The sequence below is a fragment of the Carlito syrichta genome, unplaced genomic scaffold, assembly GCF_000164805.1.
Source record: "Carlito syrichta isolate Samal-C Ts95f unplaced genomic scaffold, Tarsius_syrichta-2.0.1 Scaffold310050, whole genome shotgun sequence".
Taxonomy (NCBI): domain Eukaryota; kingdom Metazoa; phylum Chordata; class Mammalia; order Primates; family Tarsiidae; genus Carlito; species Carlito syrichta.
Window position 1 is genome coordinate 596,349 of NW_007254146.1, and position 72,089 is coordinate 668,437.

General features: G+C 38.6%; 2 protein-coding genes and 1 pseudogene across 4 annotated transcripts in view; all 3 read left to right on the plus strand.

Annotated features, from left to right (window-relative positions):
• The first annotated feature begins 5,000 nt into the window (after window positions 1–5,000).
• CR2 (complement C3d receptor 2) lies at window positions 5,001–31,809 on the plus strand. 2 transcript variants are annotated; one of them, XM_008068307.1, is made up of 19 exons: window positions 5,001–5,058; window positions 10,576–10,965; window positions 12,857–13,045; window positions 13,153–13,249; window positions 13,499–13,581; window positions 14,061–14,468; window positions 15,074–15,250; window positions 15,331–15,421; window positions 15,719–15,795; window positions 17,557–17,964; window positions 18,333–18,509; window positions 18,589–18,673; window positions 19,036–19,118; window positions 19,613–20,005; window positions 21,038–21,223; window positions 22,349–22,534; window positions 23,223–23,246; window positions 23,897–23,972; window positions 31,716–31,809. In XM_008068307.1, the coding sequence occupies exons 1-19, from the start codon at window positions 5,001–5,003 to the stop codon at window positions 31,807–31,809; spliced, it is 3,282 nt and encodes a 1,093-aa protein (XP_008066498.1). The 2 variants fall into 2 exon arrangements, with proteins under 2 accessions (XP_008066498.1, XP_008066499.1); XM_008068308.1 differs by lacking the exon at window positions 18,333–18,509.
• Window positions 31,810–44,287: 12,478 nt separating this feature from the next.
• On the plus strand, window positions 44,288–45,284 carry LOC103270785 (annotated as a pseudogene). Its single transcript, XR_002482552.1, has one exon. The product of XR_002482552.1 is annotated as an ankyrin repeat domain-containing protein 46 pseudogene (transcript).
• A 3,548-nt stretch (window positions 45,285–48,832) lies between these two features.
• The window catches only part of CR1L (complement C3b/C4b receptor 1 like), an 89,023-nt gene continuing 65,766 nt past the window's right edge, over window positions 48,833–72,089 (plus strand). Inside the window, exons 1-4 of the mRNA XM_021717698.1 lie at window positions 48,833–48,953; window positions 60,814–60,990; window positions 61,580–61,676; window positions 66,524–66,609. Coding sequence (XP_021573373.1) covers window positions 48,833–48,953; window positions 60,814–60,990; window positions 61,580–61,676; window positions 66,524–66,609 — 481 coding nt within the window. The remainder of the gene's footprint in view (window positions 48,954–60,813; window positions 60,991–61,579; window positions 61,677–66,523; window positions 66,610–72,089) is intronic.

Below are 72,089 nucleotides of genomic sequence, written 5' to 3' on the forward strand. Positions count from 1 at the left end.
TAATGTTTTAAATTTTTCTTCAGACTTTGTCAAAGTAGCTATATTACCTTGTTTAAGTCATTATTAACAAAACTCCTTATAACTATCTATAAATTCTTATCACAATCCCAAAAGGCTAAAAGACAAGCTGTGGGGACAAAAGTCAACATATGAACTCAGGAATTTACTGGTGCAACAGTGAGAACTGCCTGGACTCCTGTAGTTGGTATCAACCCACTGGGGTAACTGTAAATACATTTTACTAAACATCAAAAACTTGCTATGTTATAGCAATAACAATAATGGCCTTTATTATAATAATATTCATTCTTATAGTCAATACTTTGGATACAAATACTAAAAATACTTAACTCCATGGGCTCCTATCCTCTCATCCCCTTCTCTTGTTCTAGACAGGTAGGGACAGCTCTACGCCCCATGTGCAGCAGGAAGTAGCTACAGAAGCCTGACCTTCGTCCCTGTTCCCAGGTACAAATAAGAATATTTTTAAAATAGCAAGAGGTGGAAATGAAAGGTGGTACCTACAGAAAGCTAGAAAAAACTTAGCTTATTCTTAGTTTAGTCTTTTGCCTCAGCATAACCACTAGAAAGCATTCAGACATTCTACTGCAGAACAAGCAGCAGCCTATCCCATTCACCTTGGCAAATCTCCAGTAGATATAAGACCAGGACAGCCCAACCTTTCAGTTCATGGTTTAGCATAATAATGTCTAATAAATGTTTAGGTTCCTTGTCAAGGCTGAGGATCAAAGATCACCCTTTGGCTGACCAAAGTCATAAAAGTAATAATATGACCACCTTTGGTTAAAGAGTTTGTGAGTTGCAAATGTCTTGAGTTTGTGAATTGCAAATGTCTAACGAGTCTCTTGCAGGAAAACTCCCACCAGTGTTAACCTAATCAGCCCTTTGTGAACTAGTGACACAAATAAACCCCACTATGGCAGTAATCATGTGACTAACCCACCCATCTGCCTGCTGTCCATCACTTGACGTCAGTATCTGTGCTTGCCTGCCCCTTTGTAATGACATTGAGCAGACCACCACCCAATCACCTTAATAATCTTCCCCCAACAAGGGAGATGGTTAAAAGGACTCAGCCACAAGCAACCAATGGCCATTGCCATGCTAGACTCTGGCATGGCCATGTGGTCTTAAAGCTATAGTTGTCACGCCATGCTTCCTGGCTTTGGCCCCCTCCCCCACCTTGGGGAGGTGAATCTTCTCTCTCCCTTCTCTTTCTCTCTCTAAATTACTTTTAAATAAACTTTTCTTTCGTTGACCAAAAAAAAAAAAAGGACATGATCCTGTAATAATTCTGAACCAGAAAAAAAAAGGTTGGTTTGGGTGGTGGTATTGTTTTGCTATAACAAAATTATTGAAGTTAGTGTCAAAATTTGAATACTGTCGGTAACTTATAAAATAGCATTGTGTGCAAATTAAAACCATACTGAGATACCACCTTATACCAGTCAGAAGGGCCATTATATTTTTTTAAATGTGTAAGAGAAAAACTGGCTGACCACATGTAGAAAAATGAAACAGGAAACCTACCTATCACCATATGCAAGAATCAACTCTAAATGGATCAATGACCTGAATGTAAAACCTCAAACTATAAGAATCCTAGAAGAAAATGCAGGAAACACTCTTTTGCACATTGAACTAGGCAACCAATTCTTGATCAAATTCCCAAAAAGAATGCCATAGAAGATAAGATAGACAAATGGGGCATCATCAAACTGAAAAGCCTTTGCACAGCAAGAGAAACCATCAACAGAGTAGGGAGACAACCCACAGAATGGAAAAAAATATTTGCTGATTGTGTATCTGACCGAGGCCTAACATCCAGGATCTACAGGGAACTCACATGAGCCAAAAGGAAAAAACCAAACAGCCCTATTAAAAAGGGGGCAGAGGACATGAATAGATATTTCTCAAAAGAAGACATACAAGTAGCCAACAGATACATGAAAAAATACTCAGCCACTAATTATCAGAGAAATGCAAATCAAAGCCACATTGAGATATCACCTAACTCCAGTAAGGATTATGATCATTAATATATCAAAAAACAACAGGTGCTGGTGCGGGTGCAGAGAAAAGGGGAAGCATCTAAATCATTGGTGGGAGTACAAATAGTTCAATCTTTATGGAAAATAGTGTGATGATTTCTAAAGGAACTAGAAATTGACCTTCCATACGATTCAGCGATCCTCCTTTCAGGACTATATCCAGAGGAACAGAAATTGTTCTACAAAAAAGACATAGAACCAACCCTGTTGCCCATCAAAAACAGACTGGATAAAGAAAATGTGGTACATATACACAATGGAGTATTATACAGCTATAAAAAAGGACAAAATTATGGACTTCGCAGCAACTTGAATGGATTTAAAGTTCATCATACTTGGTGATCTATCACAGAAACAAAGAACTGAATACCACATGTTCTCACTTATAAGTGGGTTGTGAGCATATATCACAATACTAGAAGAAAGGGATCAGCAGTAGAGGGATACTGCCAGGGGAGGGAGAGAGATGGGGAGCACATAAGCCACACAACCTCACTAAGAATGCTGAATCCTAAACCAGGTGAAGTGAGGGCCAGATGGAGGCCAAAACTTCACCTTCTCGTAAACCTCTCATGTACTTAATCCTGACTTGTACCTCACATTTTTATAATAAAGTAAAAAATAAAAAACAAATACAATAAAAAGAATATTTTAATGGGCTTTTTAACTATAAAAAATAAACAAGAAAATAACAAAAAAGAGAAAGTGGGCTGGATAAAGAAAATGTGCTACATATATACAATGGAATATTACGCAGCCATAAAGAAGGACAAAGTCATGGACTTCGCTGCAAATTGAATGGAGTAGGAGATAATCATACTTAGTGATCTATCACAGAAACGAAGAACCAAATACTACATTTTTTCATTCATAAGTGGGACCAGAATATTAATCACAATAGCACAAAGGAGGGATTGGCAGTCATGGGACACTGCCAGGGGAGGAAGTAGGGAGCATGTAACTGCACAAAGGGTACCTGGTCTTAAACCAGGGGAAGTGAGGACCAGATGGAGGCCCAAACTTCACCTGCACATAGGTTACTTATGTACCTAATACTAACTTGTACCTCACATCTCTATAATAAAGTTATAAAAATAGATGCTGGTGGAGATGTGGAGAAAAGAGAATGCTTACTATTGGTGGGAGATTAAATTAGTGCAACCTCTATAGAAATCAGTATGTAGATTTCTCAAAGAACTAAAAGTAGATCTACCATTTGATCCATCAATCCCACTACTAGGTATCTGCCCAAAGGGACATACGTTGCTATATAAAAAAGACACTTGCATCCACATGTTCATCACAGCACAATTTGCAATCGCAAAAAATCTGGAATTAACTAAATGTCCATCAACTGATCAGCGGATAATGAAAACATGGTACAGATACACTATGGAATACCATTCAGCTATCAAAAAGAATGAAATAATGTCCTTTCTAGCAACATGGATGGATGGAAGGACATAATCCTAAGTGAATTAATGCAGGAACAGAAAACCAAACACTGCATGTTCTTACTTATAAGAAGGAGCTAAACTAAGGATCGGCAAAGGCCTAGAGAATGACATAATGGACCCTGGAGATTCAGAATGGGGAAAGGGAAAGGGTGGAGGGATGAAAAATTACCTATCAGGTACAATGTGCACAGGTGGGGATGGGGGTACACTTCTTTGTCACTATATAAATATAGTGACAAAGCTATACCCAAAAATTATTTGTACCCCCTAAATCTATTAAAGTAAAGGAAAATAAATAAATTTTAAAACTTCAAAAAGAAAATAAAATAGCATTGTGTTAATGTTAAATGTTTTATTTTTAATCCTTGTACTATAGTTATGAAAGATATTCTTGTTTTTAGAAGATACACACAAGTATTTAGAGGAGAGATAAGAGCCTGGAAGTTATCCCCAATGGTTCCAAAGTAATAATTATATAATCATAATTATAAAATCATGTATTTGTACATGTAAATATCTAAATCTAGAGAGAAAGAATGGTAAAGAGAATATAGTGAAATGTCAACGTTTAGAGAATTTGAGTGACAAGTATATGGGAATTCTTTGTACTATTCTTGAAACCTCGGTAGAAATTACTTCCAAATAAAAAGAGCTTAATAATAGAGGTGGCTGCTGTCCCTCAATTTCCTAAGTGAACTTACACTGCTTTTTCAAACAGGAGGTGGAATCCATTAGTGGGTTTTCAAATGAGTTTACTGGATCCAAACCAGGAAATTTTTTTTTTTAACACTTTTTATTTTTAAATTGTGGGGTATAGTTAAGGGTTAGGTATACAAATATGCATCATTCAGGCACCCTTGTTGATAAGGGGTGTCCCCCTGTCCCCAGATAGATATGAACTACCGTTAATCCCACCTCCCTTCCCCTCCCTCCCCCTCCCCCCATAGTTTCCCACCACTGTCAATCCTTTTCTTACAGTATAATGATAGATGTTCCAAGTCCACTATATGAGTGAGAACATGTGATACTCAGATCTTTCAAACCAGGAAATTTAAAAAGAATAAGGATAGCATACATAGCAGGGCACTGCATAGTAGATGAGTAAGGGCGAGTACTATTGCGCGAAATTTTTGTTTCAGTTCTAAAAAAGAAAAAAGTGGGTTGCAAGGTCACAAAAGTTGCAGAGTCCCCCGCACTGAGGGGCGAGTCCGAGTCGAAGAGTGGCTGAGAGTCCCTTCTCCCTCCCGCCGCTGCGGGCCGTGCCACCCCGCCTCTCCCATCCTGACCCGCCAGGCGTCCGCCCCCAGGCCACCTGCAGGTGTGCGCGCAAACCTAGCACATGGTGCCAGACACTATTTAAGGGCCCGCCTCCCCTTACTCGCAGCTGCCTGGTCCTCCAGCCCTGCCCTCCAGGAGCTGCCGGAGCTCGCTGGTCTCGGAACGCATCCCGCCGCGGGGGCCGCGCGGTGGCATGGGCGCCTCGTGCCTGCCCTGGGCTTTCTTGGCTCTCGTCGCGCCGGGGGTCTTCGGTGAGCTGGGAGGGGGAGCGCGGGGGCAAGACGCGTCGGGGGCAGGGAAGGTCTCTGTGCCGCGATACAAAGCAGGCAGCCAGAAGCGAGAAAGCGTGGGCAGTGCTGGATGCTTGCCTGCCGCTGGTTAACTTTAGAGGATCCCTGTAGCCGCCTGGTCCTCAGTATCCACACTGGATTCTCCAGGAGCTGGGACCTCCAGAACTGGGGGCTTCGCCACAGAGAGGCGCTGTCGGATATTCCCGGGTGGCGGCGGGAGTGCTCGCTGCCGCCTCCCTGGGCTCCCCGCCCCCCGGGGTTCCGCGGGTGCCCGGAGAACTGTAGCGCTACCGCTCGCCACGTAACCAAAACCCACCCAGGCGGCGCGCTCAGCTTCGCGTGGGGTTTCTGGGCACACCGAGCCCCGTACTGCCCAGGAAAAGCGGAGCCTCCGCTCCCTTACCTCAATAAAAATAATATTGGTTCCCAAGCATGGGTTTCAGATTTTCAGAACGTTGATATGATGTTGGTAAAGAGACCCTAAACTGTAAATATCTGTAGTTATTTTTTTAAAGTTGACTCGTGAATTAAAACTGCACTTTTCTTCGTGTTACTTATCTCTTGTAATGGTTTGGGCTTCCGGGAGGTCTCATCCAACGTTTCTTAGAACTTTTTTTTTTAAAGATTGGCTTGATTTTCAAGTATTACAGTTTGTTAAGATTAGAGTCTCTTGGCTATAAGATGAATCTAGCTTTCTAATTATCTCCAGGGACAGTGAATTCCTACTGTCCAAGACGTTTACTGTATGCGGACCTTAATAACTGAGTGGTTTTGGCAAGTCATATAGCACGTAGGCTTATAGCTCCTCAGCTTCTTCATCTGTAGAGTGAAACTAGTGAAAAATTGTCCTGCCACCCCACTGAGTTGCCCTGAGTATCAGGTGAAACTAAGCAAATGAAAGTTAGATGTTAGTTTTTGCTACTAAATATCAGTAATAAGCCTCCTGTGTGGACCTGTTTTTATGGAGTGGGCATTTAAGTGGCCACCTTCAGTTTGTTAAGGCGACAGGGATATTGCATATGTTGGTTTATTACAAGTTACTCTGTCTGCTATCCTGACATGTAACTGTCTCCTGACCTATAAACATTTCCATTATCTTCATCTCTCTCCTTTTCTATATACTAACTCCCTTTGAGCAGACACATATTCATAACTATCTAACTCCTCCACAGGGTACAGTCCTTCACCTGACTTCTTACCTATTTCTAAAGTTCAGAGTCGATACTATCAATTGAAAGTCAAATCCTTCACCAGCCCTGACAACTCATCATCCCCTTGAAGTTACACAATGTCATTGTCTTGGTCACTTAACCACAGAACTGTGAAAGACCAGGTCTACCCATCAACTAATATGCTTCTCTTGTTTGTCTTTTTATCATTCTTATACAATACCAATATTCTAATGATCTGTGTAACAACCTCCTTTCTTATAGATCACTCTTTTTTTCATATTATGTCATACTAATTTTTTTAAAATAGATTCAGAGGGTACCTCTGTAGATTAATTACATGGATATATTGCATAGTCTAGGCTGCTGGTGTACCCCTCACCCAAATAGTGAGCACTGCACCCAATATGTAATTTTTCAACCCATACCCCCCTCCCATTCTTCACTTTTCTTGGAGCTCCCTGTGTCTATTATTCTCCTCTGTCAGTCACTCTTTAACCTTTCCAATCAGAGCCAAAATTGTTTAAATTATATATTTTCGTTCCACTCTCTTGCTCAAAAATCTAAAAGGGCTCCCTACTGCCTGCGGGAGAAAATCTAGTCTCTGTGAACTTTCAAGCCCTTTGGAATTGAATCTCACCTAAGCATGTCCCTCCTGACTCCTCCCTGTTCCCTGTCATGTATGTGCTACCCATACTCTTGCCCACCTGTCACTCATTGTTCATGCCCTGCCCACTTCCCCCTACTGGCTTTTACTGCTACTTTGTACCTTTCACAGATGGTCTTTTGACTCTCGGCCACTTCCTGCACTTGAGTAAGCCTAAGCAACTCTAAAAGTACCTTTTTAAAATATGGGTTCCTGGGTTCCACCTCCCTCCCCCAGAAAGTCATAGGTTTGGAGCATAGCACAGGCCGCAGAGGTTTAGCAAGCACTCTCTAGAAGATTCTGAAGCAAGCCTCCATAAGGCACACAGCTATAAACCAAGTCAATGGGAAGCAAATTTTCTTCTTAGTGTTTTCCCATTTTTTTCCTTTTGTCTATTTGCGTAAACAGATTCCAATTTCCAGTACTCTTAGATTTCATGCAAGCCTTCACTGGCAAGCTAACCTTATCCTACACTAAGAAAAACCTGAAATAGGAATTCTTTCATTTTCCAATCAGCAGATCTACAAACCTATTTCCATCTGGGATCAGATCCTGTTCTTCCTTGCAAAAAAGCCTGTTGAGGGCTTCCTATTATATTAGAATAAAACTTATGCCCCTAATTCTTCACTCTGCGGCCACTGCTGCTCTCTGAAATTCTCTGCTAATCCTCTCACTCTCTCTGCTCCAGCCACACTGCCTTCTCTTTATTCCTTGAACACAGTTGCACTAGCTATCCTCTCTTTTGAAAACTTCTTCCTACAGATCATCCTTTGCTTGGCTCCTTCTCAATATCCAAGGCTAAGCCCCTTGTTGGTTTTCTATGACTCTTGTCTGGAATAGTCCAGACCCCGTATGCTCTCCTATATATAATTGTGTTCTATTTTCTGCAGACCACCTATCACTATCTGAAACTTTCTTGTCTACTTATTTACTGTCTATTGTTTGTTCCTTCACTGGAATATAACTTCCATGAGAGCAAGGCTTTCTCTGTCTGCCTGATTTGAATCCCTAGTATCAGCATGTAACTTGGAATTCAATAAATACACATTGAAATAGTATCCTTAGCTGGGCTCGGTGGCTCAGCCTGTAATCCCGCGCTTTGGGAGGCAGAGGTGAGTGGATTGCCTGAGCCCGTGGGTTCGAGACTCGCCTGGGCCACTTGGCAAGACATCATCTCTACAATAAATAAAAAACAAAAACCAAAAAAATCAGCCGGGCGTGGTAGCACGCGCCTGTAATTCCGGCGACTCGGAAGGCTTGAGGCGGAAGGATCGTCAGAGCCCAGCAGGTCGAGGCTGTGGTGGCCGGGAGTGGCCACTGCACTCTAGTCTGGGCGACAGAGTGAGACTCCAACTCAAAAAAAAAAAAAAAAAAAAAGAAATAGTATCCTTTCTCCTGTGTTTAGGACTGCACCTTGGTTGATATGTATAATTGTTATCAACCTAATTAACAGAGTGGCTCTCTACAAGTCGAAGATATTTATTTGGGAATAGAGCATTGCAGTGTGAATGCACATGCCATGGTAATTTGTGTGTGTGTTTAGGGAGGTAAAGGAAGATAGAGGTTTTTAAAGGAAAAAATGAGGATTATATAATTGTTTTGAAATCATTACAATTGGCTATGAAGATCAGTATTAAGGGTGATGTCAGTCTGAGATTAGACAGGCAGTTGGACAAATGTTCTTGCAGAATTATTATTTTTTGTGTAACGTTAAAATGGCCTTTGTGCAAGATTTTTGCTATCTTTTGTGGTCGTTTTTGTTATCAGGCAAGCAAGTATGAGAACCTTCTTTTCATGGCCTTCTCTGGCTCTATTAGTCAGTTTTTTGTTTTGTTTTTTAACTTTAGTGACTCTGTTTTGATTCTGACAACTTTCACGTTGTCATTCCAAACTTTCTTATCAGGCCAGGTGCTGTGGCTCATGCCTGTAATCCCAGCACTTTGGGAAGCCCAGGCAGAAATATTGCTTGAGCCCAGGAGCTCAAGACCAGCCTGGACAAATAATTAGCCACAAATAATCAGCTGGGCTCAAACAAACAAAAATTTGCTTATCAAATAGCCAGGAAACCTGGTATTAAGGTATTTGATTATATTGAGTTCTTATTCTCAACAATAATTTCCCCTCCTACCTGCTTTCTGATCTTTCAGTTTTATTTTTATTATCCTATATATTTGTTTTTTCATTCATTTCATGTGGATTTCCAAGCCATTCCAGGTAAAACCCCTTAGACCTAGTTCGTTTGTAACATGGTTTGAGGGATGTGTGGGAATGTCTTGCCCACATTTTCTATTTTAGATCTAGTCATGATCTACTCTGAGTTTCATTCCTGATTACTGAAAGATGTGAAGAGGGTGCAGTGACCCTCAAGAAAATTCATATTACTTACTGGTTCCTAAACTACCCTTCCATTTTTTGATATGCAAGAGGAACTGATCTCTGGAAATTCTGTCCTGTTACCTGGATTTGGGCAATTTTATTACTAAAGAGGACTAATTTCTCCAAAGGAATAGAGTCCTCAGGTATCCTTATTGGGAAAGATTTTCCCATTATTTTTCTTCCAGGAAGTGTGATTGTTGTCTCTTTTCACCATGGAAGTCATGCTATGAAGCACACTTCTGCTTTTGCTGTTTTCAGAGCTTAGTTCCATCTTAGACAATATCATTGCTACTGATTAAATATTGTACATGTAAATTCATTTCCCAGCTTGTAGAAAATAATTTGATATTGTCTTTATTTACATTTGATCATTACAGTTTAAATCTATTGGCTAGAGTAACTGGTACAAGTAAGGGTCAGGATCATGAAGTTTGCCTTTGTTGAGGTCAAACTCTGACATTCCTTATAGAATTTTGCTGTTTTACACAGAGAAGACACTTGGAAACATTTGTAGGTGTTAATGGAGGAAGCTAAGCAGTTGAGGAAATGATAGAAGGAGACCTACATGAGATCTGAGTCCCAATGGTAATGGCTATTCTTAGAACCAGTTCCTATGACTTCTCCAATAGCATTGTGGGACACTGAAGGGTTGGGTCTGGCTACAACTTTGGGAGCTCCGTGTATACCTTTGTGTTGTTTGCCCATGTTCATTCTCTGACTTTCACCTGTTCCCATCTCAGACTTGTTTGAAGAAGAAAGTGATTTATAAATTTGATATTTAAATATACTTCTATTCTCAAATAGCAGTATATTTACTTAAAGGAGTAATCATACTCTTTTAAGAGTATACTTGGAGGCTTAAAGAGGGTAAGACTTGCCTAAGGTCACACAGCTATTGAATGACAGTGGGGGTTTGAAACCAGGTCTACTGAACTCATATTTCCTTAGTCCATGGTACCTCCCCACAAATAACTAGCATATCATTCATATATTATTTTTATGTGCTATATTTGCCTTTTGTTTCATATTTGAAACTGATTAGACTCAGAACTTTTGGATATAATCTATTTTATTGTTATTGCTTGATCAAGATGGTTTGTGTTTGTTTGCTGAGTATCAAGAGAGGTAAGAATTTAGGTGCTTGGGAAGAAGGAGAGACTATGAGTAAGAAGTTTCTAATTCTTTTTCTGAAAAAGTGATATGACCTATATTTGACTATCTAATATAAATTTGAATATTTTGTTGCCATGAGCAGTGTGCCTACCGAGTTCCTCTTCTGCTTTTCAGGAATTTCTTGTGACCCTCCTCCTCGTATCCAGAATGGTTGGAGTAGTCATCATTCCAACCCCATACCTCCTGGTACTGTGATAAGGTACACTTGTTTATCTGCGTTCCGCCTCATCGGAGAAAAAACTATTATTTGTATAGATAAAGACAAAGTGAAAGGAATCTGGAATAAAGCTGCTCCTATATGTGAATATTACAATAAATATTCTACTTGCTCTGAGCCTACAGTACCAGGAGGATACAAAATTAAAGGCTCTAGACCATCATACAGACATGGTGATTTTGTGACATTCACTTGTAAAACTAACTTCACCATGAAAGGAAACAAATCTGTTTGGTGCCAAGCAAATGGATTGTGGGGGCCAACACAACTACCAACCTGTGAGAGTGGTAAGCATGAAAATAAAACTGAGTTGAGAGGCTGGGTCTTGCATTTCCATGTAGACCATGTCTTGCATTCTTCTGAAGGATGAGCAGTGTCATGTGTAATGAGGGGGATGGAAGGAGGAAGGGAGGGAAAGGGAAAATACAGTTTCCTTGTTGTTCTTAGTCATGGAGGAATATAACTATTCATTCAAAAAACATGAATTGAACAAAAGAGTTTAAAGTAAGTGTAATTGAACATATCTAATAATGGAGGTGCACAAAGATGGGGCCAGAGTTTACTGGGGCTGTGGGAATGGGGTGGTTTTAAACTGTATATCTGGATTACTGTTTTAAATGAGGGGGGGAAATGGGATCTAATAGTGAACATATACCCAAGAAACTTAAAAATAATTCAGTAATTGCTGTTAATATAGTCTGGCACAGAAGATACCTTGCTCTCTGTGATCTCTGTAAACATAATCTGAAGTAATTCACTATCTCCCCAAGTCCTCTTGAGCCATCACATTTCAGATCAAATGCCTTTGAAAATAGGGACTTCTGTAAATTCTTCATCCCTTCTCATTTGATTTGATTTATGTTGATTTGATTTATTTATGATAAATCTGAATTTCAGTTCTACAATTACAGAATTGGCAGTATTTGACCAAAATTATACCATCAAAATCAGTTATTTATTTTCTTAATAAAAAACAAAGTGGTAAATTTTAAGTGGATTAAAAAGCTGAAAAAACTATTAAATTATTAAAAATATGATTCTATTTATTGATTGACGGATTGATAGATAGTCTTGGAGGTAGGAGCTCTTAAGATAGTCACAAAATAGAGTGGCTCTAGAAAACAAGTCTTCATAAAGATTCAGGTAGACCTATGTGTATTGACATGGAACGATATCATAGACATATTATTAATTAAAGGAAGCAAGAATCAAATAATATGTACAAGGGGGGACCCAAAAAACCTGAAATTTATTCATAAAAAATTGTGTATTTATTCTTGCATGTTTAAACTTCAGTCACCTTCAAAGTACTCTCCATTTGATGCAATATGCTTTTTTACACTGCTCAAAACAGTTTTCGAACTCATCAATTTTGATGCCATTTAGCGTTTCTGACATTTTTTGGTTCACCTCTTCCACATCAGCAGCACATTTCTTTTTGAGGACTTTTTCGACTGAGGGAAAAAAAAGTCACTCAAGGCAAGATGGGGTGGATAGGAGGATGGAATATGGGGGTCATACTGTTTTTGGTCAAAAACTGCTGAACACTCAGCATAGTGTGGACAGGTGTGCTGACTATCATGATGGAAGAACCAATCACCTGTTTGCCACAACTTGGAATATTTCTTCCACAACAGAGCCTCTCACCACAATGTTGGCTGGTGCAGTGATTCCAGTGGGTTCCTAAAACACTTACCTAGCAAGAGGTCCATGCTCCAAAAGATAATTCCGGGGTTTTTTGGGTCCCCTCTTGTATAAGGTACACACACACAGAAGTATATATGAATCACATATAAGATCTCAATAAACTATAATACTGACGTCTACCAAGATAACCATCAAAATGATAGTATGCTGCTTTAGGAACGGAGAATAAGCTAAAGGATAGGGTGAGAATATAGGTGAAAATGGGTTTTTGTTGGTAATTAAAGTTTTTCACGAGGCGAATGTAATTCATGTAGTAGAATTAAAAATGAAAAATAAGGTACAATTTATGGCATAAAATAGATACAATTAATCCACACCTGTTTGGTCTTTAAATGGCTAGGTTGAAAATTAATGACGACTGGTTCCCATAGATCATGTGTCATTTATTTGAATCTGTGTCCTAAATCAGCATTTAGATTGTGAAAGCAGCATCATTTGATGACTTTTTTTTTCTGACGTGTGTGTGTAAAGATTTCCCTCTGCAGTGTCCACCACTTCCCAGGATCCCAAATGGCCATCATACTGGTGAGAATGTTGGTTCCATTTCCCCAAGAATGTCTGTGACTTACAGCTGTGAACCTGGTTACTTGCTTCTTGGAGAAAAAACCATTACATGTTTGACTTCGGGAGCTTGGAGTGCTGTCACTCCCACATGTAAAGGTACCCTATATTTACAATCTATTTTAAGAATTTAGACTGTTCTGTTATTTGCTATGCCTTCTCACCATTGACTTGTTGTTTTGTTTTTTGTTTTTTGTTTTTGAAAGAGGCATATTGTAAACTTCCAGAACTTCCCAATGGACGGGTAAAGACGCCTCCAAGTCTTCAGGTTAATGTAACTGTAAACTTTGTCTGTGATGAAGGGTAAGTGTCAGAAGGGTCTATGAGATTTCATTCATTTGGTTTATGAGTGCATAATGTGGATTGTGAAAACTGTAGAAGGGTTCTATGTGAGGATCTATGGACTGTCTGGGGTGAGGTTGTGAGAGGTAATGCTGATAAAAGGAGTAGGTGTACACGCAAACAAATGAACTAGTCTTGGATTTGAAGTAGAAGCTGTTATTCTTCGTCACAAAATGCCTAATAGTTCTAATGACAACCTTCTGTCTTCAGGTATCAATTACAAGGCCAGCCTTCTAGTAAGTGTGTAATTGTTGAACAGCAAGCTGTTTGGACCAAAATGCCAGTATGTAAAGGTAGGTAAGGCAGTGGAGGTCCAATTGGGCACTGCATCCTCAGCATTACTCAAAGCTCTTGGCTCAGTCATGAGCTTACAGACTTATAGAATAAAGATTCCTGGAGACCTTTAAGGGATATGGTCTTCATTGAAGCATCCTTCAATGACCTCTTTATTCTCCACTTCCTCAAGTAAAAAGAAATTTCTGGGCTTTTTCTCCTCTGAAAGCTATTAGACTTGCTAAGGATACAGTCACACCATGTACCTAAAGAGGATTGTATATTTGGTAAAAGAAATAAAAGGTTCAGCAGAGTAGATACACTCAGGAATGAAGCTTTAAAATCATACTTTTAAGTTCTATTGCTTTAACTGCCTTGATTGGTTCATTGTAGATTCAGGTATCACTGTCCTAGGATGTGAGCGTGGTATCAGCACCCCAGGTGTTCTTTGCTTGTAGTGTATCTGTGATCTTGTCATTTCTCTGTGTACTTTCTCTAGAAATTCTTTGCCCATCACCTCCTTTTATTCTCAATGGAAGACATACAGGCAACTCTTTAGAGAATTTTCCATATGGAAGCACAGTCACTTACACTTGTGACCCAGACCCAGAAGAAGGAGTGAGCTTCATCCTTACTGGGGAGAAAACTATCCATTGTACAGCTGATAGCCAGAAGAATGGAATCTGGAGTGGCCTTGTCCCACGCTGTGAACTTTCTACTTCTGCAGTTCAGTGTCCTCATCCCCAGATCCAAAGAGGCCAAATGACATCTGTGCCAAAAGATCTATATATTTATAATGATACTGTGGCATTTGCTTGCATGTCTGGCTTCACCTTGAAGGGCAGCAAGCACATCCGATGTAATGCCCAGGGCACATGGGAGCCATCGGTACCAGTCTGTGAAAAAGGTGAGTGATCTAGTACTCAGAAAAGGTGCTACTGACTCATACTTTTGAAAAATGTATGGAGAAGCATTTATGGACTTTCAGCAGGGCCTTTTCCAGTTTATATTCCCCTCAATTATACTAAATACAGTGAATATAAATTTTAAAGAGGGCTTTCTTAACACCATCCCCCACCATTGTTTCATTTTGTGGGAATATATAAGTTAGAAATCATTAACTTGCCCATTTCTTTGGGGGGAAAAAGGCAGAAGAAAACTGCTTGTTTGTCTTAATAGTGATGTTTAAAAGGGAAGTCATCAAAATCCTCATCCCAGGGGTATATAAGACTCTCCTATAAAAGCATACAAGATGATTCCGCAAGAAGAGAAGAGTCAGTAGAGGAGTTACAACACCTGGTAGGAACTGGACAAAACCTGCAGCAGCCTAAATGCAGAAAAGAAAGCAAGATTGAGAAATGTAGATCTAAAATTACCCAAAACTGGGCTGCAACACACATTCTCTATCACACAATGGCTGCCAGAGTAGAATCGTAGTATATTGTCAATTTATTTGGTTCTGTTTCTTTCTCTTATTTATCTAAGAAGTTTTGTTTTCTTCCTTTCCTTTAGAATGCCAAGCCCCTCCTAAAATCCTCAATGGGAAAAAGGAAGATAGTCACCTGGTCCACTTCGACCCTGGGACATCCATAAAATATAGCTGTGATCCTGGCTATGTGCTGGTGGGAGAAGAATCCATACATTGTACCTCTGAGGGAACGTGGATACCCACTACCCCCCAGTGCAAAGGTGCCAGGCCTCAACTGTAGATTTTTGACTGGTTTTAATATTGTCTTGAGTTGATTTCTCATACTAGTCTCTTTTCTTAGTGGCGGAGTGTGAACCTATAGGAAGGCAACTCTTTACAAAACCCCAGTATCAAATTATTAGACCAGATGTTAACTCCTCTTGCGAGGACGGGTACGTGAAGGCTGATGCAGCCTGAACTAGGTCTGGCTTATCATTTCGCACTGCAAGCTTCATGTAAGAGTTTGTCTCAAAAGTTCTTACCTGTCACATGCTCATGGAAGTGTCTGTCAGGCTATTTTTCCATGCATAGAAATGATGCCTGTGTGATGTATGGATGGTGATGATGTTGGCTTCATTTTTGTTCCTTTTGCTTCTTGTCTTGAATGTGGTGAGTTTCCTTTGGAGTTAATGACTCTTGCTTAGTTTAGTGGTCCCCTGATGGCAAAATAACATAACTCTTTGTCCTAGGTACCGGTTAAGTGAGAGTGTTTATCAGCTGTGTAAAGGCATAGTTCCTTGGTATATGGAAATTCGTCTTTGTAAAGGTGAGTAGCAAAAATAACATAGGAGCTGAAATAATGTGAGATCTATGCATTTCCTGGAAGATTTCTGTTTTAGACCATGTTATGGGAATTAATTTTGCCCACAGTTGTAATTGCACAGTTTTGCTATTTTTTCTTTTGTCACCTTTTCCTGCTTCAGTCAGTTAAGTTAAATGTACTTAGGTACTGATTCTCTTTTGTGATTTATGGTTAAAGGAATAATGAGAGCAGTGAGTCTATAGCCACCATTTTAATTGTGGTTTGACCACAGTTTAGTGGAGAGATGAGGGAATTGATTGGTATTAGATCTGAACTCAGATTCTGTTTCTGCTGTTTAAATAGGTGTATGACCTTAGGCAATTTACATAACTTCTCTGAAACTCTAACCTCTTATCTGTAAAGTTGGCATAAGACTACAGACTTCAAAATTATTAGAATTAAATTATACTATCCCTACTTTCTAGATGAGGAAACTGCCTAGCACAAAGTAGGTGATCAATCAACACTAAATATTCTTAGCTAACCATATAAATTATCATATCATGTCAACACAAATATAGAACTCAAGAAAGCACAAGTCTAGTCCACTGTGCCTTTTATTCTCCTAGTGCCTGTTTAGAAAGATTTTTTTTAAGTCAGAGTCTCACTCTGTCACCCAGGCAGGAGTGCAGTGGCACAATCTTGGTTCATGGCAGCCTTGACCTCCTGGGCTTAGGTGATCCTTCCACCTCAGCTTCCTAAGAGGCTGTTACTACTACAGATGTGTGCCACCATGCTTAGCTAGTTTTTTTGTAGAGACAAGATCTCTCTGTGTTACCCAGCCTGGTCTCAAACTCCTGTCGTAAAAGATCTTCTCATCTCTGCTTCCCAAAGTGCTGGGATTGTAGCTATGAGCCACTGCGCCTGGCCTGAAATCTTTTAATTAGCAATTCACTACTGGGCTCTACTGTCCCATAATATGATCTTATTCACTCTTTTTTGTTTTTTAAGTGAAAATGATTTATTAGGCAAAAACTTTGTCTTTCTTAATCTTGTATGAGTAAAGCTTTTATTATTTATATCTATGTCTGTGTTGGCTCCATGGTAGAACTTTGGAAATATCAGGAGCTGACATGGTTTATGTCTGAAGAAATGACACCAGTTGGCTCCTTTATGTAGACTCAGTAGCATGTGTCTGAACTCTGAACGATGTGCATATTCACTGGGCAGCTCATTCCAGGCTTGCTTTTACTTTGCCCAACCACACAATACATCTCTGATGATTTGTTTTTTAAAGTTTTACTTACTGAAAAGTGAGACTGTATTTAATGACAGAGTTCCCATGTAAACATCAATAATTATTAAAATAGTTTTCTATCAGATCACTACCAGTCAGTGCAAAATTTTTGTTGATTATTCTATGAATTTTTAAAATAAAAAAGACAAAGATCTGTACATTTAAAAAATCTTACAACAGCTAGAAACTTGGGTCAGCAATCAAGTTTACATTTTAAAGATATAGAGTAATTTTTCTTTACTTATAAATGTATTTTAAATGCTTGTTAAGCAATTAAATTTGTTATAGTCACCCTTTAAAAAGATTTTTTCTTTCATGTGAAATCTGTTTAAATTGAATTTTACATACATAATGAGCTTTGATATAATTCACATCATGAACATTTGCCCATACCCTCTAGGAAACAACAGGTTCATAACCAGATTCATTTCTATTCATTGGTGTCTAAACCTGGAACAGAATTCTATAGCATCTTTTCCTCTCCCCAGAAATCACCTGCCCACCACCCCCTGTTATCTACAATGGGACACACACAGGGAGTTCTTCAAAAGACTTTCCATATGGAATCACAGTCACATACACATGTAACACCGGGCCAGAAAAAGAAGTGGAATTTAGCCTCATTGGAGAGAGCACCATCCGCTGTATAAGCAACGATCAAAAGACAGGCACCTGGAGTGGCCGTGCTCCCCTCTGTAAACTTTCCCTCCCTGCTGTCCAGTGCTCACATGCCTATGTTGCAAATGGATACAAGATATCTGGCAAGGAAGCCCCGTATTCCTACAATGACAGTGTGACATTCAAGTGTAATAATGGATTTACTTTGAAGGGCAGTAGTCAGATTCGTTGCAAAGCCAATAACACCTGGGATCCAGAAATACCAGTGTGTGAAAAAGGTAAAAACTCATTGGAGATATACTTGTTCTCTTATTCTTGTTTTTTACCTTCCACCCAAGGACTTTATGGTGGAAAAAAACGAGGGCACACAGATTACTTTCCATTTTTAAAAATTCTGTAATAGAATATTCTCTGTGTTGTTTGTATTCTTCATGTAAACTCTCCCTTGGATATGGGATCTATCTGGGGTAGATAATGAGAGGACCTTTTTAAAGGGACCTAGTTCCTTCAAAAGTGTAGACAGCATTCACTGGTAAATTTTTTGGCTTCAGCACTTCATATGGTCTGTTGTCAAATGTTGTCTGCTTAATGTTCTTGAATAGAAATTCCTCTGTATTGATATTTATTTAGAGAGTTTTCTCTTCAGGCTGCCAGCTGCCTCCTGAGCTCCATCATGGTCGGCATACAGGTGGAAATACAGTTCTCTTTGTCTCTGGGATGACTGTAGACTACACTTGTGACCCCGGCTACGTGCTTGTGGGAAGCAAATCCATTCAGTGTATGCCCTCAGGAAATTGGAGTCCTTCTGCCCCACGGTGTGAAGGTACTTTCAGTTCCAGAGTTGTCTTTCTTTTTGATATGAGGCATCTATTAATAGTGTAATTCCATCTTTGCTCCTCCAGAAACATGTCAGCCTGTGAGAGAGGATCTTCAAGAACTTCCAGTTGGTTCACGTGTGGGACTAGTTAATACGTCCTGTCAAGAGGGGTAAGTATGAGATGATCTATTCTGAGAAAGGATCATCCCCTTGTTATGTGCATTAACTCTACCTTCAGCTTGTCTTGGTGACTACCTTTAGAGATTCCTCACTGTCACACTTACAGAGAATGTGAGGTTTTAATGGCTCAACTTGCAGCTCTGACTCTTCAGTCCTTTCTTGACATAGAAAGGGCTCTGCTGTGAGTGACTCTAAGTCTAAAGTAGTTTTCTTACTTGGAGGACCAAGAATTTTATCTCTTCTCTGCCAAGTTCTTCTTTAGAAGTCCCTTTCTATTTATGGCTTAAAGAAATGAAGTTCCAGAGATGTGATCTTGGGAAGAGAAAATGCATTATAGTCTGTCTCTCTACAGGTACCAGTTGACTGGATATGCTTATCAGAAGTGTCAAGATGCTGAGAATGGAGTTTGGTTCCAAAATATTTCACTTTGTAAAGGTAAGTTAGAAAAAATTAAAAGTTGACAGTGTTAGTCAGGGGTTAGAGAGGGCAGGCCACCAAAGAACTAGTCTACCACTGCTTCTGTAGTCTTTAGGTTCTCCTTCAGTAGAGGTGAAACAAGATAAGTCTTAAAGTATTTAATCAACATTGGTATTAGGAAACAACATTGCCAAGTAGGAACTGAGTATTTTCCACATATCTGCTCATTTTGCCAACAATATAAAATTTAGCTCATATTCCTAGATCATGGAGACATGGTTGTATTTATTTCTTTCTTAATACTTTAGTGTACTTCTGAATTTGTTTGAATGAGTATGTATTACTCATATAATCACATTTAATAAGGCTAAAGCATAATTCAGTTTCCAAAATTTAGGTAATTCTCTAGTTATGTGAAATCTATACAGTTGTATAGTGTCATTTGTACCTGAATGAAGACAGTTCAGGTTGATGCACTAACTGAAGTAAAATTCCCCATATCTCTTCTGCAGTTATTCACTGTCAACCTCCACCAGTAATTGGCAATGGGAGGCACACCAGCATAACAGCAGGACACTTTCAATATGGACATGAAGTCTCTTATGAATGTGAGCAAGGATTCTATCTTCTGGGAGAGAAAAGGTTATGGTGCAGAAGTGACTCTAAAGGACATGGATCTTGGAGTGGACCTCCCCCACAGTGCTTACCATCTCCTCCTGTGACTCAGTGCCCTGACCCAGAAGTCAGACATGGGTACAAGCTCAATAAAACATATCCTGCTTATTCCCACAATGACATAGTATATGTCACCTGCAATCCGGGCTTCATCATGAATGGCAGTCACTTGATTAGGTGTCATACCGATAACACATGGGTGCCAGGTGTACCAACTTGTATCAGAAAGGGTAAGATATTTTAAGGGATAAAATGTGGGATGTTGTACAGAATAAAGAAAGGAAAACATTTTTGAGTCTACACTTGCCATTTTGTCTAAAGAAAAGCATCTAAAAGCTCAGGCAATCATATGGCTTTACAAGATTCTGCCTTTTCTTCTCATCTGATTATGTTTTCCCTTTCCTTTCTCAGTGTGTTGAGCAATGGTATATGAGAGGTTAATGATCAACTTCAAATTGATGGCATCTCCATCAATTCTTACAAATTTTCTTATTATGCTTATGCATTTAGAGTAAGAAAAATGCACATACTTTTTGGGCAAATGTTTTGTAGTAATTTTGTTGGATAATTTGATACTTAGTTCTATAATATCATCCTGAAAGAAAACTTTGGGTGTTCTGGAGATTGAACCAGAACCACTGTCTTTCTTCTGATTTGAATTATCATTCAGCAGCCTTATTCTTTTCAGTAACTGTCTACATCAAAGGCTGCCAATTGGTGACCCAAATACTGAACTCAACTTCCTAAAATTGTTTTCTTTGGCCAGCACAGTAGTCTTATTTTAAATGAAACCCATTTTCAACTCAAGATAAATAGTGAGCCTGTGAGCAGTGAGTGTCCCCTTTGCTTCCTGGCAAGGCATCAATAACTTGAGCAGAGCAGTGGCTGCCACTCTTAGAAGGAGAGGGACTCTCTGATTTGTCATATCTGATGACTTCACATCCTAGCTCCTGTAGGCATTTGAATATATGACCCATCTGCTACTTGAAGGAAAAAGAAAAGACTAACTGTTGGCTAATGGATTACAATTGTGGACTGCAGCCATTGATGTTTCATTATTTTACTTTTGACCCTTTTCTTCACATCATATATGATATAGATCTCTGTCCAATGTGGCTTGATCTGAGTGGAATGAATGAGTGTTTCTGGATACCGGTTAGTTGGGGTGTTTGCTGCCTTTCTGTATTGCTATCACAAAGACATAGTTTTGACTGTATGTTCCTCTGTGCCAAGTTAAAGACCCTTTCTTATTGGTGTCTAAGCTTTCTTAGGGTGTCAGCCTCCATCTAAGACCCCCAATGGGAATCATACTGGTGGAAACATATCTCGGTTTTCCCCTGGAATGTCAATCCTGTACAGCTGTGACCAAGGCTACCTGCTAGTGGGAGAAGCACTCCTTCTTTGCACGTATGAGGGAACCTGGAGCCAACCTGCCCCTCATTGTAAAGGTGTTCTGTCTAATTTTTTGGTTCTTATTTTGAAATTAAATTTGTGCCAAATAGATATATTATGCTAGGTAATTTCAACTTAAGACAGCCAAAGAAATACAGTAATTGGATCATTTAATTTAATGCATTTGTGTTAATACATTATTAAATGCTTTAAATTGGATTAATGCACTCATTAATCTAAATATCTCAAACTAAGAAAGTAGCTTAGTCTGTAGTCTATTTGATGAATAACCACCTATGTTTGCATTTTCATATAGAAAGTTGAAGTGCTTTTGTAAATTAAGCAACAAAAGCACAGCTTTTTTACTTACATTGTGGTTGCAGTTATGGTGTGTATTTGACAAAATACTAATTTAAAAAACACAATTTTTTAAGTTCATTTCCTCTGAGTGTTGATAAGATGATGGGGACATTTTAGATAAAAGTCTTAGAAAGTCATTTTCATGATCATAAACAATGCATATGAAAGACGAGTAATATGCTCACATCTAATATTTGCTGAGTGCTTTTTACTCCTTGCCAGATACTGTGCACAGCACTTGACAATGTTTGGTCTCATTTAGTCTTCCTAAGATCCACATGAGGTTGGTGCTATGATTATTCCTGTTTTATAGATGAAGTTCCAGTAGTACGGAGAGATTTATAACAAGCAAAGTCACACACTGAATAGTGCCACAGTGAGGATTCAAATCCCAGATCTCACACTAATGGCGCCTACACTGAAAAGACGAAAGAAGAAATGAGAAAGCATACACATATATGAAAAATTAGAGAGTTAGACTAGAAGCAGAAAAAACAGTAATTCAGAATACTTAATGTTACCCATTCAGGCCTCACCATTTCTCCAAAAAGTCATTAAAATTTTCTAACACTGTTATCATAGAAACTGAAACAAAAAGAAAGAAAATAATCTGACTTAATTTACCTGGAAGTTATTGAGATAGAAGGTTGACATGAAAAGACTGTGCCAAGGATGTTGTCTTATGCCATTTCACTGAAGCTTTCATTACTGAGAATAAAATAAGTTGATTTCATAAACCTTTCTATTAAGAACAGTGTCTGCTTTCTTGGGTAAAAAGGTCAAAATATGACTCCATTTCATTTAAATTCCCTTAATTTCAGAGGTCAACTGTAGCTCTCCAGCAGATATGAATGGAATCCACAAGGGGATGGAGCCCAGAAAAATGTATCAGTATGGAGCTATTGTAACTCTGGAGTGTGAAGAGGGCTATACCCTGGAAGGCAGTCCTCAGAGCCAGTGCCAGGCCAATCACCAGTGGAACCCTCCCCTGGCTGTTTGCAGATCCCGTAAGTGCAGAGGGCTTCACTGTGGTTTGTACCGGGCACCTGGAGAGAAGAAAGTAGAGAGCCTCCCTCAGTGGGGAGACTCCTGGGTTTTAAATTTAAGTATTCTGAATTACAGTTTTTTTTTGCTTCTAGTCTAACTCTCTAATTCTTCATAGGTCTGTGACTAGTGGTACAATCACAGAGGAACTTGAAGTCTATTCTAGAAAAAGCACAACTTTCTGAGGATGGCAAAAGTAAATAAAAGGAAATAGACAGGAATGCTTCCATAAAAGAAGCAAAAATGCAAAATGAACAAGCTTATATTTTTGAAAGGAGTTGCTGTATAGACAGGCAGCCTTACTAAATCTTGATTAAGTGCTTACCACTTTGACCGGTATCTCCAAAAATATGATAATTATTTAGTTATAACAGTAATATTTGCATTCTAACCTGAAAAATTTCTGATTATAAAGTTGGGTATATTTTTCCCCCATTGGGGACTCTCACAACCTACCTGATTAAAGTGGGGAAGAGGAATAAAAAGCCCAGTGAGTTGTTACAAAAGAGTGGGTATCTCAGTGTTTCAATGTATCTTTTAAAGAGATTTAGAAGGGAGCTGAGCATTACTTCTGGGACATTGCCATGTTACTTAGGGCTACATTGAATTATGCTACCAGACTGATTTTTTGTAATTTTGTATTTTCCTTAGGCCTACTCACTCCCCTTGTTTGTGGTAAGTTTTCTTAAATATTTAAAGAAAAGTTCTTATGATATTTTATTAAAATATGTAAAACTAGAGGCCTTATATCCTATCTGTTAATACTTTCTTACTTTAACTCATAGAAAATGATCTTTTTTGGTGTTTTAAGGATACGTTAATGTGCATGTAACATTAAAAAATGTCACTTTGGGATAGAGTTGGATAAATAATTTGAACAGCCAATCCTTCCTTCTCTTTAAATTGATATTTTAGTTTTCATTAACTCTTGGTCTTTTGCATGATTTGGTGTTATCAAAATAGGTTGACTTATTCTTCTGTAGCAAAATATACTTCACAACTGAACATTGTGTTGTTATGCAAAATTATGATGACCTGGTATCCTGTTAGATTTCTCTCCTATCACCTCAGTAACAAGAATGTTACTAGTAAAACTGAAAGGCACAGAAAAACTCAACAGAAAGTTGACTGGAACCCTGCAGTCATGTGCTTGGTGCTTTGGAATAAGTGTGCACTGGATTAAGTCAGAAAAACCTCAAGACTAAGTATGATTATTCAGGAATTCAACACCGTCCCTACCACCAGCAATAGGCCTTACAATCAGTTCAAAACAATATAGGTCACATTTTCCCGACATTTGTTACTCACTGTTTTTTCTCCCTTAGGTATTTCTGCAGGTTCAGTACTTCTTATCTTCTTGACTGGTGTCACCCTTTACATGATATTAAAACACAGAGAACGGTAAGTTCAAGTGTAAATGCATGCTTGACCAAAATGCACAAAAGTTTTTAGCTTCTTGCCTGAAACTAAACACAGAATCACAAGATATATAATATATATATATATTCATATATATATATGAAATGAATATTGCAATGTGATAACTGAAAAAATTGTCTTGTGCTAGGAAGCCCTTTCTGTAAGAAATTAAAAGATCCCAAACACTTAGCTTATTTGATAGAATGATGTTTATTCAAATGGTACATTGTAAAAAGCCTGGAGACTAGAAAGAAAATAAACAAAAAACCCAGTGGGAACAACTGCAAATATTTTGGTATATTTCTATCTGATATTTTCTTATATTCTTTCTCTTTTCTTGTTTTAAACAACAATTTTGGCATCATTGTCTCCTATCTTGATTTTTTTTCATGTAGAGTAATATTGACATTTTGGGGGACATTATTTCTAGTCATTTAATAGCATATTTTCCTATTGTATGTATTTGTGTGTTGTGACATTTTAAGTTGCTTCCACATTTACTTTGCTAATATATAAAGATATGAGGAATGCTTTTCGATAAACCTTTTTCCACATGCACTTATTTCCTTAGGATAGATTTTTTTAAATTACTAAGAATAAATGTGTGAGTATTTAGCATGCTTTATAAATATTGCCGGTTGGGCACAGTGGCTCACTCCTGTAATCTCAGCACTTTGGGAGGCTGAGGTGGGAGGATCACTTGAGGCTGTGAGTTTGAGACCAACCTGGGCAACATGGTAAAAATTCCATTCCTACAAAAAATAAATAATAAAAATAAATTAGCCAGATGTGATAGTGTGCACCTGTAGTCCCAGCTACTTGGGAGGCTGAAGCAAGAGAATCTCTTTAGCCCAAGAGTTTGAGGGTACAGTCAGCTATGATCGTGCAACTGCACTCCAGTCTGTGTGACAGAGTGAGACCCTGTCTCTAAAAAATAAAAGTAAAAAATAAACAAATATTGGCAAATGACTTTTCAGAAAGTTTGTTCTAACTTAATGTCAAAAAAATTAATGTTGTGTTGTGTTTCTCATCCCCTTTTTCTGTTTCATTGATTCATCTATTCTATCACAAACCACTTTGTATTTAATTAGCATAACTTTATACTATTATAATTTCTGGTAGGGCAGGAATCCCCACTATAATTTTTTAGAACTTTCTTCTCTATTCTTTTCATTTGTTTCTATAGGTGATTTGTCATTTTCTAAAAACAAATATATTATGATTGCGTTTAAGCCTATAGATTAATTTGCAAGAGATTGGCATCTTTTCTGTGCTGTCTTCTCATTCAGAAACATGTACAGTCTTTCCATGTGTTCAAGTAATCTTTTCTCTTATTCAGTTATTGCTTTCATGATTACTTAAATATATTACTAGATTTCTATGTTTTGTTATGCTTTATTATACAAAAATTAAACATACTTTTACATTTTATCTTTAATTATTTTGCAACATCTGAATCCATCAGGAATTTATTTTGTGGAATGGTAGCTGAAGCACCACCACTTACACTTTTTTTTCTATATAGTCAACTTCTAATATATCAAAGCCTATTTTGAGTAAACCATCCCTTTACCATTTTTAGCTTTTGTTGTCAGATAAAGTGTACCTATATAATCTGGAGCTTATTTCAGAGGTAACTGACAAAGATATGGAAGACAGACTATGTTCCACTGATCTGTCTGTCTCTGTGAGCCAGGGCTACTTTATTAATACAGAGAGCTTTATAATAGTTGTTTTCCAAGATAGTTCAATTTGTCCCCTCTTTAAACTATTTTGAAATTTTCTTCTACTTGTTTTTGCAGATAGGCTGTAGTATTATTTGCACCACAACCATACTCCATCTCCCAGAAAAAATAAATAATAATAAAATGTTAGGATTTTAGAGGAAGTGACCTAAGCCTATATATACTTAGGAAGACCCAACCTCTTCGAAGTAGTCACTATTTCCTTCCAGAAACATAGGTGGCTGATTTAAATGTTTTGTTATATCGCTGTTTAAATTTGTTTATTTATTTATTTATTTTATTTTAAAGATGTGGGGTACAACTGTACAGTTCAAGATTAGTATACAAATGGTCATCATACAGGTAGAGTTTGGGTCTCCCTTAGGTCCCCACTTTGCCTGGTTTGAGATCAGGGACCCTTATTGATGCTGTGTGATCCTCTCTCCCTCCTCTGGCAGTGTCCCGCTACTGCCACTCTGTTTTTGTTTTTTTGGGTTTTTTTGAGTTGGAGTCTCACTCAGTCGCCCAGACTGGAGTGCAGTGGCCGCTCCCGACCACCGCAGCCTCGACCTGCTGGGCTCCGGCGATCCTTCCGCCTCAGCCTTCCAAGTAGCCGGAATTACAGGCATGCGCTACCACGCCTGGCTGATTTTTTTTTTTTTTTTTTTTTTGATTTATTGTAGAGATGAGGTCTCGCTACTCAGGCTGGTCTCGAAACCGCGGGCTCAGGCAATCCATTCACCTCAGCCTCCCAAAGGTGCGGGATTACAGGCTGAGCCACCGAGCCCAGCTAGCCACTCCCTTTCTTATAGTATTATGGTAAACGTTCAGGATTCACTCTTGAGTAATGCTGTTAAAATTTAATAGTTTACTTCATATAAACTAGATAAACATCTAAGTATCTTATTTTTATTGCCTTTATAAATAGAATCATTTTTGGCTATGTCTTATAATTAATTTCAAATGGTATCTAAGAAAGTTTACCTTTATACAGTTTTTTTTTTTTTTTGCCATTTTAGTGGAAAGCTTTTATTAAGAAAAACTTAAAGGAAATCCATGAATATATATGGTTTATTCTCTTAATTTTCTATTTTCAGGGGGTATATGTGAAGTTTTGTTACATAGGAATATTGCGTGATGTAGAGGCTTGGGCTTATATTGAGCCCATCACTCAGGTGATAGAAACAGTACCCAGAGTTTATTTTCAGCCCTTAATACCCCCTCCTCCCTTCCTGCTTTAGGAGTGCCCTAGTGTCTGTTGTTCCTATCCTTGTGTCCAAGTACATACAGTGTTTACCTCTTGTTCTTAGGGAAAACATATGGCCTTCAGTTTTCTGTTTCTTTGAAAATTTGCTCAGGATGATGGCCTCTAGTTGCATCCATGTTGCTGGAAAGAACATGATTTTGTTCTTTTTTATGAATGTGTAGTACTCCAGGGTAAATATGTATCACATTTTCCTTATTCATTCCACCACAGATGGTCACCTAGGTTGGAGAATTATTAGTTTTAATAGTTTTTCAGTGAGTTACCAAGTCATCTAAGTAGAAAACTATATTTTCTACCAATTATTATTATTGTCATCTCATTTCCCACTAGTTGTACATTTTCTTTTTCTTTTTTTTTTTTTTTTGAGTTGTAGTCTCACTCTGTTGCCCAGACTGGAGTGCAGTGGCCGCTCCCGGCCACCGCAGCCTCAACCTGCTGGGCTCCGGCAATCCTTCCACCTTAGCCTTCCGAGTAGCCGGAATTAAAGGCATGTGCTACCACGCCCGGCTGATTTTTTGATTTATTGTAGAGATGAGGTCTCACTGCCCAGGTGGGTCTCGAACCCGCGGGCTCAGGCAATCCACTCACCTCAGCTTCCCAAAGGCGCAGGATTACAGGCTGGGCCACCGAGCCCAGCTTAGTTGTACATTTTCATTCACTTGTTCTTTTTTCCCATTTTATTGCACTGACTAGAAGTTTAAGGAAAATCTTCAATAATAGTAGGAAATATTGGCATATTATCTCCTTAATTTTTAATGCAAAGTGTTTTATCACTAAAAATGATACTGGATGCTTTTTTCTTTTTTATGCTACAGAAAAAAGTATATTTCTATTTTTAGTCACAAAAGGTATTTTCCCCTTTTAGAAATCACTACTATAGCTATAGACACTTCTATATGTTACACTATCTAGCATATATAGACATGACTTTTTAAAAATGTCACCAGTCATGTTAGAAACAGAAGTGGTGTGAAAAGAGATAGGGACTGTGTCTGCTCATTCTTTTCTTTTACAATAACTACTGAGTGCCTTCTATGTCTTAGCACTATACTAGGCTAGAATCACAAAGCCTAGTAGGACATGGGCTCTGTCATCAGGGAGATCCCAACTTGGTAGAGAACAAACACATAAATAAATAAATCCCTTAGAATAACGCTGCCATATTTGGTGGGAATGCAAAGTGAGTGGGTAATACTCGGGAGTTTTAATAAGAAAAATTTCCATAATGGAGGATATATTTCAGGTGAGTCTCAAGAGAGTGTAGACAGGTAGAGAAAGGCAGTCCAGAAAGGAGCAGTTTGAATAAGGCCCAGCAGCTTGACTTTCCATCATGAATTGTGAGAACGACATAACTAATTTGACATGGATGGGAAATAGTTTGTATGTCGCGGTAGTTGAAGAAAAAAGGGTGTAGGCTTAGGTGGAGACATGGCATAAAACAAAAAAATTCCTGACACAAATCTTGTGGAAACTATAGCATACTGATATGTGTAAAAGATACATTTTTAGCAAAGGATACCATCAGGTGTCCACCTGGAAGTGTTCTGTGTTATAGGTTCTTGAGTCTCTGTATATGCTAGTGTTAGGGAGGAGGTCTTACCAAGTCTCAGGTAACTTCAAGTGGGGAATGACCAAATCATACCACCTCAAACATGTTACCTAACACTCCAGCAAAATTACATAGCATGCCAAGACACATGGATCTATCACCGACCATGCCACCAGTGTCATCTGATGCCATTGTATAATGCCTAGTCTAGGCATCAGACACAAAGGGGTTGCCCTGAAACTATATACTGATGGCATGTATTATCCTAAGAAGTTTGGTGTAGGCCTGGGAGGGCCTGAGTATGGCAAGTCTGGCCACATTCTACAATCAGCATGTACTTTGACTGTAGTGTTTACACAGAATGCATGCCACACAACCCTGGTTTTGTGAATGACTTCAGGAGAAAGGGTGTTCTATGGCCAAATAAGATTGGGAAACACTGCACACTATATTTTTCTCTTGGGGAGATTCACAATGGCAATGGAATATTTAAAATCCGGCAATAAAGAAATCTGTCTTGTTTTTAACCAGAGTTTTTCAAACGAATTGGGCTGTAGAACTCTTTTTTTCACATGATGCTTTTAACATCTCATGGGACTAATGTTCCATTTAACATACATTGGGGACATCTATAAAGTTCACCCAGAGCTAGATCATTAAAGGCCTTGCAAGCCATGACAAGAAGCTGGAGTTTATCCTGTAGGATATTAAGCAAGGCAATAGCATGTTCAGATTTGCATTTTCAAAACAATGGGGAGATTAGGCTCTCAACCAAAGCAGTAATGGCAGGGATCAGGAGGATAGAACAGACATAAGAGGAATTTTTGCTGTTAAAAGGATAGGCTTTCCAGGACTTTGTGACTTGCTGGATGTAGGGAGAAGGAGGCACACAGAATGGCTCACGTGACGGGGACTAGGTGGACCCAGTGATTCCCCAAAGAGGAGAGGGTCAGCTGAGTGGGGGAAAGCTGCTGAGTTCAGTTCTGAGTTGTTACTTTGAGGTACTCATGTTATAGGACTTGGGAGGAAAGCTTGGACTCAGGCGAGTAACATTGACATCACAATGGAAGGTGTGGGACCAAAAAGAACAGAAGGGATAAGAATCAGAATGAAAACAGACCTCAGAGGGACAGTCATACTTGAAAGGTAGGAGGGGAAGGAACAGCCAATGACAGAGGGAAAAGTAGGAGAGAGTCATTTCATGAAATTCAAGGGAGAAAAGGGTCTCAAAAAAATTTTTTAAATAGGGATGTCATTTGCATGCCTTCCTCACAGGAAGTGAGAAGATAATTTTAGCCAAGAGTAATTAGAAACTTAAATAAATAGAAAATGTGGTCTCTATCTCTTTCCTTCATGCTACTAAGTATGCTATCAGAGTATTGCATGTGTAGGAAAACTTGAAATTTGGGGAAGGCATACAAACAAATAATTCATAATGTTCTAGTCTAGTTTTGCTTATTAACATGACTATATCATACACTATAAGTACCTTATATGAACCAACAGATCTGCTCAACCTACTTCCTAAATGTCGATTACTTATTTTTATTTTCTAAAACAAAAACAACCCATTTCAATTCATTTTCTGTTAATTGATATAAACATTTGAGCTGCCTTAAACACCTTTTGTCAATGTGATGAATAACCATTTAAAAATGAGTGTCTAGGGATAAAATTAAATATTTTTAAAAGCCATCCAGATATGTGAAAGGGACTGTGCTTCTTCTTTTCTAGTCATCTAAGTCAACAAAGCCTGAGGCTCACATGGACCTAAAAATTACCATTTTATGATATTCTTAATGTACCTCCAATATGCTGACCTCTTGAATATGGTAGTGAATGACATGCTGTAAACAACTTTTAGCAGTAATCTTTCTTCCCCAGTAATTTTGGGGAAAAAAGTAACACTTTATATCAGAGCTCTACGGAATAGTATAATCACATTTTATTGTATTTCAATAATTCTGATAAACAGTTTTAAATGTATAGTAAAATATATGTACTTTCCAAGAATGAAAGTAAAATCATTCTCTTGAAAATTGTTCAAAGCTTTGAATGCTGTATGACTATGTAAGGGGGGTTTTGTGTTTTTTTTGTTTGTTTTTTTGAGAAAGCAGGATTTCTTATGAGGACAGAAAAGCTCCCACAGTGGGAGGGGATATAAGGGTTTTGAGTTAAACACCAAATATAAAAATTTCCTTTTTGGGTGAACTAGAAGATTGTGTCCCAAAGGGTAAACTTATTATCCTATTCTAAAATAAAAGCTTCCTTTTCATTTTTAGTTCAATTTTGGAGTTGTAGCTGTTAGCCATTAAGAGTCCTGTATCTGGCCAAGCATGCTGGCTCACCCCTGTAATTCCAGCACTTTGGGAGGCTGAGACTGGACAAGCCTTTGAGCCCAGGAGTTTGAGACCAGCCTAGGTAACATAGCAAGACCTTGTCCCTACAAAAATAATGAAAAAATAAGCCAGGTTTTGGTGGTGCATTCCTGTAATCCCAGCTACTCAAAAGGCTGAGATGGAAAGATCACCTGAACCCAGGAGGTCGAGGCTGCAGTAAGCTATGATCATGCCACTGTACTTCAGTCTGGGTGACAGAGTGGGACCCTGACTCCAAAAGAAAAAGAAGTCTTGGATCTGGGGTAAATTTGCCTAGTGTTGGCTTCTGATGTGGACACTTACAAGCCTAGAAAGTCATTTATTTGTATATGTCTTTCAAGAAAATGGAGTTGCCGGGCTCGGTGGCTCAGCCTGTAATCCTGCGCCTTTGAGAGGCTGAGGTGAGTGGATTGCCTGAGCCCGTGGGTTCGAGACCCGCCTGAGCAGCGAGACCTCATCTCTACAATAAATCAAAAAATCAGCTGGGCGTGGTAGCGCGCACCTGTAATTCCAACTACTCGGAAGACTGAGGCAGAAGGATCGCCGGAGCCCAGCAGGTCGAGGCTGCGGTGGCCGGGAGTGGCCTCTGCACTCCAGTCTGGGCGCCAGAGTGAGACTCCAACTCAAAAAAAAAAATGGAGTTATAGGGTTATACTTTATAGGATACTTAAGACAATAAAATGAAATCATCCATGAAAAGTACTTACTATGTGTTGGGAATTATAGAAAGCAAACAACTGTTACATCCTTATAGTAATCACAGTCAACGAGTTAAGATTTTACTTTTTTCTTCCTTCTTCTCTTTAGCAATTATTATACAAATACAAGACCTAAAGAAGGATCTCTTCACTTAGAAACTCGAGAAGTATATTCTATTGATCCATACAACCCAGCAAGCTAGTCAGAAGACAAAATGGTATCTAATGAAATGGAAATATTCTTATTAATTTATATGTCAAAATTTCTTTCTAGTTATATTTATTAATAAGCAAAGTACTTAATATATGTGGTTCTGACTATCGCACAAGTCTGTAATAATCATGTATAGCAACTGTTAACTTACCGACCTCATATTGCCAACTAATGTCTTGGTTTTTAAAAAATTCATTCATCCATTCAACAAATATTAAACTAAATAGCAAAACAACTAAGAATAAAATAAATAAGATGATAAACATTATAAAGTGAAATAAAATAGGCAAGGGGGATAGAGAGAACAGGGTGGTTTCAAGGGAAGTCCTCAGTAAGAAAATGGCATTTAATCAAAGACTCAAGGGAAGTAAGGAGCTAGCCATGTGGCCATATGGAGGAGGAACATTCCAGGAAGGAAAAACAGTTAGGTCATGAGGCAGTATGTTCCTGCTGTGTTGAGGGCACAGCAAAGACCATGTGGCTTAGATTAGACTGACCAAGGGGAAGTCTCTGGTAGAGATAAGATGAGAGAAATGGGAGTGAGGTGGGGAGAGGTTAATCATACAGAGTGTACTTGGTCGTTGTAATGACCTTGATTTTTATTCTGAGATGGGAACCGTTGGAGGGTTTTAATCAGAGAAGCGACACAATCGCCTTAACTGCTGTGTTAAGAACAGATGGTAAGAAGCCAAGGGTAGAAGACGGGGAATCAGTGAGGGGGTTACTGCAATAGTTCAGGCAAGAAATTATTCATGGGTACCACTAGACTGGTGAGAAGAGGTCAGATTCTTCATGCATTTGTAGATAGTGACAATAGGATTTGCTGACAGTTTGCATTACAATATGAGAGAAAGAAAGGTGTCAATGATGATGCCAGGGCTTTTTGGCCTAAGCAACTGGAAGGGTAGAATTACCATTAATTAAGATGACTGAGAACATGAATAGCAGGATTGGGGAGAAAAATCAGTAGTTTCACTTTGGAGATATTAACTGTGCAATATCTAATAGAAGTGGCAAGAAAAGGGCAACCCCTTTGGGTCCCCTCCCACTGTGGGAGCTTTTCTGTTCTCTCAATAAATCCTGATTTCTCACTTAAAAAAAAAGTGGCAAGAAGGCAGATGATGTACAAGTCTGTATTTCAGGCAATAGATCCTGGCTGGAGATGCAGATTTGGGCTTTGTCAGTGTATGGATGTGAATAACAATGAGACTGAATAAGATCTCTGAGGGGGGCTGGGCTCGGTGGCTCAGCCTGTAATCCCACGCCTTTGGGAGGCTGAGGTGAGTGGATTGCCTGAGCCCACGGGTTCGAGACCCGCCTGGGCAGTGAGACCTCATCTCTACAATAAATCAAAAAATCAGCCGGGCATGGTAGTGCATGCCTGTAATTCCGGCTACTTGGAAGGCTGAGACGGAAGGATAGCCAGAGCCCAGCAGGTCGAGGCTGTGGTCTGGGTGACAGAGTGAGACTCCAACTCAAAAAAAAAAAAGGGTCACTGAGGGGATGAAAGAGGTTAGGGAAGAGAAAAAGCCCAGCAGGGAGCTCTGGCTCCTCCAACATTAGGAGTCATGGAATGAGAAGAGACCAACAAAGGAGTGAAGAAGCAACCTCTGATATCAGAGAGAAACCCCAAAGTCAGGAAGAAGAATTTTAGGGAAAGGAAGTGATCAACTCTGTCAAGTGCTACTGATAGGTCAAGAAAGATGAGTTGTGAAAACTGACCATTGGATTTATCATCACAAGATTTATTGGTGAATTTGACAAGAATCTTTCTGGAGGAAAGGCAAGAGGCAGATGCCTGACTAAAGTGACTTTAAAAGAGAATGAAACCAGAGAAATTGCAGATATCAACTACAGATGACGCTTTCAAGGAGTTTTTCCTATGAAGGAGAACAGATAAGTAGAGTGATAGCAAGACTAAAAAAGTAAGGCTGGTCATTGCTTTCTCTAAACTCTGGTCCCCTCTCCAATTTTGGAGAGGTGAATCCTCTCTCTCTCTCTCTCTCTCTCTCTCTCTCTCTCTCTCTCTCTCTCTCTCTCTCTCTCATATGCTTTCTAAATAAACCATGTTTCCCAAATCTTAAAAAAAAATTAGGCCAACAGAAATAGTTTTAAAAATGGAGAAATAGAAATTATGCTTTATTCCTACATGCTGTTGAGAATGATCTGGTAGAAAAGGGGAAAGTGACAGCAGGAAAGAGAGGGAAGGATTGCTGGAGCAAGGTCTGGGTAAGCTAGAAGGAACAGGATCTATTACTTAAGCAGAGGAGTTGACTTTTGGTGTGTGGGCTTAGTAACAGGACGGAAGGCAGACTCTATAAGTGCAGATGAAGGCAGGTGAGCAAATTCTCTTCCAACAATTCTGGATTCTGTTTTCCTAGTGAATAGAATGCAAATTGTTCAGCTGAGATGCCAGGAAATGAGGTGTTAGTTAAAGGAAAAGGAGAAGGCATTAAATAGTAAACTAAGAGTTGAAGACTGAATGATAGGGAATACAGAAAGGTGGATAGGCAATATGAGGGGTACACCTGATGTTACCAGAAGAAATCCTGGTAAAATGTGAAGGTTTGCTCTGCCCAGCATTATGCTGAAGGTCTTTTGTGCCTTACCACATTTAGCTCTCACTGCCACTTTGAAAGGTGAGCATTCTCCTAAGGTAATACCAAGATGAGAAAATAATAGTCAAGATAAGAAAACTAAGACTGAAAGTTTCCCTTGGGTAAGGTCTCGGGACCAGCCATTGGCAAAGGCGGGATGCAAGCTCAAGTCTGACTTCATGCTGCTTTCTCTTCTCCTACATTATAAAATGTAAAATAAAGACACTACCTCTGCCCTCTTGGAAATGATTTTAGTAAGCCAAATAGGATCTATACATATCATTATAGGATATAAGAATAAATGCCATAAACAAGGTACAGAAAAGCTGTTATGGCAGTTGATAAAGAAAAGGTCACTCACTGCTGGTGAGTTGTGAAAAAGGGAAAAGGAAAACAGGGGGGACATGCCAGTGACCTCTAAATCTAACCTGGCAGGCATCCAGAGTAAAACTATTACTAAATATTTGTTGAATGAATATATGAAGGAGACAGAAGATTGTTTCCAATTCTCTCTAATTTAGTTTTATCCATATTTATCAATATAAAATGTATTCTTTCCAGATCATGTTATCTGAAGAAGGACCTCTTAATAGAATGATATCAGTACTTTCCAATAGGTTTAATTTTTATTGGTTATAACAGTTCTAACTGGTATCCAGGGAGAATATTAACACTCTTATGATTTAAGCTTTGAGTGGCACTGCTGCTGTTCATGCTGCCTTCTAAACAGACATGATCTATTTCAGTGTACCTTGTTGCTTGGAATCCAATGGGATATTGATTAGAAAGAAACTGCTCTAATATCAGCAAGTCTTTTTGTGTAGTCTCAAGATCAATGAAACGATTTCATAAGCTGTCACTTCCTACATGCACTTATCCTCAAGAAGAACATCTTTATGGTAAAGACGGGGGCCCAGTTTCACTGTCACATGCTCTTCAAGGACTTTGGAAGCCTCACTTGTGATGTGCCTGAAGCCAGGCTGTGGCTATAAACAATGACATGGCTGTTAAAGTGTTACCTTTTTAAGGAAGGCACTAAAAAGAGCTATCTTGATATCTAGATCCATCTTTTTGTAAACAGCATACTCACTGTTATGATATGCTTTGGGTTATAATGTGGCTTTAATTATTAAAACAAAGTATGAAGCATTTCCTGTGGTTATCATGGGCATATCTCTATGCGGAAGTCTAGTTTTATTTTAACAGTAGCTTCCTTCTCTGGTGTTGTTCAACATTTCATTTTTATCCTCACTTGGTTTGAGTTTTACTCACAACACTGTATATATTTTGCCTTTACATAAATCACTCAGTGATTTCAAATTGCACAAGTTTTTTTTTAAATTATGGTAGTCGTTTTAATTCTACAGATTAGGTATACAATTCAAGCTTTGGATGTTTCCTTAGCAGTTTTGTTATAAGCTATAGTTGATTGTAAAATGTCATTTAGTAATGTGTACATTAACCATTTAAATAAATTTTACCTGTAAAAAAAACTTGCCTTATATGTTGTTGTTGTTGTTTTTTCTGGAATCAATGAACTCTTAAATAACAGACATTGTCATGATTTAATAGTCACTCATTCTGGATCCCACCACTTGCTTTCTTTAGCCAAACTCCCAACCCACAAACCAATTTCCTCACCCTCAAGATGTTTTCTTTTATTTGTCCAGTCAACACCTTCCCCTGGCCCATTCATCCTCATAGATCTAGCTGTTAACTTGCTCCATTCCAGCATTTAAATGATTGAAAACATACAACTTTGCTCACTGGTAACCACAAATGTATTCTCTCCATCTTCCCCTAGGCTAGGCCTGCTGTTTGGCATCTTTTTTGTTTATTGTTGTTTTAATTCTGGTAAAATGTGCATAATGTAAAATTTACCATCTTAACCATTTTTTAGTGTATTGTTCAGTAGGGTTAAGAATATTCACTGTTATACAGCAGATCTCCACAACATTTTCATCTCGTAAAACTAAGACTATATATCCATTAAACAATAACTTAGCATTTTCAGCCCTGCGCAAACACCTACTTTCTGTCTGTATGAATCTGATTACTTTAGAAGCCTCATGTACATGGAATCACACAGTATTTTTCTTTTTGAGACTTGCTTCCATTTGCATAATAACCTCAAGTTTCATTCATGTTGTAGCATGTGTTAGAATTTCCTTTCTTTTTAAGGCCGAACAATATTTCATTGTGCATATATATGTGTGTGTGTATATGTATCTGTACACACAGACACACACACACGCGCACACACACACACACACACACACACACACACCACATTTTGTTTATTCATCCATCAAAGGATATTTAGGTTGTTTCCACCTCTTAGCTATTATGAATAATATTTCTATGAACAGGAATGTGTAGATATCTCTTCAGACATTGCTTTCAGTGCTTTTGGATCTATTCTCAGAAGTGGGATGCTGTTTAGTTTATATCATTCACTCACAGTACCATTTTTTTTTCTTCACGTTGTTCATTCACTCACCTCAAAACATCTACTCTAGTCTACCTTCATCCCTCCTTCCTTCTCTTACTGGCTGAAGAAAACATCCAAGGGCAATTCTCTGAACTTCCTCTCCCCCCACCTCCAAGCTGATCTACATCCACTCACCCCTATCCTTATTTCCATCTACCACTTTTCACTGGCCATAACTTTCTCTTCTCATCCCTTTCTCTCTTCTAGCACATTGCTCCATTAGTTATACACTCTCCCAGCATGGGATCCCTCTTTCCACTTACAAAGCTCCTCAAGCCGGGACCTATTCAGCTGCAAGTAACAGAAATCCATCTCACACTGACTTTGACCAAAAATTAGAATCGTATTATATCACATGACATAAAGGCCAGGGGGTGGTCAGCTTTTGTCAAAGCAAAAATTAGATATTCAAATTAAGCTCTGTTCACTGGTAAACACAAATGTATCCTCTCCATCTTCCCCTAGGCTAGGCATGCTGTTTGGCATCTTATAAATGTGTTTCCTCGTCAACTTCTGTTTTCCCTTGCTGACTTCCTTCTCTAGCAGACACTCCCTAAAAACTGGCAAAATATTTGCTGACAATGTCAAACTCACATCGTGCAGCTTTTCATTCCAGTGCATAGTACTTTTCTTGTCCAATAACTCCGTCAGTAGCTCTCATTTGTTCAAATAGGGTCACATGCCCCCAAACGAACAAATTACTAGGGAAAGGGCAGTAAAATAAGTCATTCATTCAATAAATAATTATGGGCAAGGCCTGAGTTGCCTGCCCACTCCTGGAGCTGGATGAGATTGATCTACCTCAGTGGTTCTCAGGTGGGATGATTCTGCCTCCAGGAGGACATGTGGCAGTGTCTGGAGACAATTTTGGTTGCTGCATTGGAGGAGGGGAGTGTTATTAACATCTATTGGGTAGCGGGCAGGAATACTACTAAGCATCTTATCATGCTCAGGGCAGCCCCCACAACGAAGACTTACCTGTTCCGCAATGTACTATTGAAGTTGAGAAGCCATAGTCCTCATGAACCACATGGAACCATGAGAAAGAGGGGATTTCCAGTGAAAAAATCTGAAAAATTCCAGGGGAAGGGGCACATTTAGAGCAACAGATTTCCCAATGTCCAAGTAAAAAATAAATAATTAAAGCAACAGACAGCTACCATACCCTTATCTGAAAACAAATCCTCCCCCAAACCATCTATTTTCTCTTCTCTTTACCACCAAATTTTTCCGAAAGACTAGTTGATCTTAGCTATCTCAACTATTGCAGTCATTCAGTCAGTTAAATAATTATGGAAATCTTTCTGTGTACTAAGCATTGTTTTAAGCCATGGGTTTTAGTGTGAGAGATAAACTGACATGTTCTCATGCAGCTTTGTGGAAGTGACATACAATTGTCACATGGTAATAAAACGAAAAGCGATCATTATAATTTTTTAAATTATATGAAACAGGGAAAGAGGAAAGAAAATTCTGATTGGATGTGCAATTTTAAATAGTGGCCAAGGAAGACTTCCTTGAGGTCACATTTGAGCAAAATAACTCAAGGATGTGAGGTAGCTAGCCATGCAGACAATTATATGGGCAAAGAGCACTCTAAGCAAAAGGAGCATTAAATAGGGAAAAAAACCTGAAAATACGCTTGCTATATTTGGAGAAGTAACTTTGCACGCTGATGGCAAAATCTAGTAGAAAAGGGGATATCATGATGCTGGAGAGAGTGAGAATTCCTGGAGTGATTTCCTTGGCAAGTGAGAGCACATTGAATCTACAAGTGGGAGGTTATCCCTAGATAAGGGTGTGAACCTGAGATAAGGAGGTTACACAGGCCAAATACGGGTGCTGTGGAGTGATGATAGAAGATTTAGAAGTTCTCTTTTATTGTGTCTATTTTCTCAGTGAAAAAAAGCAGCAAAGCTATTCAGAGAGATTAAGAATGATGGAAGAGGAATTCAGTATCAAAATAAAAATATGAAATAGTCACTTAGAAAAATGAGAGTAAATGGATTGGATAAATAATAGTGGGACCGTCAGGCAGAATTATAATGGCCCATGGGAAATGATGTCCTTAAAGTAAAACTAGTCATCATGGATATGTGTTTTTCTCTGGTCACTTTCAGTTTTATGGATACAGGAGCAAAATCATTAAGAACTGAACCTAAGGATTGATGTTTTGTCTAACGAATATGATAAAATGAGAGAAGGGAGAGAGAGCTGGGGATTTATGCAACAGGGGATTCTAATATAATGATGGAGCACGGAGTTCAGCCTGTTGAGGATGAAAGTGAAGACAAGAAGAAGGTGAGACACTGAGAGATGGTGGAAGGGTAAATAGGATGGAGGTACTAAGAGAGACAAAGATGCTGGATTCAGTTTCTGGGCACTGGGATGAAGGATAAGAATAGAGTTGGCAGTTGGAGCGTGCAATAGTTGAAGTTATGAAGGGGTGGCAGTTTAGGTGACAAGTTCCAGGGTACACACACGAGCATTGGTGTCAGAGTAGAGAGAAGGACAAGAGCACTGACAGAGAAGAGGCCAAGTAACGGAAAGGCCAGGATTTGAAAATACCACTTCTGTGAATATGGAAATCACCAAGGACTGTGGCAGGAGTCATAGTGGAGAAGGTGGTCATGAGCCAGGAGCTAGACCCTTTAAGGAATAAGGGGAGAACACAGATGCTGGCAGATGCGTGTAAACAAGTAGTAAGGAGTGGCACATTGTGATAGCATGTGATGTAAGACTGAGGAACTGAATCTGCTGTTATCTTTTCCTCAGCCTATTCCAGTCTGGCTCCTTTCCCCATTAATCTGTTGAGAATAGCTTGGAAGGATGATCTTTGAAAGAATTATATTGCATGAATTAAAAAGTGACATGTTCAAAGTAGATATTTCTTGCAATAGAATTTTAGGAGATAACCTAATGGAATCTAATGGAAGAAAAAAATACTTGGCCTTTGGAAGAGTGCTCTTTTTCACCTAGTGAGGAAAGGAGCTAAGACTTGAGTAAGAGAAACAGTTGAAATAAGGCAGTATTCTGGAATGTTCGTGTGAGCTAAGACTATACGTCCTGAATGATACTAGTTTCCTGGACCAAATATAGGTGGGTCTCCATCGGTGAAGCTGCAGTTCATAATGAATAGCGTTTATGCATGGAGGAGAAAAGAGCTAACACACTTGCTGAAATACCTGTGACAATATCTTAAGCTCATCCTATTCCCTCTCTACAGCCTTTGGTATTTGGAGTTACTCTACCCTCCACACAACTCATTCCAAATCCGGCATCAGAAACAACTATTTCATGTTTCAACCATTCTGTATACCCAGAATACCTATCTTGGGAGTCACAGAATTCCAAAGGTCCATGGCTAGCACTGTATTTCAATGTAATCGACTTTCTTTATAAGCCCATGTGCTTTATTTTACGCATTAAAAATACAGCTCTGAGAAGGGATTCATCATTTTGTCCAGTCAGCCAAATGGCTATACATGAAAAGCAAAGATGTTAAGAAGCCCTGCATGGATGTGGTTCACATGTTTCCATTCTAGTCTTCCTTTTTGTTCTCCCTTGACAATCTCATCGATTCCTGTGATTCTATCTCCCATGAATTTCCTTTTTCAAATGTCCTCTCATTGTGCCTTTATAGAAGTCCAGTTTCATAGTCAACAAATTACCTGTCTATATCCCAACTTTTTCCTAAACATTCCCATGCCTCCTGGCCTTCACTAAACCCCATCTGCCCCATGCCCAAGTCTTTTCCAGCTAAATAACAACAACAACAAAAAAAACCTTTCAAAAACACCCTTGATAGTGCTACCCCACCCCTCTCCATTAGTTTCCTATTGTTACTGCAGCAAATTACCTCGTGGCTTAAAACAACACATTTTCTTTTTTTTTTTTTTTTAACAATTCCCAAGATCAGAAGTCCAAAATGAGTCTTACAGGGCTAAAATCAAGGTGTGGGCAGGAGTGGTTCCTTCTGAAAGTTCTAGTGGAAAGTCTGTTTCTTACCTCTACCAGCTTCTAGAGGTGGCCGGCATTCCTTGCTTGGCTCATGGCAGCAACACTCTGATCTCTGCTTTCATCATCACCTTCTGATCTATAACCTTCCTCTTACAAGGACTCCTGTGATTATATCAGGCCCACCTGGTTAACCCAGGATACTCTCCCCATTTTAATATTCTTAATTTAATCCATTCACAAAGTTGCTTTTGCCATATAAGGTAACACTCACAGGTTCTAGGGATTAGGATGTGAACATCTTTGAGGGGAAATTTTTCAGCCTACCACACACCCTACTGCTCTCATTCTTATTATTTTTTAAATTGACATGTAATAATCATACATATTTATGAGGGTACAACAAAAGAAACAATAGCATGAAAAGAAAACTTACAGATGGGAGAAATTATTTGCAAACCATACATCTGACAAGAGGTTAATATCCAGAATATAAAATGAAGTCAAACAATTCAATAGCAAAAAAAGGGGGGGAGTAAAGAAAATAAATAATAGGCAAAAGATCTGAATAGACCACTCAAAATAAGACATACAAATGGCCAATAGGTGTATACAGAAAAATGTTTGACATCACAAGTCGTTAGGGAGTTACAAATAAAAATCACAGTAAGATATCACCTCGTTGCAGTTAGAATGACCGTTTTTTAAAATTATAAAGATGTGGGGTACAATTCAGGGTTAAGTATACAAATGTTGATTATGCAGGTACTCTTGTTGAAGAGGTATGCCCCTCCATCCCCAAGCAGTTTCCCGAACTACCAATCCCACCCCTACCCCCAGTTTCCTACTACTGCCAATCCCTTTCTTATAGTATTATAATTGTTCAAGGTTCGCTTATGAGTGAAAACATGTGGTATACTTTGTTCTTTGTTTCTGTAACAGATCACTGAGTATGATCGACTTTAAATCCATCCAAGTTGCTGCAAAGTCCATATGTTTGTCCTTCTTTATGGCTGCATAATATTCCATTGTGTATATGTATCACATTTTTTTAATCCAGTCCAGCTTTGACGGGTAACATGGTTGCCCATGTTGGTTCCATGTTTTTGCTATCATGAACAGAGCTGCAACAAACATACGTATGCGGGCATCTTTTTGTAGAATGATTTGAGTGCCTTCGGGTATATTCCCAATGGGCAAATTGCTGGGTCATATCAATTTCTAGTTCTTTCAGAAATTGCCACACTGTCTTCCAAAGAGGATGCACTAGTTTGCGTTCCCACCAGTAGTGTAGATGCGTTCTTTTTTCTCTGCATCCTTGCCAGCATCTATTGTTGTTTGTTTTATTAATGATGGCCGTTCTTACTGGGGTTAGGTGGTGTCTCAATGTGGTTTTGATTTGCGTTTCTCTGATGATAAGTGAGGTTGAGTACTTTTCCATGTGTCTATTGACTGCCCGTATATCTTCTTCTGAGAAGTGTCTAATCATGTCTCTTGCCCACTTTTTAAGGGGGTTGTTTGTTTTTTCCTTTCGGTGCGTTTTTCCTTTCGGCGCTGTAGATCTTAGATGTTTGGCCTTTTTCAGATACACAATTGGCAAATATTTTTTACCCATTCTGTGGGCTGTCTCTCTGCTCCCTTGATGGTTTCTTTTGCTTTGCAGAAGTTCGTCAGTTTGATGAGGTTCCACTTGTCTATCTTATTTCTTAAGGTATGGGTATTTAGGGTTCTGAATAGGAATTGGTTGCCAGTTCCAATTTTCATAAGGGTGTCTCCTGTGTTTTCTAAGATTCTAATAGTTTGAGGTTTTATGTTTAGATCTCTGATCCATTTAGAGTTAATTTTTGTGTATGGTGATAGGTAGAGGTCCTGTTTTAATCTTCTGCATGTGATCAGTCAGTTTTCACAGCACCATTTACTGAATAGGTTCTCCTCTTCCCAGTGGTTGTTGTTGGAGGCTTTGTCAAAGATGAGTTGGTTGAGAAATTGAGGCTTTGCTTCCAGAATCTCTATCTTGTTCCATTGGTCTATGTTTCTGTTCTTGTACCAATACCAGGCTGTTTTGATTACTGTAGCCTTATAGTAAAGTTTGAAGTCCGGAAGTGTGATATCTCCTGCTTTGTTTCTTTTGCTAAGGATTATTTTGACTATTCGTGGTTGTTTATGTTTCCATATGAATTTATGTATTGTCATTTCCAGGTCTGAGAAGAATGATGTTGGTAACTTAATGGGTATTGCGTTAAATCTGTAGATTGCCTTTGGTAGGATGGAGATTTTAACAATGTTGATTCTTCCTATGCATGAGCATGGAATATTTTTCCATTTGTTTGTGTCTTCTTGGATTTCTTTGAGCAGTGTCTTGTAGTTCTCATTGTAAAGGTCATTTGCTTTTCTGGTTAGGAAGATGCCGAGGTGTGTGTGTGTGTGTGTGTGTGTGTGTGTGTGTGTGTGTGTGTGTGTGTGTGTCTATTGTGAATGGGATTATGCTTTTAATTTGGGTCTCTGCCTGTTTGTTGTTGGTGTATAGGAATGCAATTGTCTTTTGTACATTTATTTATTTATTTGCCAAAGTCCTTTATCAGTGCAAGCAGGTTGTTGACAGATTCTCTTGGATTTTTAAGGTATAGGATCATATCATCAGCAAAGAGGGATAACTTGACTTCCTCTTTTCCTATTTGGATACTCCTGATTTCCTTCTCTTGTCTAATTGCCTGAGCTAGGACTTCCAACACAACGCTAAACAAGAGGGATGAGAGTGGGCAGCATTGTCTTGTTCCAGTTTTCAGGGGAAATGTTTCCAGTTTCTGTCCATTTAGCAATATGTTAGCTGTGGTTTATCATAGATGGCACCTACTATTTTGAGGTATGTTCCTTCTATACCTAGGTGTTTGAGGGTTTTTATCAAGAAGGCATGCTGGATTTTATCAAAAGCTTTTTCTGCGTCTAATGATATAATCATGTGGTTCTTGTTTTTACATCTGTTGATGCATTTAACTACATTTGTGGTCTTGTGAATGTTGAACCAGCCCTGCATCCTGGGGATGAAACCTACTTGGTCATGGTGGATGATTTTTGAGATGTGTTTTTGGATCTGATTTGCTAGAATCTTATTGAGGAATTTTGCATCTGTGTTCATAAGGGATATTGGCCTGAAGTTGTCTTTTTTTTGTTTGATTTTTACCCGGTTTGGGTATCAGTGTGATGTTAGCTTCGTAAAATGATTTGGGGAGAATTCCATCCTTCTCAACTGAGAATGACCGTTCTTAAAAAGACAAAAAATAACAAGCTTTGGCAAGGATGTGGAAAAAGAATAATTATTTTATGCTGTTGGTAAGAAAGTAACTTAGTACAGCCACTATGGAAATTAGTATGGAGCTGTCGACGCTGCGCCGGGAAGGTGTCGCCGCTGCTCCTCCGAGTTGCAGGTATATTCCATCTACCACATCAGAAAAATGTCCTATGTTTTTGTAAATGATTCTTCTCAGACTAATGTGCCCTTGCTACAAGCCTGTATCGATGGAGATTTTAATTATTCCAAGAGGCTTTTGGAAAGTGGCTTTGACCCAAATATCCGTGACAGCAGGGGCAGAACAGGCCTTCACCTCGCAGCAGCCCGAGGGAATGTAGACATCTGTCAGTTACTGCATAAATTTGGTGCTGATCTTCTGGCAACAGATTATCAAGGAAACACAGCTCTTCACCTCTGTGGCCATGTGGATACGATTCAATTTCTAGTTTCCAATGGACTCAAAATTGATATTTGCAATCATCAAGGTGCTACCCCCTTAGTTCTGGCAAAGCACAGGGGAGTGAATAAAGATCTCATCCGATTGCTGGAATCTTTGGAAGAACAGGAGACAAAAGGACTTAACAGAGGAACCCACTCAAAACTGGAGATCATGCAGACAGCTGAGAGTGAAAGTGCCATGGAAAGCCATTCTTTCCTCAATCCCAACCTGCAGCAAGGCTTAGGCTTCCTTTCCAGTTTTCGAACCACATGGCAGGAGTTTATGGAGGATTTGGGCTTCTGGAGGGTGTTGCTCTTGATCTTTGTCACCGCTCTGCTGTCTCTTGGCATTGCCTACTATGTGAGTGGGGTGCTGCCATTCGTGGAAAACCAGCCTGAACTGGTACATTAAGGGAGCTCATGGGCGATGAGGCAGTTGCCCGTTTCCTGGCTTCAAGTACTTTTTCTCAGTTTCTCAAAATTCTTAGTGCAAGGCAGTGAGGGCTGTACATTTTTCTTTTTGCCTTTGTACTTATTGTAATCCTTTTAGATAATGGTGTGTCCATTTGAACTAACTACATACTATAATCAAGTATACTGCATCCTGACGCTACCTCTGACTCAACCTGACTTCGTAGGAAAACCTACACATAGCCTTGTTTGACAAAATCACGGAAATGACTAGAGGATGGAAGACAGGCGGGTATGGTGGCTCACACCTATAATCCCAGCATAGTGGGAGGCCAAGGCAGGAGAATCACTTGAGGCCAGGAGTTCAAGACCGGCCTGGGCAACATAGTAAGACCCTCTTTCTATTTTAAAGGAGAGAGAGAGAGAATGGAAGACAAAGGAAAAGGCTAGGAACTCCTTTGCTGTCAAAACCTTACTCTGATCTAGAACCAACTGAAATATTCAGAAAGAACAAGGGTTACCTACATGATTAATTTTCGTTGGTGGTTTTGGTTTTGCTTTTATTTATTTAAGTAAGAGCCCCTTTTCTCTTCTTATTTGCTTTCTTTAGGGACAGGGGAAAGCTTAAAACTTGAAGTAATTTTTCACATCTTGTGTAGCAAATTTGTATTGTTAGAATCTGTTTGATTTGTTGTAATATTTTCAGATCTAGTCACAAACTAAACAAAACTTTTGAAAATAAGCTATATTTTCTTCAAAAATGATTGATTTGATCTTATATTTATTTGTTTTTAGAATAATTTTGATTTTTTTTGTAAACTGCTTTCCTCAATATCTGTGAAAAATAAACCTGAGGAGTTCATTTTTCAAGTTCCCCTAGTGTTTATTTTAAAGGTATCCTGTTAATCAAAATTGCAGTCAGAAGAACTTTTTTTCTACTGAATAGTTAGCAGGGAAAAGTAATTCTATTTAACTGTCACATAATTCTGTAGTGCTATTATTATAGTGAAAAACTCAGTTCTATAAATTGGCTGTGTTGTCACAGTTGTATCATAGTTCATAATTATTTCATGTGCAATGAGGCCCTGGTAGGCTTTTCATAACAATCCCGTCCTTATCAGTAATTCTCTGATGACAAGAGCGGGTGGACTGTTTCCATGTTAACAGCACAGAGCACTATTGTACTGGGTGTCATAAACTCTTACGAATGGCAATATTATGTAAATTGAAATCTGGCCTCCAAAGCTACATTGCAGCTTTCAGCAGTATGTTTCAGGGCCTCTTTTGTTAATGATTCTGTAATGTATAAATCATATTATTGGGTTATTAAAAAAATATGAAGGCTTGATAATTATTCATTGGGTACAGTTAGAAAGTTGTAGTGAAAGAACCAATGATTTTATTTTTTAGAACAAAAGCATCTAAGCTACTGCTAGTTGAATTGTTGCTAGAATTAGAAATTACAGTTTAGAATAGAAGTGGTATTTCTGTGATTCTTTTTCCTTCTTGATGTTTTCTCTTTTGTATTTATATATCTGGTATTGAGACTTTTTCTTTCATGTGGCTTTCTCCTCTCTTAAAGACTGTTTTAAAATTCCTAATTAATTGACTGCTTCAGGATCAACTTGCAGAGTCTTGCTCTTGGGTAAGATAACAAACAAAATAAAGCATACTTGGTGTAAATATAGCAAAAGCTGCTGACTTTAGACTGGAGAACACTAGAATTCAAATTTGCAGTATTCAGAATGAAAGCTGTGGGATTAACTTTACATTTGTTTGTAAATCTAAACGGATATGTAAAATTGGTCAATATACATGTAAATATATTGCATTTTTAAAGAATTAATGTTTCCTTTTAAGTGATTTCTTTGTATTCTGTTCTCTGCCTTCATCATTCGGTAATACCACCAATAAATGTATTTATGACTCCCTTAAAAAAAAAAAAAAAAGAAATTCGTATGGAGAGTTTGTAAAACACTAAAAATAAAACTACAATAGATCCAGCAATCCCATTACTGGGTATACAATACCCCAAAGAAATGAACTCAATATGACGAAGAGATATCTTGCACTCCCATAGTCATTGCAGCACTATTTACAATAGCCAAGATATGAAATCAACCCAAATGTTTATCAACAGATGCACAGATAAAGACAAACGTGGTATATATTCACAATGGAATATTATTCAGCCATGATGAAGAATAGAATCCTGTCATTTGTAGCAGCATGCATAAACCTGGAGGACATTATATTAAGTGAAGTGAGCCAGGCACAGAAAGACAAACACAGCATAATATCACTCAATTGTGAAATCTAAAAATGCTGACCTAGTGAAAGTAGAAAATAGAACAGCAGTTACCAGAGAATGGGAAGGGGAGAGGGAAAGAGATTGGTTAATGGGTACAGGGTCACACAGTTAGATAGCAATAAATTCATCCTCGAATTTTTTTCTTTCTTTTTTGAGTCTGGATCTCACTCTATTGCCCAGACTGGCACGTGCAGTGATACACTCACAACTTATTGAAGTCTCAACCTCCTGGGCTCAAGCAGTCCTCTTGGATTGGCCTCCCAAAGTGCTTGGGATTACAGTTGTGAGCTACCCTGCAGGTCTCATCCTTAAATTTTTAACCCCCTGCCCTAAATTTGTCACTCTCCTATATTTGTTATTTTTATAAGTAGCACAATCATTCACTCTTAATCCTGGACTTACTCATGATTCCTTTCTTTTTCTCACCAACTTTAAGAAAGAAATCCAGACCGGGCTGGGTGGCTCAGCCTGTCATCCAAATACTTTGGGAGGCACAAGGTAAATGGATTGCCTGAGACTGCGGGTTCGAGACCAGTCCGGGCAATTTGGCGAGACCTCCTCTCTACAATAAATCAAAAAGTAGCACGCGTGGTAGCACACACCTGTAGTTCCAGCTACTTGGAAGGCTGAGGTTGAAGGATCGCCAGAGCCCAGCAGGTAAACGCTGGGGTGACCCTGAGCGTGCCACTGCACTCCAGCCTGAGCGACAGAGTGAGACTCCGACTCAAAAAAAAAAAAAGAAAAGAAAAAAGGGAAAAAAAGAAAGAAACCCAAATCCAACGCATGAGCAAATACTGTTCATTCCATCTCCAATATCTTTGTTAATCATTCACTTTAGCCACCAAGTCAGGGCTGCCATCAAATCTTACTTGTAAGATGGCAAAACCCTCCGTAATGGTCTCCCCATGTATTATTGCCCTAAACTAATCTAGTCTCCATACTGCACAAAGAATATTTTGAAAATGTAAATCTGATTGTCACTTCCTTTTTAAAAATCTTTACAGTGGCGTGGCATATCTTAGCGCAAGACAAGGAAATCCGTCCTTCATAGACCCTGCATCCTGCACACATCGCCTGAAATTGTCCTTCCACACAGAGAGCAGGCGTTTCACAAGCTGACCTGCCCACACGGATTCCTGCAAAGAGGAAAGGTTCAGCCGGGCTGTGTGGGCGCGGAGCTGTGGCCATCCCCCGCCTTTGTCTGGGAGCGAAATTCCCCGCGCGGAACCGGCCAGGGAGCCGAAGCTTCGCCCTGAAGCCTTGCCACGCTTTGCTGCCTGTACCTGCGTCCCCAAGGTGGGCCCGGGGAGCGAAACCCGTCAGAAACGGATGCTACTAGGGCGTAAACAAGACCTCGCCCAGTAAAGGGAAGCTGCGGTCAAAAGCTTTTTGCCCGGAACCCCGCAGCCCTCCCCGGACCCTGGGCGCGGATGCCGGCGCTTGGTCTCTTTTGCTTTGGCCGCGCTTCCTTCGACGTTCTCCGAGATCAACTCCGGTGTCGAGGTGTGCTTGGGGAGGATGGGAGCCTCCTCTCCGAGGAGCCCGGAGCCCGCGCGGCCGTCGGCGCCCCCCGCCCCCTCGTGCTGCGGAGGAGCCCTGCTGGCGGTGCTGGTGCTGCTCGCGCTGCCGGCGGCCTGGGGTGAGACGCGGGGCGGGCGGGGAGCGCCGGGAGCCGGGCTCCAGCCATCGCCGCGGGTGGGCCGAGCGCGCGAGGAGGCGGGCCGGGTCTGGGTCCTTCTGGGTGCTGGAGACCCTCGCTGCCTCTGGGAGCCCGCGGAGACCGCTGGCCAGGTGTCTGTGCCGTGCCCGGCGCAGAGAAAGGCACAGGTGCTGATCCGGGCGCCGCTCGGAATTCGTTGCCTTCCTGTGCTCATAGTCTGGACTGGCTGTAGCGGAGCGCGACACCGATCGTGGTGAAAGCAAGCGGGGTTGGGAATCAATCCCACGAGCCTGGGTTCTAATCCTAGAAACGTAACGGTGAGGAAAGTGAGCACACCGGTCCGAATCTGTTTCTTCCTCGGTAAAACGGGGATACTGACCCATCATGGTGCTGCTACCTAAATGGCATGAAGCGTGTGGAGTGTCGAACACAAGACCTGACACTGACTCGATGTCCGTCCCAGCCTTTACCTTTGCTCTTGGCTCCCAAGGGTATTTAGACGAGCAGTCCTAGGATTGCAGGGACTGTACCCACCCTAATGCCAAACCACCGCCACCGTCATCACCACGCGCTTAATTGAGAACTTGAATACAGGTCCGTGCCGGGCCCCGGGGGGCTGGAAGAGCAAGCGAAGAGTCAGAATGCTCCATGTGACTAGCCAGTTGCAGGCTGAAGGGACAGTAGGCATGCTTAGCACAAAACAAAGCCTATTATAAGTATTATGGAAATGTTGAGGCCGTCGCTTCCTTTGTCTTCATTTCAGCTAGGTAAGCACGCTCAGTGAGAACCGTTCTCTCCTTAGTTTTGGCTTCCCCCAGACGCCTTCTTGGTTGTTTGGGCTCTTAGGCCATGTCTCTGTTGAAGTAACAACCTTGATTATTTTTGTCCGGTCTCTTCCTGACAACTCAGAGTTTGCTCTTCGCCACCACTAGACATTTTGCACTCATGGTTTGATTTGTTCCTTCTCTTCTAAGAGAGTAAGGGAAAAAGAAAACTAAGTTTCCACAAAAGCTGTTATTAATGTTTTATCTCCTTAGACATCAGAAAGTAACATGTCAAGTGAAAAGATGTGATAAAACTTAACATTTTATTTTTAGAAGAGCAGCATGCCAAGAAAATTAAGCAATCTGTTATCGATGCTCAGAGATTTTTGTCAGACGTGTGAGTATCCTTCCCCTTTTTGCTGGAATGCTGTTATAGTTTGCCCGTGTTTATTAAGGTACTGTTGTAAGCAATCCCAGACACTATTAATTGTAAAAAAAAAAAAAAAATTTTTTTAATTTAATGAGGTTATCACAATAACCTCCCAATGTGAACTAGCCTAAACTAAGCTATCTAGCAATTTAGTTGCTGGAGTAATTTAAGGTTTGAAAATGCTGATGAGATGCCCCCAGTGTGCCTGGTCCTTTGGAATTTATAAGTATACAAGAGAGCTAGGCATCCAAGTTGTATGCATATAGAAGTTGGTGTTGGGGTTTTATGAAATCTACTTCATTAGGAAGGTAGGGTTATGGTTTTTCCAGACGCTGCTGCAATCCATTCACATCTCTGACCTTCAGTGTCCACATGTTTAAAATGGCATCCTACTCTGAGAGGGTTATTGTGAAAATCAGAAGAAGTAGTGTGTGTGATCACGTTTTGTAATCTGAAAACCCCCATACATATCTAAGAAACCATGACTAAGAAGTCAAGCAAGACTACAGGATCCCTGAAAAGGTAGAAATCTCAGCGCTAAAGACCAGAAAAGGCTGAGTGGAAGGAGCATGACTTCAGTAGAACTTAAAAAATGATTCCAAAAACAAGTTGTACAAGATGGTTCATAGGAATTTAATTTTTATATAAAAACCAACAGTGGAATTAGAGTTATTTTGTTATTACAAAGTATTCACACTATCCATGAAGTGGTATAGTGCCATTTGAAAGTGAATTTGGATTAATTGTAAATATATACTGCAAACCCTATGGCAATCACTGAAAGAAGTGAAAAAGAAGCATAACTGATATGCTAATAAAGGGGGAAAAATTGAATAATATACATATTATAATTATATAATGCTCAATTAAAACCATAAAGGGCAGAAAAAAGTGGAAGACAAAAATAGGAACAAAGAACAAAGGCAACAATTAGAAACCGATAACAAATATTAAACCAATTATATCAGTATTCACTTTGAACATCAATGATCTAAATGTACCAATTAAAACACAGAGAATGCCAGAGTAAATCAAGAAACAAGACCCAGTTACATTATTGTTTATAAGCCCACTTTAAATAGAAACACATATACTAGAAGTAAATGGGTAGATAAAGATATACCATGCTAACACTAGTCAAAAAAGAAAAAAACAGGAGTAGCTATTAATTTCAGACTGGACTTCAGACCAAGGAAAAGGATAAAGAAGAAAATTACTTAATGATAAAGGGCCCAATTCTCCAAGAACACATAAAAATCCTTAACATGCATGCAGTTAATGACAGGGAATCAAAATATATGAAGCAAAAACTGATGAAACTGCAAGGAGAAATGATGAATAGATTACTGTAGTTGGAGACAGATTTTAGCACCCCTCCATCAGAAGGGAGCAGATCCAGAAGGCAGTAAGGACACAGTTGAACTCAGCAGCACCATCAGTCAACTGGATATAGCTGACATATATAGACTGACATATATAGAGAACTGCAGAATATACATTCTTCTCAGGCTCACATTCGGGGAGATAGATCACATTTGGAGCCATAAAAACACACTAATTTAAACTTCACCAGGGCAGTGTTTAATATAGGGTGGACTCTGGCGCCCTCATCTGGTCCTCGAGTAGAGTCTGGTTGGGTTTTCCCTGCTAGGTAAAGATGCATGGTAGAAAGGGAGTTCCAATTTGCTTTCAGTGCTTTGCAATGAATTTCAGCTTATGTATGCACAGATAAGTGGATTTGTGGTTTATATTCTCTATTGCTACCTAAAGTAAACATCACATTTGTAAATGTAACTTCAAAAGTGTCCTGCACAGAAATACTGAGCGAAGATAATTGTAATAAGGACAACTCCAGCAAACATAAAAATGGCAGAACTGACAATCCCCCATCTCACAAAGATACATGCTTTTGTTAGAACCATTAAGAGGAAGAAATGCTGTAAGTTTAATCTCAGCTGACCAAAAATGGACAAAAACAAAGAAAATCTGGAAAGTATCAAGAAGACTAGTTGAAATATAGCTTTACAGAGAAACTCACTGTGACTATATGTTGTCTGTTTAGATATTAGCTAATGAATGTGCTAAGCCATCATGATTAGCAAATCATTTAAAATGTTCATTTCACCTGTATCACAGTTCAAACATTTCTATTTAGGCATAAAATTTATATAATATATAATGTATCACTTTGTCATTGAAAGTGCATGTTCTTTTTTTTTTAACTGATAGAGACTTAAGCAAAGCAAGTGCAGGTTCCTTGTTTAAAGAGTAAATATGCAGAATGGGGATCAGAGTGTGCTTCAAATATGACAGCTCATATTTGAACAGACATGGATGTAATTTTATGTTACTTGAGCACATAGCACAGGATAAGTCAACCGGCCTTAAAAATGGAAGGTTTGAATCCCGCGCCTTTGGGAGGCTGAAGTGAGTGGATTGCCTGAGCCCGCGGGTTCGAGACCCGCCTGGGCAGTGAGACCTCATCTCTACAATAAATAAAAAAATCAGCCGGGCGTGGTAGCGCATGCCTGTAATTCCAGCTACTTGAAAGGCTGAGGCGGAAGGATCGCCGGAGCCCAGCAGGTGAGGTTGCAGTGGCCGGGAGCGGCCACTGCACTCCAGTCTGGGCAACAGAGTAAGACTCCAACTCAAAAAAAAAAAAAAAAAAAAAAAAATGGAAGGTTTGAATCAGGAGTACATGAAAGTGACCTGAGTCATCCAAGACGAAATCACAATAAGATAATAATATACACCCACTAGAATGACTAAAGTCAAAGATTGACCATGCAAGTACTGACAATGAGGTGAAGTAACTGGAATTATAATACACTGCTAATGGGCTGGTAAAATGAAAACAATCACTTTGGAAAACAGTTTGGAAGTTTCTTAAAAAGTTAGACACACATCTATTACCTGACTCAGCATTTTACTCCTAGGTTTTTACCCAAGAGCAAAGAAACCAAATGTCCATGCAAAGACTTGTTCATGAATTTTCTTTTTTTTTAAATTTAAATTTTATTTTAAAGACATGGGGTACAATTCAGGGTTAAGTATACAAATGTTCATTTTGCAGGTACCCTTGTTGATGAGGTGTGCCCCCACTCCCCTAGCAGAATCCCACTACTGCCAATTCTACCTACCCCCAGCAATTTCCCACTACTGAGAATCCTTTCCTTATAGTATTATGATAATTATTCAAGGTCCACTTGAGTGGGAACATGTGATACTCAGTTCTTTGTTTCTGTGATAGATCACTCAGTATTATAGACTCTAAGTCCATCCAAGTTGTTGTGAAGTTCATAATTTTGTCCTTCATTATGGCTGTGTAATATTCCATCGTGTATATGTACCACAATTTTTTAATCCAGTCCTCTTTCAGTGGGCAGTACAGTTGGCTCCATGTTCTTGCTATTGTGAACAATGCTGCAATAAACATGCCTGTACTGGTATCTTTTTCACAGAGTGATTTGAGTTCCTCTAGGTATATTCCCAGTAGAAGGATTGTGGTATCGTATGGAAGGTCGATTTTTAGACCTTTTAGGAAGTGCCAAACTATTTTTACATTCTCACCAACAGGGTAGAAGTGTTCCCTTTTTGCCGCATCCTCTCCAGTATCTGTTGTTTTTTGAGTTATTGATGATGGCCGTCCTGATTGGAGTTAGGTGGTATCTCAGTGTAGTTTTAATTTGCATTTCTTTGGGGACTAGTGAGGCTGAGAGTTTTTTCATGTACCTGTTGGCTGCTCATATGTCTTTTTTTGAGAAGTGCCTATTCATATCTTTTGCCCACTTTTTAAAGGAGCTGGGCTTTTTTGTTTTTTGTTTTGTTTTTGTTTTTGTTTTTTGGCATGTTTGAGTTCCTTGTAGATCCTAGAAGTTAGGTCTTTGTCAGATGTACAGTTGGCAAATATTTTTTCCCAGTCCGTGGGCTGTCTCCCTACTCTCTTGACGTTTTCTTTGGCTTTGCAGAAGCTTGTCAGTTTGATAAAGTCCTGCTTGTCTATCTTATCTCTTATGGCATGGGCACTTGGGGTTTTGATCAAGAATTGGTTGCCAATTTCAATTTCCACAAGGGTGTCTCCTGCATTTTCTAAGGTTCTTATAGTTTGAGGTTTTAGGCTTATCTTTGATCCATTTTGGTTGACTTTTGTGTATGGTGACAGGTAGGGGTCTTGTTTCAATCTTCTGCGTGTGGCCAGCCAGTTTTACTGAATACTGTACTATTTACTGAACAGGTTCTCCTCTCCCCAGTGGTTGGTGGTGGAGGCTTTGTTGAAGATGAGTTGATTGAGAAATGGAGGCTTTGCTTCTGGAATCTCTATCCTATTCCATTGGTCTATATGCCTGTTCTTGTACCAATACCAGGCTGATTTGATTATTGTAGCTTTATAATAAAGTTTAAACTCTAGGAGTGTGATACCTCCCGCTTTTTTTCCCCCGAGGTTTGTTTTGGCTATTTGTGGTCATTTATGTTTCCATATGAATTTCTGTATTGCCATTTCTAGGTCTGAAAAGAATGCTGCTGGTAATTTAATGGGTATTGCGTTAAATCAATAGATTGCCTACTGTAGAATGGACGGACATCTTAACAATGTCGTTCTTTCAATCCATGAGTATGGAATACTTTTTCCATTTGTTTCTGTCATCTCTGATTTCTTTGAGCAATGTTTTGTAGTTTTCTTTGTAAACAGTCTTTCATGTCTCTGGTTAGGAAGATGCCAAGGTATTCTCTCTTTTTTTTTTTTGTGGCTTTGTGAATGGGATTGTGCTTTTTATTTGGGTTTCTATTTGTTTATTGTTGGTGTATAGAAATTCAACTGTCTCTTGCACATTTATTTTATACCCTGAGACTTTGCCAAAGTCCTTTATCAGTGCAAGGAGGTTTTTGACAGATTCTCTAGGATTTTTGAGGCACAGAATCATGTCATCTGCAAAGAGGGATAACTTAACTTCCTCTTTTCCTGTTTGGATAACCCTGATCTCCTTCACTTGTCTGATTGTTCTAGCTAGGACTTCCAATACTATTTTGAGCAGGAGGGGTGAGAGTGGACATCCTTGTCTTATTCTGATTTTCAGAGGAAATGATTCCAATTTCTGTCTGTTTAGCAGTATGTTGGCTGTGGATTTCTCATAGATGGTTCTTACTATTTTAAAGTTGTACATGAATTTTCATAGCAGATTTTTTACCATAGCCAACAACTGGAAACCATCCAAATGTGCTTCAACAGGTGAATGGATCAACTAAACTAAAGTACATTTTATTTTTAAATATTTTAATAATGACAAGAAATATACAATAGAATATATTGATAAATATAAAACACAATCTGTATTTGCTATTACAGTCATTATTTTTCCCAAAATTCTTAATTTAAAAACTTTTTTTAGTTTCTTTGGTGATAGTTTCCTCTTTTTTTATGAGTTGTGGGGTACATGTGACAATTTGCTACATAAGTAAATCACATGCAGGTGAGAGTTGGGCTTCTAGTGATAGTGAACTTGGCACCCAGTGGATGGCTGTGTGCTCCTTATCACTTCTTTCCCTCCCCTTCAGCAGTGCCCAATGTCAGTTGTTCCCCTCCTTGTGCTTGTGTGCCCAATGTTTAGGGCCCACTTATGAGTGAGAACATGCGGTATTCCGTTTTTTGTTTCTGTGATAGCTCACTTAGAATGACATGCAAAGGACATGGTTTTGTTCTTCTTTATGGTTGCATAGTATTCTGTTGTGTATATGTGCTACATTTTCTTTGTACTCTCCACTTTCAGTGGGCATCTGGGTTGGTTCCATGTTTTTGCTATTGTGAATAGTGCTGCCATGAACATATGTGTGGAGGTGTCCTTTTGGTAGAACAACTTATCTAAACTAAGGCATAGTTATACAATTGAATACTACTCATCAACAAAAAGACACAATTTTTATATATGCAACAGCCTGGATGAATCTCAAAATAACTGCTATGTGAAAGCTAGACCAAAACAACAACAACAATAACAACCTGAGTGATTCTGTTTATATTATATGATATAATCAAAAAATGTAAAATTCTAGAAAGTTGAATCAATGTGTAGTAAGAGAAAGCAAGTCAGAAGTTTCCTACAGAAAGAGATGAAAGTTTGGGTGGCTACTGACGGACATGAGGGAACTCTGTAGGGGTGGGGCGTGTGATGGAAATGTTTGTTATCTTGATTTTGATGATGGTTTCATGGTGCATAGGCATGTTAAAAGTCATCAAATTGTACACTTTAAATACACACCATTATTGTATATAATATGTAAATATGAGTCCATACTGATACATTTATCATAGGAACTAGCCATAATATGAGGGATTAGTAATAAAGGAGGAAAATGAAACTATGATCAACCTTTTCTTTTGAAGGCACATATATTCCTTATAATTTGGACTATTATTCAATTTTGCATTTTTAGTATTACAAATGCTATTCATATGTTACAATGCAGGCAATAATTTTAAGTAATTAAAAGAAAGGAATGCCATTCCAAGAATGGTTCTCCACGTGATTTGATGCTTTAGATCTCTTTTAGCCTCTCCTCGTGAGGTTTGCTGTGGCATTCAACCTTCCCAGTACAACTTTGGGCACTGGGAGCTCCACTTAGAATCTCTTCCCTTTTCCACATTAATGGATAAGATAAATATCAAAATTACCTTTCAACCCACATGTCAGGGAAAGAAGGGAAAGATGTAACCTTGGAAATCACAGGAACTGGTTTTTACTCAGTGGTTTCTTACTGTTTATCACAGTGGTTCTCAAATTGGTGCTATCTATCAAAATCACTTGTGAAATTTTTTAAAAATATAGATTCCTGGGCTCTAATTCAAACCCAGTGAATTAGACACGCTGGGGATATCACGTGGACACTTGATGTTTTTTAAGTTTTATGGGCAATTCTTCACTTATTTTTTTCATTGCAACAAATATGCATTAAGTGCTTATAGTTGAGTGTTAAACAACTAGATTGGGTATTAATTTAGAGGAACAAAAACACGTTATCTCTTTCCCTCATACTATGTATGTCTAATATATATTGCAATAAATAAATATTTCTAAAAGCACACAGGTTAAAACACACAAATTGTCATAATAGACTGTTGTTGATATAAAGGGATAAGTAAAAGATCTGACTAGAAATTATTGTAGGGTGGGGCGGAGGGAAGTCATGTAGATGTGAAGTCCTTGAGATGGTCTGGGAAGGCTTCAATAAGAAAGTGGCATTTTAACAGACACCTGGAGGGAAAGTAGAAGTCAGAGTGAAGATTAAAGTATATCCCATAAAAGGAATATACAGACAGAAGGGAACAGGCATATGTCTTCAGGAAACTGAAAAAAGGCTACAACCTGGTGAGGGGAGGGGACAGAGCGGCACAGGATGAAGCAAGAGACATGGGCAAGGGCATCCTTGCTTAACAACTACTGGTTTAATAAAGAGAATGTGTAATGACTGATATAGGCTGTCTAATACAAGAGAAAAATAAGAAACACGAGCTTTCTTGGAGCATCTCCTTAGCTTCAGTATGAAGCATGACTGGCGCCGTTGTCAACAGGGAGAAGGCAGCTTCAGCAATTCCCGTCAGCGGTTCTGTGGGCAGCCGGGTAGAGCTTATGCGATGCAGACGAGAAGTCCCAGGCTGCATCTGGGACACACTCATTCAAGAGAGGTCAGAGGTCACTAGTCACTGAAGTCCTCCACTGCATTCTCAACAAAATAGGCTCATTTCAAACTAGATTGCAAATTTCAGTAGAAAGTAAACTCTTGGAAGCAAAGCAAGCATGCCCACTTTAGCAGAATAATTAAATCTGTTAGCTTTTCCTTTTTCTATGAATAATAACTATAAATGCAACTTATCAAGTGCCTTCTGTGTACATGAGAGCATATACTACCATCAACCCTCCCAGCGAAGCTACTAGGTAAATATTATCATCCTCCTTATGACGATGAAGTTGAAGCTCAGAAAGAATGAACAGTTGGTCTAAGGCCTCACAGCTATAAATAGAAGACCTCACAGTTACAACTAGAAGACCAGGCCTCTATAAACCATTTTTAACACGCTATACCATTACTTTTTGTATTCATTCCCTATTGGTGCTATAACACATCACCACAGATTTAGTGACTTAAAGCAACAGAATTTTTTCTCTTACAGTTCTGAAGGCCAAATTTTAAAATGGATCGATCTGTAGGGTGATATTCTTTTCTGAAGGGTCTAGGGAAGAAGGGGTTTCTTGCCCTTTCTAGGTTTTAGAGACTGCCTATGTCCTTTGACTCATGGCTTCCTTCCACCACCTTCAAAACCACCAGCCTAGCATCTTCAATCACCCTTCTTCAGTCTCCTTTGACCCTCTTGCCTCCCTCTTCTAAGGACACTTGTGATTACATTTAGGGCCCACCTACATGATCCAGGATAATCTGCCCATCTCAAGATGCTTAGTCACATCTGCAAAACCCTTTTATCGCCAAAAGTAACATTCACAGGCTCCAGGGATTAGGGCATGCATATCGTTGAGACGTTATTATTTAGCCTACCACATCTTTCTACATAGATATTCAAAATTTTAACTGAGCCTGCTGAGGGAGTTATAGTTCAGTTTAGTAGCAAGTCCTTCCTTTAGGTGATAAGAAGAAAGTTCTCCACTTAATAAGGAAAGAAAAAAATTGTACATTGAGGTTGCTAAGATCTATAGTAAGAACAAGTATTTCATCAATGAAATTGTGAAGAAGAAAAAAGAAATCTGTGCTAGTTTTGCTGTCACATCTCAGACTACAAAATTTATAACCACAGTGTGTGCTAAGTGCTCAGTTAAGTTGGGAAAAGCATTAAATTTGGAAGTGGAACACAGGAACAAAAATATGTTCCATTTGGCAGTCATCAGGTTTGGTACTCTTCTAGGTTTCAGGCATCCACTGGATGTCTTGGAACGTAGCCTCTGAAGATAAAGGGAACAACTACTGTTCACTTAAAATAATTATTTAATTGTTTATATGTTGGGAATTCAATCTATCATCTTATCATTTGTGTGTTTTTTTGGGGGGGGTCCCACAAATGAAGTAGACAAAGTAGAATTTGAGTCAAGATAGATTACTAGAGATAAAGATATTTTCTTATACAAATATCACTGTATCATAAAATATAACAATTTAAAATTTCATGAACCTACTAACATGACCTCAAATACATAAAATAAAATATGGACAAAATTCCAAAAAGAAATCGACAAATGTAAAATAAAATGTTTTAACACAGCATTTTTAGCATCTACTAGATGAACAATCAGACCTCCAAAAATTAGTGAGTATCTAGAAGATTTGAATAAATATTAACAGATTGGACCTCACTGACATACCCACAACACTGTACCACTAGTGCAGTACACGTCATTTTTACTAGTGCACATGCTACAGTTACCACAGCTGGCCATACAGTGAGCTGTAAAACAAGCCTCAATCAATTTCAAAAATGAATAATAAATATACAGTTAAAATGTTTGTAAATTATGCAAAACACTTCTTATGAAATACATATTTCATGGATCAGTGAAGAAATCACAATGGCAATGACCAAATATTTTCAACTAAAAAAGAGGAAATATGACACATCAAAACTTATGGAATACAGCTAAATTTATTCTCTGAATAAACCTAATAGTCTCACATGCTTATTTTAGAAACAAAGACAAAATAAAATTTTTTTTAAATCTCAGTAATCATCTCAACAAATTTCTTTTTTTTAAGAACAGCAAATAAACTTAAAGAAAACAGCAGTAAAGATAAACTAAAAATAAGAGCAGAATTAACAAAGTCAAAAAGTTGGTTCTTTGAAGTCTAACAAAATTGATATCTGGCTTCAAAATGTCCTCCATAATTTGAATTAATTAGTGGGGGCTCTGGGAACCAACAGAAGTAAAAACAAAGAAAGAAAGAAGAGATTTCAAAAACCAAAGTAAAATGATATTTTTTCAACAGCTACTTCTTCTTGATTACATACTGTTTGGCTCTGCTATTTTGATAAACTTAAATCTTCTTGAGGAGGCCTAGCTGAATCTAGTATTTAATTTGAAAAGTGTATCAGAAAATGCATACTTTCATAAAGTGAAGTATAGCTTTAATTGCTGAATTTTTGTCTGCTTGCTCCTTGTGTTAAACAGTTGACTTGATAACAGACTTTCAACAATACTGACTGCCACTGAGGGCCAGAGAGGAAGCTTGTAGTCCCTCTAGATCTGGGCGCACCACGAAGAGTTAAGGTGGATGATAAAATGCATGTGTGCATTTTGTTACACAAGAGAATGATAAATGAAGGTGGGATAGATGAAGCAAAGCATCAGGCACTTCCTGATCAACTAAAATTTGAAACTATTAATTGGAGTTTCTCTTTTAGTGAAGAAAAGACTATAAATAGCTTAATTGCCTTCAAAATAGCAGGGACTTTTTAAATGGGCAAATGCTGATTGTTTTTTAAAGAGCTCATTGCTAAGGTACTTTCTAAAGGAATCAATCCATTATTATTGATTATTGAATCAATCCATTTTTCTTTTTTGATCACATTTATGAAGACTATTGAAGAGAAAGAGGAAATGGAGTGGAAGTTTCTCTGCTAACTTTGATGTTGCTGGGTCTTGATCTCCAGGTCAATGCAGTGCCCCAAGGTTTCCATTTGCCAAGCCTACCAACCTAACTGACAAGTCTGAGTTTCCCGTTGGTACATTTTTGAAGTATGAATGCCGCCCTGGCTTTTACGGAAAACCATTTTCTATCATCTGCCAAAACAACTCTGTTTGGATAGGCACTGAGAACAGGTGCAGACGTAAGTAACTCTGGACTGGGAAATCCTCTGTGTCAATCAAATGTCTATAAGATCTGTTTCACTTTGTTCAAATTTTGGAACTGAGACACATAAGCCAATAAGCTTGCCCAAGGTATAGTATATGTGAGACTTATTTTTTTTTATTACATATGTCCTCACTGCTTTGAGTTCCTGGTACCTTCATGAAAAATTCCTATTCACTAGGGATCTTCAATTTTCATGAATAAAATTAAATGATCAACGAGTAAGGACAAGAAAAAGAAGGGGAATGAATAACTAGGAGATAAGACAATCTCAAGCTTTGAGACCTCTGAATTATATTGGTTGAATTACAGAGAATAACATTGTGGGAATAAAGTTTACATTTTTCTGGGAAGCATAAGGTGGGGATGAGACAGATCTGGAGAGGGAGTTTTTTTTAAAGGTGGTCAGTGCTGAGACACTTTGGTGAATTTTCTCAAGGCAGCAAAATCGGCGTCACCAGAACTGTGTATCCTCTTCAGCAAGCTACAGGCACGTTGGGACCTTATGTACTGAAAAACGTTCAGATTACTCTACCTGGCTCCTAAATACTCTTTCTTTCCTATAGGTAAAACATGTAAAACTCCTTCCGATCCTATGAATGGTATGGTGCAGATCACAAATCTCCAGTTCGGATCCCAAATTCAATATTCTTGTAATGAAGGGTAAGTTGGCAGCAACATTCTTGGTTCAAGAGTTCCAGAACAGCAATATTACCTTCTAATCACATCTCAGAAGGGACAACTAGGCTATTACCATCTGTTATTAAGAGATTTGAACATAGGTGTCTAACTCCTAATGTAAATGAACAAACGTATGAGATTAGGGGAAATCTGAATCCTTGCTGGAAACCAGGCTAGTGCATATAAGAAAAGTGTGGCATTCACTGGGTGGGAAGGAGGACAGTGGGGTGGAGGGGAGAGTGTAGTCAAAGCACACAAAAGCCCTAGCCCAGAGTAGACGTTGCTGGAAGGAAAGGAAGCCCATAGAGCAGTTAGGTGGGAGGACAATTCGTAATGGTAACAGCACTGTTGGTTCACTAGGCTGCCATCCCAAAGTATACAACTATCACAGATACATCAACATATATCTAGGGGCTTAAAACAGCAGAAATGTATTCTCTCACAGTTCTGGAGGCTAGAAGTCCAAAGTCAAGGTGTTGGCAGGACTATGCTTCCTCCAAAGCCTGCAGGGGAGAATCCTTCCTTGCCTCTTTCAGCTCCTGGTGGCCCCAGGTCTTCCTTGGTGTGTGAAAACAGAACTCTAATTTCTGTCTCTATCTTCACATGCTGTCTCCCCTCTATGTATGTGTCTTCACATGATGTTCTCCTTTCTCTGCATGCCTATGTCCAAAGTTCTCTCTTCTTATAAAGACATTAGTCATATGGGATTAGGGTCCATATGACCTCATCTTAACTTGGTTACATCTTAATTACCTCATCTTAACTTGATTACATCTGCAAGGACCCTATTACCATATAAGGTCATATTCACAGGGTCTGGGGGTTAGAACTTCAACATATTGGCAAGGTGGGAAGGGGGACACAACTCTTATTTGTTGCTGATAGAAATGTGAAATGGCACAGTGACTTTAACAAAATAGTTTGGCAATTTCTTAGAAAACTGATCATACTCTTACCATATGTTCCAGCAGTTTTGCCCTTTGGTATTTATCCAAAGGACTTGAAAATTCATGCCCCTCCCCCCAAAAAACATCCTGCATGTAGATGCTTATAGCAACTTTATTCATAATTGACAATGCATGAAAGCAACTAAGATATCCTTCCATAAGTGAATGGATAAATAAATTATGTTATAGCCAATGAAATATTATTTAGTGCTAAAAATAAATAGACTGTCATCTATGAAAAGACATGAAAGAAACTTAAGTGCAAGCGTATCACTAAGTGAAAGAAGCCAATCTGAAAAGGCTATATAATATATGATTCCAACTATATGCTATTCTGAAAAAGGCAAAATTCTGTAGACAGTAAGAAGATAGATGCTTGCCAGAAGTTAGGGAAGAGAGAAGGATGAATAAGCAGTGCATGGAGGGTTTTTACTGGAGTGAAACAACTGATGCTATAATGGTGTCATCATAAATCTATCCAAAGTCATAAAATGCATAACACCAGAAGTGAACCCTGTTGTAAACTATGGGCTTGGGGTTATCATGATGTGTCTTTGTAGGTTTAACCATTGTAAAAAAAAATTAACCATCCTGGTGGGGGATGTTGATAATAGGAGAGGCTGGGCATGTGTAGAGGCAGGGAGTATATGGGAAATCTCTGTATCTTCTGTTCAATGCTGCTGTGAACCAAAAACTGCTCTAAAACACAAAGTCTATTTTTTAAAACTGCATCAATGTAAAACACAGGCATATGCCTATACACAAACAGACACATATACTCATAAATGAGCAAAAGTAAAGAAGGAACTTTCAACAAAATTGGTGGATCATATCTATATCAATATCCTGATTTTGATGTTGTACTATTGTTTTACAAGATATGTTATCACCAGAGGGAAATTGAATAAAGTGTACCTAGGATCTCTCTGTATTATTTCGTACAACTGCATGTGAATCTGATTATTTCAAAATAAGAAAGGTTTTTGTTTAGTTACTATTAAATTACCAAAGGGAAGGCCTTCCTGTCAAATAATTTTATGTTGTGAAATTAAATAATTAAAACAGAAAGTCGGCCGGGCTCGGTGGCTCAGCCTGTAATCCCATGCTTTGGAAGGCCGAGGTGAGTGAATTGCCTGAGCCTGCAGTTCGAGACCCGCCTGGGCAACTTGGCGAAACTTCATCTCTACAATAAATAAAAAAATCAGCTGGCGTGGTAGCGTGTGCCTGTAATTCCGGCTACTCGGAAGGCTGAGGCGGAAGGATCGCCGGAGCCCAGCAGTCGAGGCTGCAGTGGCCGGGAGCAGCCACTGCACTCCAGTCTGGGTGACAGTGAGACTCAAACTCAAAAAAAAAAAAAAAGAAACAAAGAAAAAACATACAGTTGTTGAAACTTTGAATTATTCTGAGCCTTGAGAGGAATGTGGCTATGCAGCCTGAGTCATGCATGCAACTACAGCTTCTGCCTTTTTCTTTCCTGTAAATAATTAAAACCAAATGGTGCCAGAGATAAGATGCCCTCAGATCACTACTCTTCCTCAGTAATAAATTAATCTTCCTTGAGCCGGGCTCGGTGGCTCAGCCTGTAATCCCGCGCCTTTGGGAGGCTGAGGTGAGTGGATTGCCTGAGCCCGCGGGTTCGAGACCTGCCTGGGCAGCGAGACCTCATCTCTACAATAAATCAAAAAAATCAGCCGGGCATGGTAGCGCATGCCTGTAATTCTGGCTACTTGGAAGGCTGAGGAAGGATCGCTGGAGACCAGCAGGTCGAGGCTGCGGTGGCCGGGAGCAGCCACTGCACTCCAGTCTGGGTGACAGAGTGAGACTCCCAACTCAAAAAAAAAAAAAAAAATCTTCCTTGAACTGTAGCAATCTGTAACCATTTGGATCACTGGAACATATGTAATGGTCTCATATGAAAAATGTTGTAATCCTGCTAAAATTTCTATGTAAGTGAAACTAACTTCTCCTCTTTAGAACACTGGCCCATTTTTTGGATTCGGTGTTTCTCAGGTGGTCATCTTCAAGCTTTGTGCGTGAATCGATTCTATACTTAATCATATTTTCTGAATTTCATTATTTAAGGTTGACGATGTGCTAACATAAATAATTCACAAGGTTTGTTTCTTATTCTCAGGTTTTTCTAACTCAACCATCTGGTTCAAGGCATGTAGGTTAAAAAGAAGAAAAGGGAAATGGCAGTAACATCCCAGGCTTCACTGTCCCACTCTGAGCTCTGAGTAGAAGATTTCCAAATGTTTAGACATGTTTACCAACAGGCTGTATGTGGTTTTTTGTAATGAAATGATCATGACCTTTTCTGAACCATGGCTTAGCTATATGCCTCCACAACCCTCTCTTCCCCCAGGATACCCAAATAGATAGGGTAGATATAAAGACTGCAACCTGTTAGAATGGATATAATCATTTCTGGCACCTCCTAAAACAAGTAGCATGGATCTTATCTCTCTGCCTTAATTCCACATAAACATCCTGAATGAGGACAATTCAAACTAGTTTTTGCTCAATTACTTAATCTACCTTGGGAGACAAGTTTAACAAATTAAAACATTGTTCTATCTGGTCTCCTTTATCAGTTAACACAGAATTATCTTCTGACTCATGATGTGTTCAGCACTAGAACACTAAACCATAGTACAGAGAGGAAAAATGCCATTTTCAGTCTGAACTTGCTTCATCATTCATATCCTAAGTCTCATGGTTAGAAAACCAAAAACAACACTTTAAGAAATAACCTCTTCAAGATCAAAAGCCAGAGGCGTCTCCAGGATCCTTTACTCCTAAGACAAACAGGCAGCAGGAGGAGCACATGTAGAACTGCAGCCTTTCTTTCCTCCATTTGTTCTTTGTGTGTGTGTGTATTTGTGTATGTATGTTGTCAGTGTATATGCGCAGTTTGTATGTATGTGTGTTGTCAGTGCAGTTGAGAATACTTTCATTTCTGGTAGTATACTACATGGCATTAAAAAACAAATACTAAAGTCATTAATATTACAACATAATAACTACTACAATCCAACAGGATTCAATTCAATTGAAATGCTTCAATTTTCTTTTAAAGTATCCACTGTTGTCACTCTACTCATTGGATCTCCCGTTGTCATTGTTTTTTTGCATGAATAAAATTTTATGCTGCCATGTTTTCTTGAAAATTCATAAGGCAAAGTTCTCAGCTAATACAATAACATGACTGTTACTTGATATTACTTTATTCCTCTTAATTTGTAGAACTATCAAGTTTGACCCTGTCCTAAATCAATTCTCATGACTAGATCAGGCCAAGCATTTCTCACAATACATAGTCTCAGATGAAGTAAAATAAATGCCTGAATTGTTCCAAATTTTATAGCACACCTTGAAAACTTTGAGGCATATAATTGAGAATCACTGACTTTTACATTTTAAGTATGAAATAAATGTTCTGTTCTTTTTGGATCTCCTTTGATTCTAATTTGATGAATCTTACTGATAAAAGCCCATCTATGCATTCATATTTATAAGGCATAAGAAATACATATGAGGACTATATACACACACATACATATGTACACATACAACAGCTTCCTTGAACTCAAGTAGCTTGTAATAACTTTAAAAAACAAAAACACGTAATTCACCTTAGATTTATGTAAAAATGTATCATAAGGTAATAAAGAAGAGAAATCTCATTCAGTTGAGAAAATATGAAAAAGAAAATCCAAGTCCCAAGAAGAACGTGAAGCTTGGAAAAGTGATAGATAGTACTTTGACAAGTGGAAAATGTCCTTCTGAATTCTCCAAGATTGCTATCTTTGGGAAGTAGCAACTTAAATGGTAAATTATGTGTGTATTTAGAATACAACATTCCTCATTCTTTGCCTCTAGATATCGACTCATTGGCTCCTCCTCTGCCATATGCATCATCTCAGAAAATACTGTCACTTGGGATAATGAAGGACCTCTTTGTGAGAGTGAGTTTAAATATTCATTTCTATTACCTTTACCAATACATTCTAATTTCCTTCTGGAATTATAAAAATGTTGATCAAATTCTCTTTGTGTGGTCTGTCCTTCAGATGCTCTATAAAAAATTCCCATGGAATTCCTGGTAACTGTTTCCTTAAGTTCTTCCTTATCCTAGGATGTGTCTTTTTTTTTCTTTTTCTTCAGGGTTTCACTCTGTCACCCAGGCTGGAGTGCAGTGGCAGGATCACAGCTCACCACAAACCCCTGGGCTCAAACAATTCTCCTACCTCAGCCTCCCAAGTAGCTGCGACTGCAGGCGTGCACCACCATGCCCAACTAATTTTTTACTTTTTTTGTAGAAGTGAAATCTCACTATGTTGCCTAGACTAGTCTCAAACTCCTGGGCTCAAGCAGGCTTCCCACCCCAGTCTCCCAAAGTGCTGGGATTACAGGTGTGAGCCCCTGCACCTGACCAGATGTCTTTTCTATATCAGGGGCCTGATAAATATAAAAGCCTTCAAACCTTATTTTTACTTCAATGAACTTGAATTTGTGTTGATTCTGCCATCCCCAGTATACTAATTCTGCTTGGAAAATTAGTAGAGATTTTGAAAATTAATACTGTTCAAGGTTAGTGGAACTGTGGAGGAACCAGCACTCTCATTTGCCTAGAGACCAACAAAACTTCTTGAAAGGCACCATGTGCTATAAACCTCAAAAGTGGGCAACAGTGAGCAATGACAACTTCTGCCTTTAAAATAAATTTTATTTTAAAGATGTAGTGTATAATTCAGGATTCGGTATACATATGGTCATTGTACAGATAAACTTTGGTCCCTACATTGCCTGGTTTGAGATCAGAGACTCTTATTGATGCTATGTGCCCCCTCCTCCCCTGGCAGTTTCTGGCTACTACCAATCCCTTTCTTACTGTATTATGGTAAATGTTCAGAGTTCACTTATGAGTGAGAACACGTGGTAACTCAGTTCTTTGTTTCTGTGATAGATCACTGAGTATGATAGACTCTAAATCCATCCAAGTTGCTGCAAAGTCTATGTTTTTCCTTCTCTATGGCTATGTAATATTCCATCATATATAGTACTACATTTTTTTTTTTATCCAGTCCAGTTTTGATGGGCAGCACGGCTGGTTCCGTATTTTTGCTGTTGTGAACAGAGCTGCAACAAAATGCATGTGCAGGCACTGTTTGTAGAATGATTTGAGTACCTCTGGGTATTTTCCCAGAGGGGAATTGCTGGGTCGTATGGAAGGTCAGTTTCTAGTTCTTTTAGAAATCGTCACACTGTTTTCCATAGAGGTTGACTAGTTTGCATTCCCATCAGCAGTGTAGAAGCATTCCCTTTTCTCTGTATCCTCACCAGCATCTGTTGTTTTTTGTTTTATTAATGATGACCATTCTTACTGGGGATAGGTGGTATCCCAATGTGGTTTTGATTTGCATTTATCTGATGATTAGTGAGGCTGAGCACTTTTTCATATGTCTCTTGCCTGTCTTCTTTTGAGAAGTGTCTATTCATGTCTTTTACCTACTTTTTAACGGGGCTGTTTTTTTTTTTCCTCTCGGCATATTTGAGTTCCTTGTAGATCTGGATGTTAAACTTTTGTCAGATATACAGTTGGTAAATATTTTTTCCCATTCTTTGGGCTGTCTCTCCACTCTCTTGATGGTTTCTTTTGCTTTGCAGAAGCTTTTCAGTTTAATGAGGTCCCACTTGTCCATCTTATCACTTATGGCATGGGCACTTAAGGTTTTGATGAGGAATTGGTTGTCTATTCTGATTCCCATAGGGTGTCTCCTGTGTTTTCTAAGATTCTTATAGTATGAGGTTTTACATTTAAGTCTTTGCTCAATTTAGAGTTGATTTTTGTGTATAGTGATAGGTAGGGGTCCTGTTTCAAGCTTCTACATGTGGTCAACCAGTTTTCCCAGCTGTATTTACTGAAGGTTCTCCTCTCCCCAGTGGTTGTTGGTGGAGGCTTTGTTGAAGATGAGTTAGTTGAGAAATTGAGGTTTTGCTTCTAGAATCTCTATCCTGCTCTATTGGTATATATGCCTGTTTTTGTACCAGTACCAGACTGTTTTGATTGTTGCAGTCTTAAAGTAAAGTTTAAAATCTGGAAGTATGATACCTTCCACTTTGTTTCTTTTGCTGAGGATTGTTTTGACTATTCATGGTCATTTATGTTTCCATATGAATTTTTGTATTGTTGTTGCCAAGTTTGGGAAGAATGATATTGGTAATTCAATGAGTATTGTGTTGAATCTGTAGATTGCCTTTGGCAGGATGGACATCTTAACAATATTGACCCTTCCTATCCATGAGCATGAAATATTTTTCCATTTGTCTGTGTCTTCTTTGATTACTTTGAGCAGTGTTGTGTAGTTTTCATTGTAAAGGTCTTTCACTTATCTGGTTAGGAAGATGCTGAGGTATTTCATTTTTTGTGTGGCTATTGTGAATGGGATTATGCTCTTTATTTGGTTCTCTGCCTGTTTGTTGTTGGTGTATAAGAATGTAACTGTCTTTTGCATGTTTATTTTATACTCTGAGAGTTTGCCAAAGTCCTTTATCAGTGCAAGGAGGTTTTTGACAGATTCTCTTGGATTTTTGAGATATAGGATCATACCATCAGCAAAGAGGGATATCTTAACTTCCTATTTTCCTATTTGAATACTCCTGATTTCCTTCTCTTGTCTGATTGCTCTAGGTAGGACTTCCACTTCTATGTTGAACAGTGAGACTCTGCTTCTGTCTTCCTTGCTGTGCTCCTTCAGCAGCACTTGCTGCCAGCATCCAGACAGATGCTGCAGTGGTGAGGCAGAGCCTGGAGCCAGCAATCATTCCTGGCAGCTTTTATCCGGGGAGAACTTTGTTGATTTTAAAAAATGGCACTCAGCTTCTGTGCCCTGGGAAGCACTAGGGTTCAAGTAGTGCACCAGTCACTTCACCAGGAGAGTCCTGGCTACTTGCTCCTGAGTTCCCACTCAGTCAGCCACTCACACACCCACTTACTCCAGACACATTCGCAAAATTGTCCATACACTCACTCACTCACACAGGAACTCACATAGTCCGACTGGTTCCACTGCCATCTTCCCCTGTTCCTCAAATGGGCATATATTTTAACCCACTTCTTAGAATTTATTCTTAGGAAATAATTGCCAGGGTTTTTTTTCCAAAAAGTTTGGTATGAAATTTTCATTTCAGCATTATTTATAATAGTAGAAATGTTAAAGTAACCTAAATGCTCCACACATTTCAAACTATGGTTTGGAAATGATCTGCTGAAAGGAAAGAGATATGTTTTTAAAAATGACTACTACTATAAAGAATTCCCTAAGAAACATAAAATAGCCATGCAGAATTAGGAAAAGTACATCCACACACTGGAATGTTATTCAGTCATAAAAATGGTAACATAAAGAAGCACTTAATGACATGTAAGGATACATATTTTATGTGAAAAAGCATCAGAAGATAGAACAGCATGCATGGCAAGATTTCATTTTATTTTTTAAAAAATACTCCTAGACCTGTATCTATATTTTTATCTCTCTCTCTAATTCTACAAACTTTCTGAATCCAAACATGGTAAATGACTTTAAGTCCTCTTGGGGAAGGCTAGAGGAAGACTTACAATATTCACTTTTAGCTGTGTAGCAGGGTGCTTCCACAAGAGCATCCAGTCTCCCATTCAACCAAGCTGCTGTGTATCTACAAACTATTCAAATCTGAGGGTTGTTGATGAATCATGACCAACTTTTGCAATGATTCAAGTCAAACTTCTATTTACTAGATATCTTTTCTTTACATAAATTAAATAACACTGTGGTCAGCTAGCCATCTACTTCCAATTTAGAGAATCTATGATCAATTAGCCAATGACAAAGAATTCTGCAGTCAAATCATTGTAATTGCTATTTTGGCTTTGCTGTCTAGTATGATAACCCACATTGCCTCTGGCAATTAAGTGCTACCATCTGAACTCTCCATATATCTTCTATGTCTTTCTATGAGATTTACTTGATAATTCTTGGCCCTTTGCTGTTCCATTAAAATTTAGAATCAACTTGTTAATTTCCACAAGAAGAATCTTACTTTAATTTGTACTGGGTTTCTATTGACTCAGCAAATCAATTTGTGGACAGTTAACAAATTCACATTTTAAATTTTTAAATTCATGAATATGATCTATGCCTCTATTTTTGAAGTTTTCTTTACTTTTCCACAATATTTACCAAATAGCTTTATAGAAGTCTTGTATGTCTTTCATTAGATTTATTTCTAGATTCCATTTAAAAATGTTATTCTATGATTGCTTAGTTCTCAGATATGTACCTGTTCAAACTTGGACCAAGCAATCTTGTTAAATTTTCTTATAAATTCAATAGTTTATCTGCATACTCTTTTGAATTTGCTGCATAATCATGTCATTTGTGAATTTGACCAACTTTCAAGAATCTTTTTCTTTCTTGTATCTTTTATTTATTTATCTTGCTTTATTCATTGGCTAGAACCTTCAGTACATTGTTGAATAGAAGAAATGATATCAGGTTTTTAATAGTCATCATACAGCATGATGTTTGTTGTGAGTTTTTTTATAAGATGTTACTTATCAGATTTCTAATTTGCTAAAAGATTTAACATAAATATGTGTTGTAACTTATCACTTTGCATTTATTGAGATAATTATATCTGTTTCTCCTTTACTCTGTTAGTTTAGTATATTATATTGCTTGATCTCAAAAGGCAAACCAACTCTGAATTCCTAGAATAAGCCCATCTTAATTGTGATGTGTTATATATTATTATCCTGTATGTGTGACTGCAAATATTTTTTATTCCAGAATTTAAGGTTGGTTAATATTTTCAAATCAGCCAATGTAAGCCCCACTTTAACCATTGTATCATCCTTTGTAATATTGCTGGATTCAATTTCCTAATATTTTATTAGAAAATTTGCATTTAGAAAAATTTGCATTTAGAAAATTTGCATTATAATGTATCCTTGCTTGGTTTGGGCATCAAGATTATGCTGCCCTCAAAAAAAATGTGTTAGACATTATTCATCCCTTTTTACTCTCTGCATTAATTTGTGTAACATTAATATTATTTTTCTTTATATGTTTGGAGGATTCCGCAATGAAGCAATCTGAACCTGAGGGTTTTTGTTGTTGTTATTAGATTTTTAATTACTAATTTATTTCATAACTATAAAATTATTTTGATTGTTCATATTTTATTTAATGAGCTTAAGTAAAATATGTTTTTCTTGAAATTTATTTATTTCATTTGAATTTTCTAAGTTATTGGTATAATATTATTCATTATATCCTCTTATTATCTTTTGGATGCCTGTAGGTTCTGTAGTGGTATTCCTACACTAATTAACTTCTGATATTGGTAATGTCTTTTTGCTTTTTTCCCCTTGGTTAGTTTTACTTGGGACTTATCAGTTTTA

Bases quoted from the DNA above. Each gene is read 5' to 3' on its own strand.
- CR2 (XM_008068307.1), top strand. From the start codon at position 5,001: ATGGGCGCCTCGTGCCTGCCCTGGGCTTTCTTGGCTCTCGTCGCGCCG. The intron at 13,250-13,498 runs GTAAGTGTCAGA...TTCTGTCTTCAG, and splicing joins AACTTTGTCTGTGATGAAGG to GTATCAATTACAAGGCCAGC. The intron at 15,796-17,556 runs GTGAGTAGCAAA...TCCTCTCCCCAG, and splicing joins GGAAATTCGTCTTTGTAAAG to AAATCACCTGCCCACCACCC.